The sequence below is a fragment of the Marmota marmota genome, unplaced genomic scaffold, assembly GCF_001458135.2.
Source record: "Marmota marmota marmota unplaced genomic scaffold, marMar, whole genome shotgun sequence".
Taxonomy (NCBI): Eukaryota; Metazoa; Chordata; class Mammalia; order Rodentia; family Sciuridae; genus Marmota; species Marmota marmota.
Window position 1 is genome coordinate 5,839,862 of NW_026000223.1, and position 72,089 is coordinate 5,911,950.

General features: G+C 35.8%; 1 long non-coding RNA gene across 2 annotated transcripts; it reads right to left on the reverse strand.

The window, feature by feature from the left end:
• Positions 1–15,484: 15,484 nt before the first annotated feature.
• Positions 15,485–43,039, reverse strand: LOC125613207. 2 transcript variants are annotated; one of them, XR_007343706.1, is made up of 2 exons: positions 43,001–43,039; positions 15,485–19,147 (listed from the first exon to the last, which is right to left on the reverse strand). It is a non-coding gene; the product is annotated as an uncharacterized LOC125613207 (long non-coding RNA). The 2 variants fall into 2 exon arrangements; XR_007343707.1 differs by lacking the exon at positions 43,001–43,039 and adding an exon at positions 19,178–19,216.
• Between the last annotated feature and the right edge of the window lie 29,050 nt (positions 43,040–72,089).

Sequence of the window (72,089 nt, forward strand, 5' to 3'; positions counted from 1 at the left end):
GCCCAGCCAGACTGTGGCAATGGATAAATAAACTGTGGTATATATACACAATGGAATACTACTCATCATTAAAAGAGAATAAAATTATGGTGTTTACAGGTAAATGGATGGAGTTGGAGAATATCAAGCTAAGTGAAGTAAGCCAACCCCCCAAAACCAAAGGCTGAATGTTCCCTCTGATAAGTGGATGCTGATACATAATGGAGAGAGAGGGCATGGGAAGAATGGAGGAACTTTGGGTTGGGAAAAGGGGAGGGGGCATAGGGGTAGGTAAGATGGTGCGATGGACATTGTTACCCTAGGTACATGTGTGATTGCATAAATGGTGCAACTCTGCATTGTATACAACTAGAGAAATGAAAAGTTTACTCCATTTTTGTACAATGAAGTGAAATGCATTCTGCTTTCATGTATAAATAATTAGGAAAAAAATTTAAGTGAAAAAGTAATATACCAGCTTATAGGTAATAGTTGAAACTATGACTTAAGAAGATGTTTCTTTACTGAAAAAAATGTCTTACTGAACAATTCAGTTCATGGAACCACAATGGTGAACTGAACAAAGAACAAGACACAGTTTAGCAGAAGCATTAAGTTTGGTTTAGAAGTATGTGCAGTTTAATGTGGGTCAAAAAGCTAATGCCACCATGCTACAAAGTTTATATATATATAGTGCTAGAATTTAGGAGATTGACTACTTTGCACCAAGAGAAGGCTGTGCACCACACTTTATGTGGGATACAGACTGGGGAATTTAGTGAAGAGTGACTGTAAGGGTGGAAGAAATCCAAACTATATCTAATGAGGAATGATCAGTTTAACAGAGATATTTAGCCTGCAAAAAGTGAACATGGCAATGGCCTTCATATTGTTCCTTTCGGTACAGCTGTGTGGATGATAACTATTATCAATGGGAGGGAAAGTATACCAAGGAATTCCACAATAAGACTATTGTTGCCTCACACATAGCTTAAGATACTAGCCTCAGATTCAGTAATTAATTAGGATTCTCTGGAGAAATGGAACCAACAGGATCTATATCTATAAAGAATAAGATGTATTACAAGGAATTGGCTTACATGATTCTGGAGACTCTCAAGTCCCAAGATCTGCAGGGAAAATCAGCAAACTCAAAACTCTTTGGTGTTATTCCAGTCCAAAGGTCAGTAGGCTGAAGAAAATGGAAAATTCTAATATTTCCATTCAATTGCAAAGGCAGGAAAAAAGCCAATATCCTAGATTGAAAGCCATCAGGCAGGAAGAATTCTTTATCACTCAGGTAAGGGTCAATTTTTTTGTCCTGCTCAGGCCTTCAACTGATTAGACTAGGTACACCTGTGTTAGGAAGGGCAACCTGCTTTACTAGATATAAGCACAGTCAGGTTGACACATAAAATTAACCACAACAACTAACAACTGTTTCTATCCAGGGATTGGTTGATCTTAATCTAGGAGTAAACAGGATTTTTAGTCTAACTAAAAAAGAATCATATCTGGGTGGTTATTCAAAAACTTAGTTCACACAAGTTCTAGATTCCTGAAAATAATGTCTTACTATGCTAAAAAATCTTTCTTTTCAGAGTATGAAGGCCATGTAACCATGCCATAATTGGTCAAGATTAGAAATGGTGCACTGCATTTCACAATCATTTTCTAAACCACTTCCCAAACCAAGAGAATCAGCAAAAAAGCAAACTCTTACCAGTTCAAATCTTATTTGCCTTTTCTGTCTTTCCTACGTTTTCTTCTTATGCACCAGTCTCAGCAAACAGAAGAAAATAAAGTGTGAGCATTTAAAATGTATTTTTAATTAGAGGACTTTCATCTGATCCAAGGCACTGTAAAACTCCAAGCTCTGACAGTGCCCTAGTTCCCATTTAATCTTCATATCTCCATTTCTCGTCAGCTGTGCATGCAGATGCTGAAATCTTGTTTGTTTATCATGGGGCCAAGAAGATTTATGGTTGGGTGCATGTTCGGCTGCCTTCCCTGCTCTCTTGGCACAGCTCCTGAGCTGCACAGCACGGGGGACACTTAAACATGCTTAATGGTGAAGTCAGTCCCACATGTTCCCTGTAGTTCTCATCTGGTTATTTTTCAGCTTCTGCTTTGGTTGAAGTTAAGGTAATTACAAAGTTATTATTTGTCATTTCCATTATCATTGGGGTCAGAAAGACATCTGTTGAAAGTTAGCATCATCTGTCATTTATGCCAGCTTGTGATCAACACCTGAGTGGACTTAAAAAATGAGAAAAAGGGCTGGGGTCCAGGCAGGTCATTGCTCTGTGTGTGTGTGTGTGTGTGTGTGTGTGTGTGTGTTTGAGTGTGTATGCATATGCATATGAAAGAAATCAACCCTGTAGCGAAGAAGTCTGTCTTCTTGAAACACCAGTAATGATGAGCTGTAAAGAAACAGGGAAGGCTGTCGTCCACAATAATGTCAGACTTTTTGAGTCACTCGTGGTGAAAAGTAATGGAGTCAGATGAACTATTCTGAGTTTCCTTCCTGCTGGGCTATTTATTTTCTTCCATAACATGCTGTACATAGTTCTCTTTTCAGAGTGAAAATGAGAAAATGGTCTGGAGTTTGAAATGCTATTTTATCCTATGAAGAAATATAAGTGATATGTATGATCCATATTGGATTTTTGAGTCAGCAACACTTCAGTATTTCCAAAACCTAAGTTACTGGTTGATCCTTCAGTTCAGGTAAACAACAAATTTTTTTTTTCTGTAAATGGTCAGACAGGAAATAATTTAGGCTTTGTGGGGCCATGTGATCTCTGTTGTAATGACTAAACTCTTTCTACCATTCTGGCCTCGAAGTATCCATTAGCAACATGTAAATAAATTTGTGTGATTGTGTCCCAATAAAGCTTTATTTGCAAAGACAGGAAGTGGGCCAGATTTGGCTAACAGGCCAACCTGTTGGCCAACTGCTGTCTTCATTGACATTCATTAAAGCTTGACCCTGAACCAGGCAAGGAGGTGCATACCTATAATACCAGCAGCTCAGGCAAAGCCAACTTTAGCAGCATAGCAAGGTCCTAAATAAATTAGCAAGACCCTGTCTCAAAATTTAAAAATTTAGATAAAATATAGGCTGGAGATGTGGCTCTGTGGTTAAGTATCCTGAGTTCAATCCCTGGTACAAAAAAATAAAATAAAAAATTATAAACTAAACCCAGAAGAAAAAGGCCATGAAATAGAAGCTTGAGATGGAGTTGTCAAACCAGAAAAGAGCAGAGTCCTGTGTCGAAACATATGGCTTCCTAAGCATTTGACTTGTTGCTATGCCCTGAATTCTCTTTGAACAACACATTTACCCAACATCCTTTTCTAAAGCTTATATCTACTGATGCAGACCAATTTTCCTTTAGGATTTTGTTCTATAAATCCAATTTTGTTTTATATGCTCTGAGGAGATAAAATTTTGGTACTTATCTTTCTCTTAGCACCATGAAAATATAGGTGGTGTTCAAAATTCTCCTGAGCTGAACATTCAATTTTTTAGAACATGGCTCCTGTCTGACCATTAACCATGCATTGTTATGGTTTTCAAATTATATAATTTGCCAAAAGGAAATCAAGCAACCATGGGTCTGTTAATAGACTACTCTGTAATTAAATGAGAAGAATTTCACCTAATCCTTAAGGAGGGAAATAAAATCTTTAAAAATCAGTGATGTAAGTCCAAATGTCAGTTCAGAGAATGAGAATATGCCAAACCAAAGACCAGAGCTTAGCCTATAGTGTGTTGAGCATTCACCAGGATTTAGAATGTAGTAGGCTGACTTTTAGTTCAGTTTCACAAATACCTTTACCTTTTCTCATAGGTTCATTTCAAGTCTGGGGGATCTTATTCTGTTCTTTTGGATATGTTCTTAAATTGAATAGGAAACAACAACTCACTTAAACTTCATAAAGAAATTGAACTAAAATCAAGGAAGTTTATTTGAACTTCAAAAATAATAAAGTAAGAATAAAGAAAAGTGTTGAAATTTGCTAAAATCAAAAATAAAGTTAAGGATGGTCCATTTTTAGTATGTGTATCTTTATTTTCTATTGAGAAATTATTTCTGAGAAACTTTTTTTTCCTCTGAGATCATAAATTGGCAAACTTAAGAGACCTATAGTAAGATGAAGATGTATTCTTTAAATAAATACCACTAACCAGCATCAGCTAGAAAAGTTCCTTTAATTTCCTGATAAACATCTGCTACTTTTCAAACTCCACCACTTATTAGGAAGGTTGTGGACAGACTGAAAGAGTTATAAAAGCAAGAATGATCCTTGCCCATTTGAGATTAGGAATATAATGCTTTTGAAAAGACAGAAATGTGTTCAAAGTATATGAGGGAGGGGAAAAAAGAAATGTGTGTATTTGGGGACTAAAAAATCCCTTAACAAGCTCCTTTAAAGCATTGCCTTTAACATCAATTAACTTCATTTAGTACAAACCAATAAAAAATGACCCATTATTAAAAAGTCTCAGCTATAACTCTGACTATAATCCTTCAGATAGTGTTCCAATAAATTGCATATATAGATGGATATTGATGAGCCATTGTAAATGTGAGTAGAAATGTGATGATTTTATGCTAAGAGATTTGCTTGTGTTAGACATCTGGTGCTAGATGGTAGTTGATTGATTGCTACAAGACTAGTAATTGCTATAAATGTTCTATTAATTGAAACTATGTAAAATTATTGATTTAAAATAAAATTTAAAAATAAGAAAGAAGTGAAAAAAACTGACAGTTTGAAGTTTGAACAATTTACATAAATTTCAATGTTATATCCAATTCTCTCTTTCTTAAACTAAAATTGGAATAATTGACAAATTGCTCTAAAGAATATGTGTTTAAAATGTAATCCCCATTTTAGGGAATAAAAATGAGTGAGTGGTTTCATTTGTCTTCAGTACTGGGAATCAGGATTACCAACTGGTACAAACATTCAATATAATTGTATTTCAGAGATATCTCACTATTTCTTCAGTAGTGAAATAAGTTAGACCCATGAACAGCCATTGACTTAGTTTTTAGTTTGCATGGTTTATTATCAAAAGTGCAAAAATACTGACAAACATGCTGAAATAATTACTCTTAGATTTCTAACACAGAACTTGCATCATTGATCAATTACAATCTAAATGCTGTAATTTAAACAATTACCAGTGGATAGAACAAAAACCCAATATTGTATGGATTGACTATTAATCTGTTAAATAATGATTATTTGCTTAATGCCTATTGTGTATGTTACTTTGTTCTACAATCTCTGGAGGTCTACAATAAAATATATTTTAGGACACTGTTATATCAACAAGTACTGGGACTTACTCATCTTGGTATTATCCATAATGGCTGTAACAGTCTTACTAATAACTAACAAGACTAATAATAATAAGCATTACTCACTAATATGCATCAACTACATGGAATCTACTAAGAACATGTCTTGTATAGATAAAATATAAATGAACTTCAGGCACTAATACTATAATAAGCTACTTATTTGTAAAATATAAAATCAGGCTATATAATATGTATCATAAGGTAGCAGGTGTACTATACTTGACCTCTGACACCAAAGAATTTTCAGTTTTTTATGTTCTATAATCTAACTTATCAATAAATCATTCACTTCTCAAAGACCCTGCTACATGTCTCCCCCCCAAGGAAAAACATACATTACTCTTTTTTATTTTACAATGTTTTTCACAATTTCCAACTTTAAGAGTCATTTTTCACCTTTATAGATGTGCATTCAGGTGTCCAGGCTGGGGTCTATGTGGCTTTAGAGATATACATCTAAAAGGGATGTGATAAACTGATAAAGACCTTGGAAGTGATAAGCCCTGCACAGAAACAAGTTACACAGCAGACTTTCTGAGCATAAAAGGACACAACTGGTATTTTTTGTATAACCCAAACCTTGTCCTGCTGGAGGAAATGGCCTTCATAGTTTTCCTTTTCATTATTAAGATAAGTCTATTCCTCTTACTTTCATCTTTTTCATGGTAAGGCTTCAAAGTCCTGCATTAATATAAATGCTGAAACTGCATGAAACTCCAAATATCTAGACTCTAGGAACAAAGGGCATGGGCACGTTTTCTCATTTATGTGCTCATAAAAGCTGTATGTCCTGGAATGTGACAGGAAAGGCAGAGTGGTATAATGAAAAGATTAAAAACCCAGTTATCAAGATTCTCATATTCCAGGTTAGCTTTGCTACTAGACACCTTTGGACATTCAACAGTCCCCTCACTTGCTTGAGCTTCATTTGTTTAATCTATAAAATGACATAGTTGCCAGCACTCAGGTCTTGGTTTCTAATAACATTCTCCAAGAAAAGGAACCAGGTCTAGTCAGAAAAATGACTAATTCAAGGACTAAACAGGAAAAATACCAGATGAGCCTGAAACATCTTTTCGTGCCTGAATGTAGGAAAGAGCTTACAAAGGAATATTATAGGATACAGGAACTAACTGAAAGAGCTTCTGATGTCTAAAGCTACAACTATTTAGCAAGATATAGACATATCTCTAGACATAGAAAGCTACACACACACACACACACACACACACACACACACTGTAGTATTGGATTATAACCCAAAGCATAAAATATTCACCCATGAATTTATACTGACATAAATGAATGAATGAATGAATAAACAGCAGACACATCTTCCATATTGGAGAATTCCAAATGTATATATAGATTGTCCCTTCTTAAGGAAGTGGAACACCACTACTCACTCCTTAAAAGTGGACTCTATTTTGTGACTGGCTCCCCGTAAATACAGTATGAAGTGTGGAACAAAGAAGTAATTGTATAGTAGACAAATCTGGCAAAGAGTGGAGTAGGTAAGAACAAGGCTATAATCATCAGTGATAAGTCATGCTGATAGCAGATATTTTTATAGCAGATACTATTTTTTTGATACTAGGAATTGAACCCAGTGGTACTTTGTCACTGAGCTATTTTATTTTTTATTTTGAGACAGGTCTTGCTAAATTGCTGAGGGCATCACTAAGTTGCTGAGGCTGACCTTGAATTTGTAATCCTCCTGACTCAGCCTCCTAAATTGCTGGAATTACAGGTGTGCACCACTAGGCCTGGTGGCAAATACCTTCCATTGGATATAATGAGAAAGACATTTTACCTTTGTAGGCATAGGGGAAAGAAACTAATTTTCTCCTACACCCTTCATAAATTGTTAGTTGGGATTTCCTGTAACAAAAGAGAGATTAACAAGAGAAAACACAAGCAGATGCTTCAAAACTTGTAAATTTCATTGTATACATGGGTGATTCTAAGAGAATGAGTAATCTCTACTGTAGATGTTGAAGAGTTGTTTTAGGCTTAGGTTTAAATGCCATTATTCTCTGAAATAAACAAACAAACAAAAGAAAGGTTGTGGAAAAAGTCCAGTTAACCTTATTAGGTTTGTTATGCAAATTTCAGCCACTGCCCTCCCCAGTGATGAGAATTTCTAGGGATTTATTTCTCCTTTTCTTCCAGGTGCAGAGTGGCAGACATCTTTATAAATGGAGTTTTCTTTAATAGGGATAAATTTCTTCTACAAAGGCATGGCTTCTCAGAGCTTCATTAATCCTTATGCCCAAAAAGCATATTCCACTTCTCTACAATCATATTTTAGGGTGGTATATTCTGAGCCCCATCATCAGTCTTTCTCCCCAAAACCCATTATCCCAAACTGCTCTGAGAAAAAAAAAAAAGTAGGACACTAATTGAGAGACATACTAAGGATTCTGATAAGCAAATCTGAGAAACTGTCATAGCCAAGAGGAGTCTAAGAAGATGATATAACAACTAAATGGAATTTGGTATATTGGGTGGGATCCTGGAACAGAGAAAAGAGAACAGTAATGAACTCTAAATAAAGAATGAAGTTCAGTGAATGCATCAGTATCAGCTCATTATTTGTACTATGGATCACAAAATGTGCTGCCTCAAAATATGTTCCTTTGACCTATTTCAAGATGACTAATCTGAAAAACTGACGGATTAAAAAAAAATTGTATCTATGAATGAAGTAGAAATTCCAGCAGATCAAAAGGATTTTTTATTATTTTCCTTTCTTTATTGGAAATATCTTCTCACTGAAAGAAGAAATTGGAGGTCTGACACCTGGCCCAAAGGAGGTAACCATGGGCAACTGTTATCTGGGGGACTTTATCTAGGTTATAATACAACCTTTATTCTACCCTGAAGACCTCCTTTCACCCCTCCCATATCTTGTCCTTTCCACCCTCAAGGAGACTCCAGGCTCCTGTCCATCCAAGCCTTCCATCCTTTCTGAGGTCAGAAATCCTCATCCGTCTAATACTTGAGGGAGATTCATACTTTTTGTTTGACCCCATGCTGATTTTTTCCTGTGCATGTTAATAAATTTGTACATGTTTTTCTTGCATAAAACTGCCTATTGTCAATTCACTTCAATGAACCTTCACAGGGTGAAGGGAAGCCATTCCTCTAGTTCCTGGAGGACCATATTTGTGGAAGATGTTAATCATAGAGGAAATTAGATATGAGGTATATGGGAAAAAATCTCTGTACTATCATAGCATTGTTTCTGTAAATTTCAAAGTATTCTAAAATAAAAAGTTCATATAAATGTAAAAAAGTGACATGGTTAGATTAGATTCTAAAAATGATCTTTTTATTGTTCTGTGACATTAATATCAGGGTGTTCAAATAGTGCTTGTTTGTGAATTTGGGTCAGAAGATATCTGATTGATATAGTGTTGTGCATTATGAAGGATATTGAACAATGTTATGCCCCCTACTGTCTCCATGAATTTTCGTAACACCAAGCACTAAATTTTCAATATATTTTGATTGTGTGAAAAAAAAATGATCATGATTTTCTTGTCCCCATTAAATAAGAAAAAATATAACATGGACTTAGAGGTTGCTTTTGCTAAAAATACTGACTCTTCACTTGGATCTGTCCCCTTTATTGCTTTAAAACCTTGTGTCAGATGCTTGCTCAGCTCTGCACATAGGCAAGTTAATCATTTAAGATGTGTTCATCGAAAGCTGGTAATCCTCCCCCTTCAAGGCTGAAGACTTCAAAGTAAGAGTAACTGTAGTATTTTCAAGGTTTGTGGGGATAGCACACATTGTCAACCAGGCTTGACAATGTCTTGTTCTCCAACCATCAAAGAAGTGCCTAGAAGTCTCCTGTCATAGCCCTAAACCATCCAGAAGCATCAGGTCTTTCAGGCCCATCTCCCCTGATGAGACTAAGAGGGAGCAATTACCTAGGTGGGAACAGAAACTGCCCTCCTAAGCAGAAGAAATCATGTTATGGGAACCAAGTTGCCCCCTCAAATAGCAAGACTTCTCCAGAGTCACCTTGCAGAACCAGAACTGAGATATGATAAACTAGATCCCCATTGGACCGAAACTGTTTATTCTGCATACTTCTCACCCCTGCCTGAATTCTTCCTCTTTTTAAACCTGAAGCTCATTTTAGCACCATGAAGACAGGGCACTTGATCCCTCCTTGTCTTGCCTATAAAGCTATACTGAAAAAATTTCTTTCGGTCTTTCACCACTCTTTTTTTTGTTTCATCTTTGGGGTAAGTGGCTGGACCTGATTTATTAAGAGTCCTCAGAATTGGGCCTCTGCTCTAGGATTCTGGTAATAGAAACATATTCTCATTTAGGAATAAATTGAGTTTATGGTTTTTTGTTTATTTGTTTGCTTGTTTTTAAAAAATACACTCTTTTAATTCTTAAGAGCTCCCAAATATATAAGTTCAACATTTTTGAATGATAAGTGCATAACACCCATGCTATAAATCTATTGAAATTTTTGCATTGTAATATTTTCTCATCCTACTCTCTACATTATTAGTGTAACTAATTTTCAGTTCAAAAGGTAAGAAAAGCAGAGCATGATGGTATGTGCATGTAGTTCCAGCTATCCAGGAAGCTTAGGCAGAAGGACCACTTGAGCCAAGAGTTCAAGAACACCTTGGGAAATGTAGTGATGCCCATCTCACAAAAACAAATGAAAAAAGTAAACACATGCATTAATATTTTTGATTTACTTTGGGACTTGAGTAGATCAGCCTAGAAAGTCCTGGTGTAAGGGTTCCTTTAAGGGTTAGACTGGGTAAGAGGTTCCTTGAAGAGTTACTGTGGTAGTAGAAATGAACCTGCCTGATTCCCTTAGAGGCAGAAATCCAAGAAAGGAAAAGGACTTTTAAACAGATTTCTCAGACACTGTTATAGTTTACATATGAAAAGTCCCTCAAAAGCTCATGTGTGAGACTATGCAAGAAAGTTTACAGTAAAACAATTGAGTTATGAAAGCCTTAGCCTAATCAGTGCATTAATTCACTTGAATAGATTAACTGGATGGTGACTCTAGGCAGGTAGGGTGTGATTGGAGGAAATAGGTCACTGGGGTGTGCCTCTGGTGTTTATATTTTGTCCCTGGTGAGTGGAGCTTTCTCTACTTCCTTGTTGTCATTTCCTGAACTACTTTTGTCACCCATGATGTTCTGCCTTACCTGGGCCCAGAGCCTTGGAGTTGGCCTTCTCTGGGCTGAGATCTCTGACACTGGGAGCCCCCAATAAACTGTATTGCTTTTGTCAGGTATTTTTGTCACAGCAATGAAAAAACTGACTAAAACAGACACCTTTGAGCCAAAGAATGTGACTATCCCTTTCCATTCCTACATGAGAACAAATAGAAAAAAGTCTCAACCTTGAAAACAGTTCTTATATCTTATGGTGGCTTTGCTCTATAACATTCAATTGTGCTGTCATTTTGTTTTTTCTCATCTCAATATCCCTATGGATGACTAATATCTAAGTTCTCTAATCCAGGACATGATTAACTAAACCCTGCCCCCTCACCCCAGAAGTGCTGCAAGAATGAGTAAGTGAGGGTATGTTGGGGGCCTTGTGAGATATTATCCATTTAAATGTGAGGATATTATGGAAATTGTCACCAAATGGTTGGCAAAAGGCAGGATGTCAGAACTACAGCTGTATTTGCCAGTCATTTCAGAGAGATTGAAATACATTGTCCAGTGAAGCAGGGCACTTGCTTTAACTAAGAGAAAAGAGCCAAACAAAGAGAGCCTGAAAAAGGCATACTTTTCCCAACAGATTTTGAAAGAAATATATGATAGAAAGATTAAATAAAAATTTAAGACACATATTCATTTGTTTGTTTATTCTTACCTTTGTGAGATTTCCTGATATCAAATTTTTGTTTGCTTGTAGTTAATACTTCTGTATGGTAAATTTGTTAAATCATACTATACTGACTCAGAATTGGTGACAAATGAAATAAGACTAGCTGTAATTTACCTTTCTATTATCTCTCTGTTTTCATTTGCTTTCAGAAAAGATCTATATATCTTCATTAAATGGTACCAAATGGTCCAAATTATTCAAAAAGGTAAATTTTTGTAAGAAGTCTAAAAAGAACTTGAAACTCCTATTACTAATCTTAATTTTAGTTTGTTGTTTTAAATTTTTAAACTTCATCATAATTTCACTGCCAATGTGTTGTCCCTGTAATTAAAATTATTCTAAATAATAAAGCATAAGATTTTATCAATTTGATGATACTTGAAAGTTAGTCCTTTTAATAATTCAAATTCATCTTGTCCCAAAGTATTTTTATTTCTGTGTGCATGTATGCATGCTGTGTGTGTGTGTGTGTGTGTGTGCGTGTGTGTGTGTGTTTTGAATGGTAGGATACAGTACTCCTATGGTCATGTTTTTGCCCCTTTTGAATTTCTAGACGTTTATGCTATAATATTTTAAGTGGTAGAGTAGCCAAAATATTTTGCTTTGACAGAGACTGTTTTCACAGAAAGAATTCTCACCTGCTTTCCTGCCTGAGAGCACATTCTGCAAGATGTCAGCCCTGACCCTTCATTGGAATTGTTTTGGTCAAAGAAATAAAAAGTTAAGGCAAGAATTTGTTATTGGCTTGGAATAACAGAGGTCGGATGGAGTGTCTTCATTTTATTGCTGATATAATTGAGGCACAAAAATAACAAATGACTTGTCCAAGTCTACCAAAACTATCATATGCATCTGACCCAGGTTTCTTCAAAGCAGGCCTTGTGTGCACTGGTGCTTTTGATGAATTCTGCTGGAGCCATCCCCATGCTCTTTCTTATATTCAGGCCCATTGCATGTTTCCATATTTAAAGGCTCTTATAAAAAGTAAGTTTCTCTTAAAGAATAATATGTTTCTCTGGAGTCTTTTAATAGAATTTAAAAAGTCTGTTTAATACTAGGAAACTCAAGTTCACTAAACTTTAGGTATATCCACTCCCCAGCCTCAAAACATGCAAAAGCCATCCTATTATTTCTGTCTCTGGATGAATCTATGGATTCATCTTAGGGTTGCTCTATCCTTTGGTAAAATTTTCATCCTCAAGGGGGTAGCAGAAACTGGAGAAAAGTCTTTGAATTAGGTGCATGTCATACCCTTGCTTTTACTAGAGCTCTATCCTCATTTTGCTCATTTCCTTCTACATCTTTGTTGTTATCTGAAAACCCTCTCTTTACCACACTTTAAAAATGAACTTTAAGGCTGGGGATGTAAGCTCAGTGGTAGAGAACTTGCCTATCATGCATAAGGCTCCCGGTTAACTCCCTAGCAGTACGGAAAGATGAACTTTTAATCTATGGTGTTAGATTATAAGAAATATTGGTACCTTGAGAAGCATATTCTTTTTAAAGGATATCATCAAATTGTCCTGATTTAGACTATACTGATATAATTAAATTTGATTTTAAAAGGAAAGAATCTATGGATCCAGGGGTATTCTATTATGGCTTTAATTCCAAAATTTATACTGCACAATTCACCCAGACAGCCACCATTCTATTGATTCTCCATGTGTTTCCTGCTCAAAGCTAAGAACGTGGGTCAAAGACAATGACCTTGTCTTTATGGATGAGAACTATCTGTAGTTAGGAATATAATGGAGTTTCACTTTTCTTCTACAGCTTCCACATCAATAGCTAAATGCCATTTATTGAACTTAATAGGAAACACATTAAAAATGAGAACTTTTGAGGTATCTGTTAATATACTTAACTTTCTTTTGTATGTTGTAAATTTATAAACTTTGAGAAACAATGAAAAGAGTTCCATTAGAAACATACGTTTTCTATTTTTGTAGTATTATGATTTAAATTGCCTAAAGACTTTTTCTTTCCCATAGACAGTATTGCATAATGTTACTGCAGTATAGCCAAGTAAATTCTATACAACATTATGGAAGTTATAACCAGGCAATCATCCACCTTCCTAATTGATTAGCAGTACAGTGTTTTACCATGGCTCTGGCACTATACCCTGCGGTCCTATGCTTGTATTGAGTTGGGCATCTTTTACCATTTAAGTAAAACAGAGATTAGCAAACATTGATTTGCATAGCAGGGTGGCACCTAAACAAAGAAGCCACAAAATACAACATTGTATGAAAATTGAGCTTATCAACAGCCTTGGAAAAGACTAATAGAGCACAAACGTTTGCCACAGGCTCCAACTTGGTGAAAGCAGTCATTGAAATGGATGCACAGGAGTAAAAAAAATTAATTAAGTCTGGAACATCATTATGTTGATAAATATATGCCCAAATACTTATTTCTATAGTGAGAATATTGTTTTGGAAATATTTTACTGGTTAGCAATTCATATTTTCTTTCTTCTGTGGTATTTCCACCATTAAAGCTAGGCAATGAGGATGACGAACCCAGAGAAAGAAAGAACAATATTTTTTAAAAGGTAAATAACAAAAATAAAAATATGATAGAACTAGAGACCTGGTTGCATAGGAAAGGGAAGAAAAGAGCTTCCCCTGGTAAGAAGGGAAAATAAGGAAAGAGGTAAAGGAGCAAGAAGGCAAATGTGATTAAATTCCTTTTGGCATGAAGGGGGAGAAAAAAATCTAGATTGTTCTGAGGAAGTCTGAGTGTTCTACGGGTATATGGCGTGGAGAAGAGTATTATTAACATCATAATTACATTTGTGTTAAGTATATTGATTGTAACCTTCTTGCACTCCTACAAGGGATATAATATAGAAAAAAATGTAGCGAAAAGTTGTATGCTAACAGCTTATTTAGATATTGGCAATCATTTCTTTTTTTTTTTACATACAAAATCAAATATAAAAGTATATATGTGATTATCTAAGTATTATATATATAAGTAAGTATTATATATCATATATATACTTTTATATTTGATTTTTATGTATATACGCATACATATATTTTTTCCAAAAAGTATATATACAAACAAATGAGATATGACATAAAATAACACAACTGAAAATTTTCACTTAATAATATGATCATTGGGTTTTTATTCTTTGTTATCTAAGTACTTACGAAATACTTGTCATTTTTCAAAGCTGCACCATGAATTTAAAGATATATAAAATTAATATTTTATTAATTTAAAAATATACTTTTTAAATTAATACACTTATTGTGGTTCTCAGCCAAAGAAGAGTGTACAAGAAATTCTCTTTATAGCCTGAGGTTCTGCCAAAAGGGAAGTATGACATTTGCTTATGCTTTGACATTGGTTCATCCAAGAGCTAGTAGCTTGCTACCACCATGCACTGGGGAAGGGATAGCCAGGGTGTGAGGGAGCCTCACTGGGAAAGGGAGCAAGAGATGGGATCTGTGATGGGTAGAAAAAATTGGGGTGACAAACCTGATGGAAACCCTTGCAACTCTGGCTAAAGAGGACAATCAAAGAAATGATGTGTGGCACTACTTTCTGGGGATCAGTTGGAAATGTGACTGAGGGTTAGAAAAAATACCAACATACATGAGACCTTCTTGAAATTGAGATTTTCCTCAGTAGGATCTATTGAAGTATCAATAATGTATTTATCAATACCTTGGAATTGTTACCATGATCAACCAAATGGATTATTTATACAACACAAACACAGCAGTGTTTTTTTCTAGCCATTTTTCTGTCTGAATATTGAGGTAGAGGTAAACTAAAGGAAGATGCACACGTGTGTATATGTGTACATAGTGCACACATGTGCAAGAGAGGTAAGAGTATATTGTGTATATCTGTAGGAAAGCATTGGAACATACTCATAGTAGAGGGATGAGAAGGAGGACACATCTGAATTTGTTATGATGATAATGATTTTTTAAACAAATAGAACTGTTTTAATAACAAACATAATTGAAGATTATGAAATCATATTTGATTTGCATTAAGAAAACATATTCTTCAAGAAATGAGGGCCAGAGCTCAGATGAGCAGAACTGGTAGCATATTGTGGAAAAACAAAACATTTTGATGTTCTAACCCCAATAAGCTCAACTCCTTTATATTTGAAAGCCAATTGTTTTCATTGACAGGGTTAAAGCATTATACATGTTTCTTTGTTCATAGTGTTAATTTACTAAGAAAAACATTCTTTCATGGTAGTATCAATTATGCTTCAGTCCAATCCACACTTAAAATTTTTGTTTCCTACTAGTGGGATCTGAAATCATGATTTATTATGAAGCAATGTCAAATAAAAACTCAAACTAAAGTGTTTTATTATTAAATTCTAGGTGTTTGTTTTAACTGGGGTTTTGTCCACATAACCATGTAACAGCATAAACCCATATTCATTCTTAATGCAGTGAACATTTTTAAAAACTCTATAATTTAATTTTCTTCTGCCTCTTACCCTTTTCTTCACTCAGTGAATAGGTGAATTAAGTACTACATCCTCCTCACAATTTCCTCCCCTTCCAATGAACACAGGTTTGCCTATGCTCTGAAATAATTGCCTTCCTTCTTTTTACATGCATCAGTAAACTGAGCGACTGTGAATTGACATTGGTTAGAGAGGAGGTAAACTTCAGGTTCAGAAGTGTAAAAAAAAAAACAAATAAATGCAGCTGATTATGTAAGCTTTAAAAAGACATTCTTGGTGATATTGTTTTAGCAAGAATTGCTTTCCCAACCAAATCTATTATGAAGCAACATAACTTTCCAGACCAGGGAACATCCTCACTTACTGATCAAGGTCTGAACAACTTTGCTCCTAAAATCTGCAGCCTATGAATGGCCCTTTAGGTGCAGAAAGAAAAGTATCATTGGTATATATGAGTGTTGATCACCCAGGGCTTTTCTCTGTTTCAATGCGGATACTGTGGATGCATTCAATTGATTCTAGAGAAAATTCAGCTGCAGATCTAAATGTTTTCACTCTGAAAAAGTGAAGAAAGAAGAAATAACTAAAGACTGGCTTGTGCCCATTGTATTTTTACTAAAACCAAATGAAAGATATTTTTTAAAATCCTTCATTCATTTACTCTCTTTGACATTCATTTACTCTCTTTGAGTTTAACCCAGAGTAATAAATGTTAGAAGGAGACATGTTAGATGTTGAGGGGAATAAAACAAGAAGTCAGACCCATTCAGATCCAAGGCAGACCCATTCAGATCCAAGAATGACTAGACAGAAAATATGGACATCTGTAGATAAATTCTAGAAAAGACCTCAAGTTAAATGTGAAAAGGACTTATTTGGAAAGCTGCCAGAATTGAATCCTGGAACAGAAAAAAAGACAGATATTAATGGAAAAACTGAAAATTCTAGTAATGTGGCATTTGGTTAATGTATCAGTGTTAGTTCCTAAGTTCTGACAAATGTACCACAGCAGTGTAAGTAGGGAAAACAAACTGGGTGAACAGTATGCAGGAACTTTCTATAATCTCTTTGCAAGTTTTCTTCATATCCAAAATTATTACAAGTAAAATATATCTTCTAAATTATTCCAAATAAAGACTCCACTTAAAAAAATGCTCCAGGAGAAGGCTATGTGATCTCTTTTTGTGTTGATGCTCCAGAGCATCCTGTTTTGCAAAACTGATGCTGAGAGATCTATTAGATCCTTCAGTAAGTGATCTGGGAATCATCCAGGCCTTTCCATTTTGTTTGAAAATAAAATGCACAACCAGTCTTGTATGATGTGCATCATAAGACTGACAGTTGCAATGGGGCTGGTGAGAATTTGGGGTGTTTGTAAGTGCAGGCTTATTTCTTAGGAACTGGATACTGATGCCATCATCTTCCAGACATGCAGGAATGGTGGCTCTATGGAAACCCACCTGCTTGATTCCCAGCAGCAAGGTCATCTTTATGTCCTGCTTGAATTAAAATGAACTTGGAAAAGCTGCTGAGATTCCGAAGATACACTACCCTATACCGTGTATAAATTTCCCCACCACTAAAGAGAGAAGTGCTTTTTTTTGTACAAAGATATTTTCAAAGTGAGACTACTTAAGCAAACTGTCAAATATTGCTCTTCTTGTGGTAAAGAAACCTCCTCAATGTTATCTGTTTGTCATCCATATGTGAGAACTCCAGCCTCCAGACAAATCCTGTGCCATGTAGATGTTGGTAGATGATTACTGGCATGGGGTGATCTGAGGGAAGGGAAAGGCCAGCTTGTCCAGAAATACCATCCTGCTAAAGCTGAAAAGGCTTGCAGTTCCCATTACTCACTCCTTTTGGTTAGGATGGGTACTAGAAAGCATCTTTTAAAATGTTGCTTCAGTGGAGCAATGTGACAGCAAACAAACCATCAATGTCCCATCAATTCAGCAGAATTAAGAAGGACAAAGAACCTGAAATCATTTTTGATATGTGGGAGCTAGGAAAAGTAGAGACTGAAACTTAAGCTATTTCTGGCTGATTTGAGTCACCTTTCCATGGTTATTCCATCACTCCCTCATAGCTTTCTTTATATATTCCCACTAATCGTCCTCTGGGGATTTGGGATTTATAATAGAAATAGTTCTAGGTAAGAACTATCCTAGCAGCAAAATCCTGAAGGAAAAAAAAAAGTTTGAAGGTACAAAATTTGTAACTAGTAAAAGAAAGTTGTGTTGCCAAATGGAACTTCATGGATTGACCCAGGGTCTTGTATTTCTCTATCTTAGTCTGCTCAGGTTTTTATAACAAAGTATCATGATATAAAATGGGTGACCTAAAAACAACAGAAATTTATTTCTCACAGTTCTGTAAGCTGGAAACCCAAGGTCAAGTCATCAGCCAAATTGGAAACCAATGAGGATTTTCTGTCTGGTTCATAGACCGTAACTTCTTGCTTTACCTTTCCCACATGGTGAAAGGAGCAGATAAGCTCCCACAGGCTTCTTATACATGGCAATAATCCCATTCACAGGGGCTCCACCCTTGTGAAATAATCATTTCTCAAAGGCCTCACCTCCTAGCACCAGGAGATTGGTGGTTAGTATTTTGTGTGGAAGCGAGTATAACATCTAAACCTTGGCACCCTTTTGCTGATAAAGGATACCACATTTACTCAGAAGGGATTTTTCTCTCTGGCTGAGACAATGGACAGTATACAAGGAAAACTGAAGTTTTAGTGTGAACCAAGGGGGATGTAGTTATTTTTCCTTGAGCAATCCTCATCCTCTGTCAGGAACTGCAGAACTTCAGCTACAAGAGAGATCTAAAAACTGGTTAATTACAATACTTATATGCCTAATTATAATTGAAGATGGCTCCTAATTATAAATTTCATTAGCATGAATTATTATTTCAAGTAGATAATGATCAACTATTGCTATAGAATAAGGTGCCTTTAAAGGTCAATTCACAAAAGTATTTTTTTCTTAAACAAAAGTGCCATAGAGACTATTATGCACTCATACTATTTAGGGTTCAACATGTTCCCATTGAAAACTATCACTTTCCCCCTGCAGTGAAACGACTTTAAAATTCCAATAACTTTCCCAAGGGCAGAATATTGATATTTACCTCTCTCAGAAAGACATGCCTCACCATGGGAGTGCTTACAAATGTTACCTAAATTAGCTATCTTCCTAATGAAGCTGACAGAGACAAAATTGATCATCCTGAACTGTTCCTATAAGTAGCAATGACAATTTTGATCTTGCCATAGTGTTTTTACACAGACTGACAGCCCTGCCTTCTAGAAATTCTAAAACACCAATAAATATTCAACCAGCAATCAAGGATCTTAAAAAAGGAGTAAGAATGAGTTTTAAATCTTGATAGGTATGGTAGTTATAAGGAAATATGTCCCCCCACCTCTCTCCCTCTCTCTCTCTCTCTCTCTCCACACACACACACACACACACACACACACACACACACACATATATATATATATATATATATATATATATATATATACACATTTATATATGGTCATGATGTGGTAGAATTAAGATTTTTGTGGCTCATTATTGTATCTATTATACTTCACAAAATGAAGCTAAAAAGAATATGAGTACAAGTGATACATAGAAAAAATAGAGTATTCCCCTAATAATTTGAATTTCAATATATCTATCTTATTTACAACATTTAAAAACTTCTGACATACATATTTCTTTAACTTCATATTATATAGATCAGTAAAAGGTGTGGCTGTAATAAGTTGATGATATAGAGATATGTGCTTTGCCATTCTGAGTTCCTCATTTATTAATTTTGCCTAAGTCTCTAAGATCCTATCTCTTTAGAACTCATGCATACATCTATTATATGTCTATTAGATTTTGAAATGTGTTGTCTGTCTTTCCAATTTACAATGACTAAATTTGTTGTCTGTCTTTCTTCTGTATTGACTATAAAAGAAAGAACTGTGGCCCATTTATTATTATATCTAGCACAAAGCCTGGGACATAGGAGATGCAGAATACTCTTTTAAAAATTGATTTTATAAGGGTATAAATTTATAGTGTAAAGTTCACCCATCTTTGGGGTACTGTATCAAGAATTTGACCACTGTTCCAGACATGTAACCACCATAAAGGAATTGGGCATTTTCATCACTCCAAAAAGTCCCCAAGTATCCTCGACAGTCAAACTCTTCCCTCAATGCATGACACTCATGACACTAGCAATCACTAATGTGCTTTCTGTCACTAGATTTTAACTTTTCTAGCATTTTATAAGTGGAATTCTAAATTATATTCTTTCCCTTAGACCAATGCATTTGAGATTTGTACTGAGTAACATTCTACTGCATGGATACACCAGTTAGTTCATCTATCTGTTCAATAGCTGGCAAACATTTGGAATGATTTTTTAAGCTACTATGAGTACACAGTCTATGTGGAATATGCATTAATTTTTCTGTCTTAATTTCCTAGGAGTATGGTAACTGGGTTGAATGATGTGCGTATACTTACAGTTATAAGAAACTGGCAACTGTTTTCTAAATTGTCTCTTATCTATTTGCATCCTTACTGATAAAGTGTGAGAATTCACATTGTCATTCAACAGTTTGAGGTGACACCTAGTTTTGATTTTACTTCTATTACTTCACATTTGGGATCAACTTTCTTTTCTCTAAGAAAGGGTAATGATGAACATTTTTCCCCTTCCTTGTTGATATGTCTTTATTGTTAAGAATCTGTCCAAATCCTCCTTGGCTCATTTTAAAAACTGGGCTATTGATTATCTTATTCAGTTGTAAATGTTCTTCATCTTGATAAAAGTCCTCACACAGATAAATGTTTTATGGATACTTTTATCTAGTTAGTTATTTGCAGTTTGGATTTTTAACTGTATATTTTAAAATTATTTTTAATTTTTTGAAATCTAATTTGCAAAAAGTTTTATGGTTCACACCTTTTCATAGCTACCATAGTGCTGCTTGTTTTCTATTTGCCTACATGTTCTTTTTTTTTTCAGATTTTACTCTTGTCCTGCCTTCTATTGGAATAGCAGAGTATCAGGTGTGATTTCACTTTGTTTTCACTCTTGACTTTATTAGCTACACCACGTGTATTTATTTGTAAGTTTTTGCTTCATAATTTGAAATTTATGTTTTACAAATACATTTTATAATGTATAGATAGAGTAGATGCAGAAGAGGATTTTCAGAGCTTTCTTCCTCTGACCACAGGCAGAACCTTTTAAGAGTGAAGCTGCCATAAACCTTCATAAAAGTTCATAAAACTTCACAGGTAGGAAGAAGATCAACCACTAGCACTGGGATGAGAAACTGCATAGACAGACATCACAAACTATCATTCCTTCCATTAATCTTTCCTACAGCCCACCTGTTTTCTCATGGAAGCCCTTTTCTCCCCTCTTCTATTTAGCTGGTATCTAAACCAGCTTCAGCTCTGCAGTGAGATGGCCTCTGAATGATCCTGCTCACACAAATACACAAACCTCATCCTTTCTCATTTTACCTATTGTCAGTTAACTGACATGCCCTTGACAACTGGACTTGAGCCGGAAGGGAGACACTTTCCTCCCAACTCTCTTAGTGATGAGACAATGAAGGTCAGGACTTCCCTACTCCTCCAGAGACATCCCCAGAGACCAGAGATCTCTGATACAGCTAGCAAAGATGAACTTTTTCTCCTGTACACTCCCAAATCTCTCTGCCTGGGGTTCAATTGAGCAAAGGGTAGTAAGAATCTCTCCTTATCTTTTCTAAAAGGGACTTCCAAATTTAGATCTATAGTAGCTTTTAGGCTATAACCAGTTGTTTGGGTATTGTGACTTCTATATTGCCACTCTGCTCTGTCACTGACTCTGGTGTTTCTGTTTTATGTTGTAATGTCTGAGAGTTGTTTTTCATAAGAAGAATTTATTGTAGCACAAAGATACAGACACTGTCAGTTTGTTATTTGGGCCAGACTTGCAGACCAGTGAGTTTGTTGTTCTCGCTATATCTGTTTAAAAATGATTTTCAAAATATTTTTGTAACTTTAAATTAGAGTTGTACAGGACAGGCATATGCTTGGACAAAGATTGCTGGTTTTTTATTGAGAGTGAGGGTGTTCTTTTTATGGTTTTCTGTCTGCCAGAGAGTAAAACTTGTTGGTTCTATATCTGGAGGTGACCAATCTTAGGTTAGGGGCTGCATACATTAGACATACAGACAGCACTTCCAATCAACCATCACCAGCTGACAGGGAATTTGTCTGTTATGAATAAGGCTCTCAGCCAATAAAGACTCATTCTTTCCCCACTGCCTCTGTAGTACTGACAATTCTCATTTCAGTGTCTCTTACTCAGTAGCCTGGATTAATGTGTCCACAATCAGCAGCATCTCACTTTTGTGGGAAACAATAGGAAAATACCCATGTGTCTTTCTTACTGCCTGTGGTGATCAGGGACCTTGCTGTGCTTTCTCCTCAGCAATCTTTGGATGTGGGGACTGTGTCTTCTGTGCCTTGTTTGGGGTTGTATTCTTGCACTCAAGGATAAGCTCATTGGTTTGAGTGACATTTAGAATGAATTATACTCTTAGAAACTAGGTTAGGGTTCTAGGATTCTTCTTTTGAAAGGTACCTCTTGAGCTGGAATTTCTATCTATCTATCTGTCTGTCTATATCTATCTATCTATCTATCTATCTATCTATCTATCTATCTATCTATCTCTCTTCTCTGTTCTATTGATTCTTATGGGAATTTCTCAGTTGCTTGGAACCTGACCTTCACAAACCCTACTGACTATTTGCTCTACCACTATAGGGATCTGCCCTCTTCCTTCACTGCTGACTTCAGGCCTTCTGCCTCCTATCAGAGGCTCTCAGGGGATTTGGGGCACTCAAAAGCAAAAACCTGATGTTGAAAAGGAAAAAAAGACTATCTGGAAACAGCCTGGATATATCATCAATGCCAATGGGCTTTGGGAACACCCCCATAGCAAGTAGATATGTCTTCAGTCCTTGGCTAAAAATTAGTTTACAGCCTCCATAAAATTCTAGCCAGGACCAAAGAAACTCTTAAAATTCTCCTCCATGGCACTGGAACTTTGCTCTCATATTGAACAGATACCAACTTGTCCTATATACCCAAATAATTTGGATAAAAATATAAATTTGGGAAAAGATGAAAGTGAACTATTACATATTTTGTATTACTTAATTTTTCTGAATCATGACTAAAATTTTAGAAAGAGAGCTTCAAGATTTCACTTTGCTTCTGTCTATATTTATGTATATGTGATGTTTTCCTATCTCTGGATGGTATTGCCAGATTAACTTATGAACTCCTTGAAGGAGCTCTATTCTAATTGGTACGGAGGAAAATGAGTTCTTATATAAAATAAATATTCCTAAAGCTCTCAGTAGTATGGAAACTAATCTGAAAGCTTTTAAGTTTCATGTGACTTGAGTTAATCCAAAGACTTAGACCAGTTAAATTAGACCAGTTTAATATTATTAGTTTAATAAAAACCACTGTGCCTCTTGTGTTATCAACAGTAAGTGTAATTTTTAAATTATTTTATTCTGTTTGTTAGTCAAATAAGCTAATTTTATATCACTATATGTTTAAGATTATAAAACTTATAAATTTAACTCTACTATAATTTAGTTATCTTAACAAATTGTTCTTAATAATTATTGTATTTTATGTCTGTCTAAAAATAATTTTCAAAATGTTTTTTGTAACTTGAAACTAGTTGTGCTAAATTAAATGAAGTAATAGCTTTTCAATAAATATTTAGATCATTTCTAATTAAGAGACTACAGAAACATTCATTATTGCTCACAAGTTTATTTACTTCTGACTTCTTTTTAAAATAATAATAATAATAATAATAATAATAATAATTATTATTATTATTATTTTATGTTTTAGAACTAGGGATTGAACTCAGGCTTTGAGCATGCTAGGTAAGCCCTCTACCACTGAGCTATATCTCCAGTCTTCTTATGTTCATATAATATAGAGAAGCTAAGGATATCTGAATCTATTAATAAACATACTCATTTTATCTTATTAAAAAGTTATACTATAAAGAAGAATATATCTCTAAATTTGTGAAAGGGTATAGTAATGAAACTTCTTGTCCAGCTGTAAGATGCTGGTATATGGCAGATAATTTGAATTATTTTATAGTTTTCTCTATAAAAGAACAGGTAGTAGAGGATACACACAAATGCACACCCATACAGACACACACATGTGTATATAAAACCAATATATGTAAATGAAACTACTAGAAATAATAAAAGGGAAAGGACTTGCCATGAAAAATATGAAAGGAATATATGAGGCATTTTTGGTAAGGAAAAGCAAGAGTAATTTTGCTCTAAAATAAAGTGGTTATTAACCAGAAAGAGGACAATTGTGTATAAAAACCTGAATGGATGTAGAATATTATACATGGAAAAGGAATTTTATATTTCTTCATTAAAATCACTTAATTTTTTTAAAAAAATGAAATTTCACATTAATAATACCTGAATATGAACCTAGATTTAGGGTAAATCTCTAGTAAAATGATGACTTTTTCTTCATGTATTGATCTGCTTTTAGTACAAGATATTCACCACTTGCATAATCAACCTCACTTTTGAAAGACATAATATGTTTTCTCTTTTGCAATCATGTTACCTCATAGAGTTATTTAAAAATCTTTCTTTGTTACTTTGATTGACTAAATCAATTATTGTTTCACAAGCACCTGTGATCAAATTTTCAAACCTTTTGACAGTTTGGACAACTTTTGATATTTTGCCTTCTCAAAGTTAAATCTTAAATAAACCCTCAAACTCACATTGAGTTTGGGATTTCCCAGAAGATCTGGGAAAAATCTCAAAATGTTTGTTCATTCACCTCGTAAAAAGATATTTTAAATTATTTGGATTATGTTGAATATAGTTAATAAAGACATATTGGTATTGATATGAAATATTTTAAGTAATAACTGGAATACTGTGACTAACAATATTATACCAAGATATATTTTGTATTTTTTTCTACAGTGAACTCCCATGAGATCTTCAACCATGCCATTTTAATACTTTTGTCATTCACACGTAGTAGTTGTTTTATTCAGATGCTTTCCTCAAAATTATTTCAAATCAGCTTCTCACCAGAGTGCTTTTCTTCAAAATAAAGAGGATCCATGAAAAAGAATCATGTAGGTACTCTGGGATCCAGGCTTCTGAGGGCATTGCTTAATAATTTTGCATTCACATCACTGAATTGATTCAGAATATTTAAAACTAAATAATATTTAAAACTAAAGCAGAGGGGTTCATTAATCTGTTAACTCAAGATGAAGCAGAACAGAAATTAATATCTTGATCTGTTTTGTGTTGCTATGACAGAATACTACAGACTGGGTAATTTAGAAAGAACAATTTTTTTTTTCTTTCCACAATTCTTGAGGCTGGGAAGTCCAAGATTAAGGGATCATCATTTGCCTTGGTGAGGGCCTTCTGTCTCTGTCCTCACATCCCTGTATGGCAGAAGATGAAGTGTAAGCTCTTTTATAAGGGCCTTTATCACATTAGTAAGGGAGAGGCCTCGTGGCCTAATCACTACTTAAGGCCCCACCTCTTTCTACTACCATGTTGGAAATATTTGAATTTTGGACGAGACCCATTCAAACAATAGCTGTTACATAAGACTAAGTAAACTGATGAAGGATGGTTCTCCTTTATAACTCTTGTTTGAAATATTGCTGATTCTATAATGTTCTATTTTCTGGATATAAGGAACTCCTTTCTGTCTTTTCTTAAGCTATCTTTAATTTGTAACATTTTAGTAGATTGTACTTTTGTAAACAGAAATGGCTATCTTTTCAAATAATATTCCTTTGGTTGTCTTTGATGATTATGGAAATAAATTATGTTTCAATGGAAAATTATTGCACACATTTATGGGTTATCAGATTCTAGGTATTTTTCATCTCTTTGTAAATTATATCCTGTCATTTTGAACATTCTATCAGTAATTAATGTTTCCAACTTTTCTCCCACCTTCCTGACTTGGTATCACAGAGAAATCAAACCTCACTACCCAGATCCTTAATGGAACTCTAGATTTTTTTCCTGCCTTTTCTACCCTAGGATTTAAAGACATTCTATGAGCTAAAGGTGGATGACTTGATTTAAGCTTCAAAGGATTAAGCCGCACAACCAACCATGTACAGCCAAGTTTTATACTTGAATCTTTGTTGAGCAGGCCACTAAGCAAGTTCATCAGAACATCTGAATCTTCCATGATTATTTCCTAGAAAATAATTGTGACTGTGACACAGATGTCTTTGCCATTGCCAAAGACATTCAAAGTACAAACTAAAAAATCTATCATTGGATTGCTGCTTTACCTTCAGGTGGTAGAGAAACATTTCAAACCTAGCATGTAAAACTCTTGCCTTCTGGACTCAGAAGGTTGGTATATAGTCTATTTCAACCATTAATCTTCCTTGTCTTCCTTTTAGTTTCCATAACAACATTAAAGCTGGGATGTGTCTTAGGGGTGGAACATTTGGGGAGCATGTGCCAAGACTTGGGTATAATTCCCAGCACCTACCCTCTCCCACTTAAAAAAAAAAAAAGTCCTGATTCTCTCATCATCCAACAAGTATTCTCTACTACCAACTTAGTTCTGAACCGTTGATATATTAATGAACAAAATGTGGTCACACCAAAAGATATGAACTTCAGTCTTACAAGTAAAAAAGATCTTTCCAGTGAAAGTGGCGATGGGGGCACCAAAAGAGACTCCTTCCTTGATAAAATTCCAGTCTATGTTCTTTAATCCCTCATTTCTATAAGTCCTCAACTTTAACCTATAAAATGACAAACACTAGCATAATTTCTTACATCTCAAACTTACTCCCCTGAGATGATCCCAGCTCTTCCTGAGAGAGTGCCACAGTCTGGCTGGGCACAATTAAGGAGCCACTTGTCAAAAGAAACGAACTTTATTTTTAGAACCACACACACCAAACAAAACAGCTCCTCAGGAAAAACCCTCAGAGCCCAACTGCCACCACCGGCTTCCCACAAGCCTCTCCACCTCCCCCCACTCCTCCTGCTCTTGAGGCCGATTGGCTGGGTCGTGTGGGCAGAGCCAAAAAAAGTCCCCCAATGAGCAGCTCCGTAGTCTGGAAAGGCGGGGAAACAGCCCAATGAGCATCACCGCAGAGGAGCCAATCAGCTAGAAGTTGCTGGGGCGGCTGTGAGCCAATCATGAGCTGGCAGTCTGAAAGTTTGCTGGGGCCCCTTCGGCTGTGGCTCTCAACAAGAGAGCTCAAGGCTGCCTGCAAAATTGACTGTTGGACCCAGCCAAAACCTGGTGACAGGAAGTTAGGCCTCTGAACTTCCTCTTAAAGAGCTTACTTTAGAAGGCTGACAATTATAAACCCTGTCTCTCACCTCCCATTTGAGGCTTAAATTTTCAATCACCCAGAATTTCTTTTTTGTGGACTTGTGTGTAAACAGTCTCTCAAATATAAAAACTGAGGAAATAGTTCACAGCTCTTTCTCCTAACTCCTGTGGGAAGTTAAAGAGCTACTGATGTTAGTTTTTTTTATAATTGCAGTTTTAAAATTTTTCTTTTAGCTATAGATAGACACAATACCTTTATTTTAGTGATTTTTATGTGGTACTGAGAATAGAACCCAGTGCCTCACACATGCTAGGCAATTGCTCTGCTACAGAGCTACAACCATAGGCCCCTGTTCTGATTTGAATGCCTTATCCAAAACTCATGTTGAAATTTAACTGTCATAGTAACAGAATTAAGTGCATTCCTTATAAAACAGTGAGTCTGATCCCATTTCTCTTTGTCTCTGTCTTTTGTCCTCTTTTGACCTTTCACTTACTGCCATAGGATGGATGACACAGCAAGAAGGGCCTCACCAGAGACTGAGCTCTCAATCTTGGACTTGTCAGACTCTAGAATTATAATCCAAATCGTTTCTATTCATTATAAATTACTTTGTCTTTGTTTAGAATAGCAGTAAAAACACCTCTAGCTTCAGAAGGTGGTCTTCTCTCACCTGCACTTCTATCTCTGGGAATGAAGCACAGCTATTTAACGGACTTGTTCTGAGGGCTGGGATATTAGTTCAATGGAATGTCGAGCATTGCATTTTCTGATTATTCACCTTTATTCTAATTAATATTCTTTCCTTTTGCAGAACTCCTACCTTGCAACTTATAACCTGAATCTTCTCTCCACAGCATTCAACCCTCAACCTAGCTCTTTGTGAAACTTCTACGGAAGTTTCAAATGGGAAAAATGAAAGGGCAATGTTTGAGATTCAGAGGATGCAAAAGGAAGACTTTTTGGAGGTTCTTTTACTTGATTAAAGGCACAGACTTCCAAGAATGACATTGCCATAAATTCCCTTTCCGAGGGAGTTTCACAGCCAAGGAGATCAACCACTAGTGCTGGGATGAGAAATTGCACAGAGAAACACTATCACAAACTATCATACCTTCCATTTGTCTTTCCTAAAAGTTTACTATTTTACCATGGAAGCTCTTTCCCATCCTTCTCTTTCTTCTATGAGTTGCTTTATAAACCCAATCTCAAGTGGTTCAGTGAGCCTCTTCATCCAAATGCTCCTGAATGCATGTGTAAATAAACTTTGTCTTTTCTCCTGTTAATATATTGTGATTTAATTTATAGGTCACTGATCACAAAACTAATGGAGATGATAGAGGGAAAGTTTTTTCTAAGTATAGTCTAATATTAAATAGTATTATTGTACTTCACAAGTATTATAAGAACTTTCAAACATTTTATTATTTTTCTTTCCTCTACTTTCTGCTATTATCATGCAATCTTCTCCTATGTGTCCCAAACCCTCTATAGTTTTTATTATGTTTGCTTAAACAGTCAATTAGTTTTAAAGATTTTTAAAGTGAGAAAGATATATTTTATATTTCTCAATTTGTTGTGAGCATTTTCCCTTTCTTTGAGTATACATTTTCATGAAAACTTCCTTTAAACTTTTATGCAAGACAAATCTGCTGGAAATGGACTTCCTCTGATTTTATTTTTCTAAAAGTGTTTATTTTACTTTTGTTTTTGAAGATATTTTCATTGAGTATAGAATTCTGGGGGGCAATTTTACCTTATTTTTTTATTTTTATTTTTTTTTGCATCATGCAGAAGTTGTTTATGTGCCTAGCAGCTATTTCTTTTGATTCTTTGGGATATTTAGTCACAAATTAGAACCACCATTTTATACAGTCCCTTTGATTTTAGAATTCCAAAAAACAAGAAAAAATGTTTTTCAAAAGCTAAATTAAACACTTTAAGAAACACATATATTAAATGTTTTAAAATTCATTTTTTTAAGTTTCTAGAAATATTCCATTACATGATAACACATGGCTTTGCTCTGGAGCTTGCAACATGCTTTGTTGGGTTAATTACCACATGGAAGAAGATTAATTTTTAATATTGGTGCTTTTAGCATGTTTTATTATTAAATTATTTATTTATTTTAATTTGTTATATATTACGGCAAAATGCAATTCATTTCATATTACACATATAGAGCACAATTTTTTAAGTCACTGGTTGTTACACAAAGTATTTTCACACCATTCGTGTCTTTATACATGTACGTAGGGTAATGATGCCTAACTCATTCCACTGCCTTTTCTACCCCATCCTCCTTCCTTTCCCCTCCCTCCCCTTTGTCCTATCTAAATTTCCCCCATTCCTCCCATGCTCCCCCTTCATCCCCATTATGAATTATCATCCTCATATCAAAGAAAACAGTTGGCCTTTGGTTTTTTGGGATTGGCTTACTTCATTTAGAATTTTATTCTCCAACTCCATCCATTTACCTGCAAATGTCATGACTTTATTCTCCTTTAATACTGAGTAATATTCCATCGTGTATATATACCGAAGTTTCCCTATTCATTTATCTATTGAAGGGCATCTGGGTTGGTTCCACAATTTAGCTATTGTGAATTGTGCTACTATAAACATTGATGTGGCTGTGTCCCTGTAGTTTGCTGTTTTTAAGCCCTTTGGGTATAAACTAGGGAGTAGGATAGCTGGGTCAAATGGTGGTTCCATTCCAAGTTTTCCAAGGAATCTCCATACTGCTTTCCAGATTGGCTGCACCAACTTGCAGTCCCACCAGCAGTGTATGAGTGTGCCTTTTTTTTTTTAACCTTAAAAATTTTAAGTATATTTTTCCATCATCTCTAGCTTTCATAGTTTCTTATAAGCAGTGTGCCATAATTCTTACCTTTTTAACTTTGTAGATAATGTCTTTTACCTTTGACTGATTTTAGTATTTATGTCTTTATTACAGGTTTTTGACAATTTATTAAGATGTGCTCTGAAGTGCTTTCTTTATGTTTATTCATAGTGTCTGTAGCATGTGTTGGCTATATGAGTTTGTTCATTTTTTTGTTTAATCTTCATTAAACATATCAAACATGTAATCTGCTATTATCTAACCCAGTATATTTTTTTGCTCAAATATTCTACTTATAATTTATAGAAATTTAATTTGTATATTTTTGCATCATTTATTTCTATTTTAATCATATTCATGTATTTCATTCTTCAGCATATTGAACATATTTATGATAGCTATTTTTATATCTGTTCATACTAAATGTATATATCTGTCAGAATTTATTATTTCTGAGTCAATTTATATTAATTGATTTTTCTGCTTGTTGGAACATTGGTAATTTTCTATAAGATTCCAAATATTGTGAATTGTGTGTTCTTGAGTACTGAGTTTTGTTTATTACTTTAAAATATGCTGTACTTTTTTCCTGGCATTCTGTTAAAGTATTGATGTCACTTTCATCATTTCAAGTTCTGTTTTTAAGGTGAGTTACAGTGAGGCTAGTGAGTCTTTGAATCTTAGGGTAATTTAACTCTATTCATAAAGTGATGTCATCTCAGGACCCTGCCTAAAGCCCTTGGTATTAAGGAGTCATTCTATTCTGTCTGGTGAGATTGCAAAAGATTCCCAGTCCATGAGAGTTTAAGACTTGTCTTACTGCTTTCCATGATTATTTCTGTTTTCTTACAGTGTTATTTTTTATGTCAAATGTTGAGGGGGAGCTGCCACCTCTACAGATCTCTGGAGATTTCTTTGTATATTATTCCCTCTGTAGTAATCTAATTCACAAATTCTAGGTGACTCCGATCTTCACAACTCTGACCTCATGCCACTAGGTATCTCCTTCTGTGCTGGCTCCTAAAACCTTAGTCTAGACAATAAGCTGAGGTGATGATCTTTGAGCTTAAAATATTTGTTTTCCTTTTTTTTTTTTTCAGGAGCCACAGTCTAGAACTGCCCATTGCAGTTGATCTGAAAACTATTGTATCCTATTCCCTCCCAAAACTAATTTACTAGTTATGTAAAGTGGGAAGGAAAATCTGGCCCCTATTATTCTGTCATGTCCCAAATCATTATTATTTGTGATATCTTAAATAAAGACTTTTTAAAATTATGGTATGTAATATGCAAATTATGTAAATTTAAAGGAAATGCTAAGATTTTCAACTCTATGAACAGGATTCAAGTATAATCTATCACAGAAAAAAATGGGAAGTTGAAATTATAATGGTTAATATAAATTATAATATTTTAGGCTCAACACAAATGTATGTAGAAGTGAGGTGGAGAGCTGTAATTCAATAGCAGTTTATGTAAAAATACCTCAGGAGTTTTAGTAATTCTACAAAAATTCAATGCATGGTGGCTTTATAAAAAAAATATATTCTAAAATATAGTCTTCCACAAAACTGTATTCATTGAAAAACGTGTCCAGATCAAAGGAGTTATGATTTTTCACCGTGCAATTTTTGTACTGTTTTGTTTAGAATTCACTTTTAAAAATAAACTCTATCACTTTAAAGTGAGGCATTAATAGGGACAAAACAGCCAAGGTTGCTACCTGTACATTAGAAGTAATACTCCACACCCAATTGACCAAGCCAGTAGCAGAAATGAGAACATAGAAACATTGTTCCCACCTAACAAATTGGGCTCTCCATGTTCCCACCACCTCTTTTAAATGAACCAGACATTTGCCTATGAATTTGAAGTGACCTACACTCTATTTATTCCCTTGTATATATACTGGTAGCTGCTACTGTCTTTCTTCCTGCCTGACATGACCTGCAGGTGGAAGACTGCCTCCCAATTCATGGTACCCTCTTGTCTCAGAAATTGGAAGTAAATATCTTTGACCTTATTTCCTGTTGTGGTGGTGTATTGAATTTGTACCTCCCATCTGAAAAACCAGGGACTATCCCAGGTCAAGTTTTCCTCAGGGCACCAAGGGGGATATAGAAGCTGGATGTCAGTGCCAGATGAATGATGGTCAGGCAAGGGCCACAAAAGCATCGGCCAGTAGAAACTAGTGCTTTTGTGAGGGACTCTGTTCAGAGGTCAGACAGCGATGCATCATATCATTCTCATGGTAAAAGAAATATCCTGTGAAAGGCACACTGGGACCCACCACACCAGTCCCACTCATTTCCCATTAAGGCCCTGTTTAGCTGTTGTGGTACTGGACTCCCAGTGTAACAGGAGACTCTCAAGACAGGTGTTGACAAATTCAGTGTTCCTAGAAGAAGAAAACCATAAGAGACTAATGTAGACTTTTTCCAGTCACTATATAGTGGTGCTGAAAGCATAGTTTTGTCACCATCTGTGTGGTCCATGTTCCATCTCTCCTCTGCAATACTAGGGTGTTCTTTTATTTTTCCCCATTCTGGTTTATTCACATTAGGGTTGTTAGAAAATTCTGATAATCCATTTGACCATAAAATGATATTGTTTGGAAATTACTGGTCAGAAGAAGGTGAGGAGACTAAGTAAGACAATGGTATAAATTGGATTTTATTTTTACTTTTAGTTTATAAAAACCCACCTCAAGCAAACATAGTAAAAATGGGAAGTGAAATCATGTATTGGATCCCTCAATTCTCTTAAGATGGTAATTCTCCCTAGATTATCTATAGCTTCAATTTAATCTCTATCAAAATCTCATCCAACTTTTTATTTCCAAAGTGCTGGGGATTGAAATAGGACCTTGGTCATGTGTAAGCAAAAGCTCTACCACTAAGCTATATTATCAGCCCACAGTTTTTTTTTTTTTTTTGGTAGATGTTGTACACGTGTGTGTGTGTGTGTGTGTGTGTGTTTATATATACATGCAAAATAAATGAATTTAAATTAATACATACCATAATAAAAATCAATTTAAGTGAATGATAGACCTAAATGTAAAAACTGGCATATTAGATTTTTAGAAGGAAACAAAAGAGAAAATTAAATCTTAGTAATCTTAGAATTATGAAAAGTAGCCCATTAAGTCTGAAGTTTTAATTCTTTGAACATAATAAATATTCAAGTATTTCAAATTATATATATTTATTGTTTAAGTATTTGTAGTTGCTCCACATGTGGGATGATGGAACAAAATGAGTTAAAAATAAACTTACTATACAACTCAAAAATTCTATTCCAAGTCCTCCCAAGAGAAATAAGATAAAAATACACAAAGATTTGTATATATTGTGGCATTATTCATAATACCCCCAAGTTGGGAACAATCAAAATGTTCATTACCTAGTGAAAGGATAAATAAATATACTATATTTATACAATTCTGTATGTAATTATGTAGCATATTCATATAATTGTATAAGATAAAAGCTGTAGTATATTCAGCAATTAAAAGGAACAAACTATTAATTTATGCATCAACATGAATGAATCTCAGAAACAGTATGCTAGGTGAAAAAACAAGACTCAAAGACCAGTATTGTATGAATATATATACTGGAGACAGGAATGGGAATTGACTGTCAACCAGTAGAAGCAATGATGGAAACAATTTAAATTGGTTTGTGTTGATGTTTCATAACTGTTATTGTTTGGATTCTTGACATCTCCCCTAAAATTTACATGTCAGGTAATGCAGGAATTGTTAGAGTTGAAATGAGAGCTGTAACCTCATCAATCAGTGGATTAACCCATTTGATGGATTAACACTTTGAATGTACAACTGGGTGGTGGGGAGGTGAGGTGTGGCTGGAAAAGGTAGGTTACTGGGGGCATGGCCATGGCCCCTCCCTCTCCTCTCTGCTGCCAAAAGCTGAGCACCTTTTCTCTGCAGTGCCTTCTGGCATACATTCTGCTTCACCTTGGGCGCAGAGCAGTGCAAGTCAACTTACCAAGGACTGAAATGCTGAAACTGTGATCCTGAAATGAGCGTTTCCTTCTCAAAGTTGTCAACTAACACAATGACCCTACTGACTTACTAAAAAGTCATTGAATTAACCTTACACGAACAGGTACAGTATGTATATTTTATGATATATAACTTGTGCCTCAGTAAATCTCTTGAAAGAAAGAATGAAAGGAAGGAGTCATCAAACCAAATGCAAGTGGAACATGGGTGTGGCTAGTTCTCTGAAACCACTGTAACCCCTAACTGCTTGCCATCATGAATCAATCTCTGCCTCTCAACTACACCTGTGTGTGTACACACACGTGTGCACCTATATCACTTTCTCTTCATGCCAGGAAACATGGACATGGCTTACATTTAATAACATCCTTACTGGAGAGGGCCGAAACTAATTCTTTTTTGCAGTTAAAGATTATCCAGGGAAGAACACTAATTTGTTTGGTTGAATCCCAATTCTCCTCTGCATCAATCAATAATCAATAGTAAGTAGAGTGGTCGTGACCCTCTATTTATGGCAACTTTTATCTTAAAAAGGTGCTGAAAATTATTTTAAGCAGGTGATATATTGACTTTGATGCTATTGCAAAATAGTAAATAGAGGGTCACGACCTCTCTACTATACTGTGTGTGTGTGTATGTGTGTGTGTGTGAGAGAGAGAGAGAGAGAGACAGCAGAGAGGCAGAGATACATAATTGTAAAATTTTCCTCTATGTATTTTATCTATTTAGTCTTGATCCTTAGGATATTTCTGAGGTGGATACCAATATTTCTATTTGATAAGTAGGAAGATCAACTTTTAGTTGCTAAAATATATCCTGAAGGTCGTATGATTGAAGTGTTCATGCCACAATTTGAACTTGATCTGTCAGGCTGCACAGCCTTTTGTTCTTTCCCTAAAACATAATTCTTCTTTTGTTATTTCCCTCTCCTAAGTGTTTTATTACACCACTCCTATTTCAGAGTGTCGGATTGCCTCTAATTTTTCTGTTTTCTAAATAAAACATTTTCTAAGCCCATCCTAAACATACAGTTGTCTCCCTCTCAGATCTCGGGCTGTCATTTTCCTAGTTCACGTTGGCTCCTTTCTGCTGCACGCCACCAGTTCTCTGCTTTTCTTCAGGCGCCCTAATGTCTAATTTTCAACAGTTTCCCTCCAAATGAAAATCACTATTGGTATGGTAAGCATTTGGAGTTTTATTATTGATTTATGCCTTGGGTGAAGAGGTTAATTAAATGTGAATTTTAAGCCGACAACATGATTAGGAGAGTGAAGCAACTGGAATTCATGAATACTTCCAAAGCCATTAAAACTATTTAAAATGAACAATGACTGAAGGTGGGAAAATGGAGGTGGGGGTGGGCAGAGAGACCAGCCCTCTCTTATTTGTTACTGGATTAATGAAATTCTGAAGAATAACAGAATCTTTCCAAGGCATTCAAGTCCAGCTGGGTTTTTTATTTTGCATTTGTATTGACATTAGCATGGAATATAATACATTCTTAATAAACCACTCTTCCATACTCTCTTTGTTTCTTCTATTTCAAATCACATCTCAGCACCCTGAGCTTACCCACACCAACTGATCAAATTAGAAGATTAGGGGGTGGATTCGTGGGTTACCAACACTTAAAGAGTCCTTGGGATGACTTTCTAAAACTTGAGATGTTGGCATAGACTGGACACTTTCATTCCTCCTATTTTTCAGGAAAACTTTCTGAAGGTCATATCTGAAACATCCAAATTTATGGCAACTTTTATCTTAAAAAGGTACTGAAAATGATTTTAAGCAGGTGATGTATTGACTTTGATGCTATTGCAAAACTATATCTTAAAGACTATAATATTTATTGCATTTTAATTTGTAATGGGCATAGCAGTGTTCACTATGCAGTGAGATGAATAGGTCAGCAACTATAATGCATGATGCAGCATGCTAACTGGGGTAGTAGCCCTTCAGAATCAATCTTAGAACACTAAAGAATGCTATTGCCATTGTGATTCTGTCCACACAAATATCTATTGTGCAGAGATAACAGAAAATACAGGGACATGTATACTGAGCCAGAACCGAAGACTCAGCAAAATGGAAGTTAAAAATCAGTTTACAATCAGATATTTCAGATTAAAAGGATTAAAAACCGTGACAAAATGTTAAACTGATGCCTAGATAAGCCTGAGGAAGGAAAGACTGTTAGAGATTGTGAAACTGTACATTAAAATGCAGGGAAGAGTTCCCTCACTTCGCACATACAGAACTATCACACGACCCTTGGCTCTGGACAGCGTGGCACAAATTTGTGCCTTCAAAGCTCTGGTGATCAAGGCCTAAGGCAGTAACTTCTGGGCCAAGGCTGCCTACTTTTGAGGAGGATAGGATTCATGGAATCTGGGAATTGTTCTACTGTCTGGAGAGGCTGGCTAATGGAACCTAGTGTTTCTCAGGATAACCAGAATGATAGCAAGACTTTAACTCCCCTGTATGATTCCCTCTCCACTCCAGTGGACTCTGCTGTACCCTCAGTAAGTCTCACATGTGCTTATATTACAGTTCTGGTCACTGCCTCAGTCATTCACTCTATTTGGCTCCAGATAGCCAGTCTGGCCTTTACACATGAACCTCAGTGTGCTCCTTCTGCAGGTCTGAGGTAGCATATATTATCTTAGAGAAGGATCTCAGCCTCAGCACTAATGACATTTTGGGGCAGACATTTCTTTTGTTTGACGATGCTGCTCTGCATATTACAGAATGTTTGACATCATCCCTTGCCTTTACTCCCTAGATCCCTGAATCCCAAATTATATTAATTTAAAAAATTGTCTTCACATTTCATCCAGGGAAAGATTATCCCTGGATGAGAACCATTACTTTAGAGGTTGCTACCTTAATGTGCTAGCCTTGGAGACAAAATTCAGCTTAGCTCAACCTAGATTGTATACTTATCAAGATAGTAAGGAACATTTGAAGATTTAAGATGCTAATGCAGAAAACACAGTCACCACTAGAAGTGGCTGTTTTCAGGATACATCAGCGTGTCACAGGAGGCAGAGTCCTGATGTGGCTGCAGAGTAACTTCCCTGCTTTGCTATGGAGCTTTTTACCACCCAGAACTATGCTCAAGCTTCTCTGTATTTCTAGCAAACCAGGCACATCCCAAAGCATCCTGCCCTTCACAAGTTTGAACATGGATACATTCTATCCACTCTCTCCTCACCAGTAGCAGAATCTCTCTTGGGTGTACTTTCCCTAGTTGCCCCTCACTGACTTAAAAAGTGAAAGTTACAGTAAGAACTTTGAATTCTTGCTTTCTGGACCGTAAATTAAGGAGCTGCTACCAAATTTGGTGAAGGAATGGCCATAGAAGAATCCCCAAGACGGGGTGAATTGACTTGACAGAATCAGGATTTGTGAGGAAGAGACTTGGATGGAATTGTGAGTTAGGGTTGGGGTGCACAGAGACTACCATCTATGGAGGAATTAACCTATGCCCCTAAAAGGAATAGTGCAGGAGCTCTGGATGGAGCCACAGGAGGCAGATTTCACCTTGATGAAAGAAAGGGGGAGTCTAGTGTTGAAAGCTACTCAAGATGCAAGGAATGGCAGTAGGCTTCAAAAGCCTTTGGATAGTTAACCAGAAGCCATAAAATATGGCAAAGGAAAAATCCTGTGTGGCACTGGTGGTTGGTGAAGATGGATCTTTAACTGTGATTTTGCGGACACCAGAAGGTAGTAAGAGCGTCTTAAATTCAAGCAGAAGAACTTGCTCCCAGGGAAATGACCCCTACACTCTTTGGCTCACTTGGATAGCAAATACTACTTTAAAAACATTCAGACCCATTAATGAAAGTCAGGAGAGCAATTCCTTTGCCTGATTGTGGTGCATGTGTGTGCTTGTGTATTTGCACACATATGAATTCATTCATAAGGAACAACTAACCATTTTGGAATCACCATTACTTTTAAAATTTTTTATTAAAATAAGTATAGTATGAGTGTAAAACTAATAAAATTGCTAAAATCCACGGTTATGTACAAATTTGGATGTGTCTCTCATTGTCTCTATAGTCCAAGGACAGCCTTCCTTCGAAATAAGATCAGTGGCAGCTTCTGCCTCCGGCTGCCTGCAGAGCAGAGGTCAGGGCCCAGGCAGCATGCTTGGTGTCCACATCAAGCACGTGTGATTTCTAAGTCCATAGAAGGCTGTGAAGATGAAGGATTTAGGTAGAGAAGAAAGAGGGATGAAGGAGGGATGACTGTAAGAGGTAAAGGAAAACACAGCAGGAACTGAATTCATACTTGCTTTGATTCTTGTCTACGTTAATGTACAGAGAGGTGGAAGCATTTTTTACATTCTTTTTTCAATTGTTCTTCTAGGCCCACCACTGGCTACTTTCTCCTCATCTCTAGGCCCAAAGATGAACTTGGCCATCTTGAAAAATCTTTACAACAATGCACAGTGGAAATCAGCAATAAAATGTCACTCTTTCTCCTTGCCCTAAGCATAGTATGTGTGGGTGGTTCAACAGCAGAGTGACCTGGACCTGGGCCATTTCTGTCCTTAATTGTTTTCTGGTGAGGAGTGGGGAAAAACAAGTTTTTGGTTTTGTTGATTTTCCAGCCTCTAGAATATTTATTAAAAGGTTAGATTTAGAAAGAGCAAGTCTCCCAGAATACCAGCCTCTAAAATAACTGGAGACAAGAGCAGATAGAAACTTCCCATGACAGATTAAAACTTCCCATTCCAGAAATTTTGGAACATTGAGAGGGAAAACTCAGAGGCAAAATTGCTTTTTGTGTTCTTCTTTTTATCTACACTACATCTAGGAACTCTTTATATTTTCCCACTGAATTTACAGCACTAAATAAAATCTTGTGTATATACATAACTGAGGTAGTTAGCCCAGTTGAAAAACTCAGGACAGGCTAAAGTATCCACTTCATTGCCTGAGTTATTGAATTATTTGTAAGATTTATGTATCAATCAGAAAGTCAGATAATTACTAAATATCCATATTTTCTTGGTCTATAAACATCAATACATTGGTTGAACTGCATTAAGTTGTACATTTTTTCCAATAATGTCACTGTTATGATTTGAATATGAGGTGCCCTCCCCTTTAAGTTCCTTTGTTAATGCAAAAATGATTAGATTATGAGAGCTATAACCTAATCAGTCCATCCCATCCTAATTTGAATGGACTGACTGGTAACTATAGGCAAGTGGGACATGGTTAGAGGAGGTAGGTCACTAGGGAGCTTCCCAGAAGGGTCCATTTTCCCTGAGGCCGCTCCCTATTTCAGCCATGAATGGAGAAGTGCTCCTCCACCACATCCTCCTCTAATTCTTGGAATTACTTTTAATGACAGTACATGTCTTCCATGAAAAAAATATTCATGACATATTCTAAAGTACCTTCTAAGCATTTGAGCACCTCCTAAGTTACAGTCACTATGGTGGGGAGGCGGGAAATGAAAACAAATAAATGAGGGATGCAATTAAATCTAGTTTAGAGAATGGGGTGTCTGTACATCTGTCTCAACCAGAGATAGTACAGTTATATACATGCCCTTGGATGGGCAGTTTTCAACATATCATGTGTGAAAGAATCAATGATTAATTTGAAATTAAATTGGGCCTACTGGATAATTTTGGCTTTATTTTAAATATTTTCCTTGAAAACTTATTTCAATATAACTTTTAAAATTTACTTGTGTAAAACCTTAATACACATTATTGTACACATAAAATGAACTCTACCATTTTACTTGCTGCTAAGCCAGTCTTAATTTTTGGTTATAACTAAGTCTTATGATGTATTTTAATATTAGAAATAAATACATGTGTTCTTGGGGCACATTTCATCTACACTATGGGGCCCAAGCAGCTTAAACAGCATTAAATTAAAAAATGGATTCTATCATTTACTAGTTGTATAAACTTGGACATTTTACTTACCCTCCCAACCCTCAATCTTCGTCATCTGTAAAAATGAGATATTAAGTAACTTTTAGAGTTTAAATTAAACTAAAGGAGATAAATTATGCAAATTACTTAACACAGGTTGAAGCATTAATACCCCAATGAATGTTTGCACATTTCCCTACTTAAGATCAAAAAGCATTTCTAAAAATGTGCCAGTGTATTTCTATAAAAATTGAAGGTTGTTGGAAGAAGTTCATCTTATCCATTCATTACAGCAGAACCAGTTGTCCCTCTAGCTGAAATCACAGTATTTTAAAGTTAGTGTATGCAGCTGAAAGTAATAAAACTGTATTTGCTTTAAAACACAATTTGGGCTTACATTTTTCACACATTTTATTTTTGCCTCTACAAATCCAGTATTTTCTGTGTAATTTCAAATAGTTTGTAGCTATTATATTTTACTATATGCTTTCTCTATTACTGATATTCCAAATTGAGGAGAATTTCCCAAAATTAGAATGGAAACTCTATGAGGTCTTCTGTTTGTTTGGACAGTATCATATTCATGAGTCTCTACATGAATCAAGGCAGTATGACAATTCTGGCAGTGGCTGTCAGTGCAGAAATAAAAGGCTGAACTGAGCTCTCTGGTTTAAAATGTATATCCGAGTTGTCTGGGTTGTTAGATTTAATTTGTTTGACTTTGAAATGGAGTTGGACAGAATTTGATAGACAACTACTAACCCAAGCCTGGAACTCAATTCACCTCTGAAATGAGAAAGGTCCCATCTCCTTTCTTTTCCCACCCTTACCCCTTCTTCCTCAACCTTATTTCTCCACGTGGTCTAAGGACCAATCACCCAGTAGACAGATCATGCATTGAGAATGTGTACAGGGTGAGTTGACTCAGGAGAAATGGCCCCCCTCTCCATTGGAGGGGCAGCTTCCGTTCCATTTCAAGCTGGACTTGAAATCAATATATCATTATAAACACATATGGTGCAGGCAGAGACAGGAAGTGGATACATACCCAGGATAAAGTACTTTGGAAACATTAGTTACTTTGAAATGTGCTGTATGCTGAGGAGGCATGAGCATTTCACAGTGGATTTTTTTTCTTTCTTTTTTTTTCTTTTTGCCTCAATCAATGTCCTTTCTTTTACTCTCTTGAAGCAGTTTTATAGACAAGCCTGGTCACATGCTTGGGAAAATTTCGAATTTCAGTAATATTTTCTTACTGCTTGTCTAGCTCCCAGCCTTTAATTGCCACTTTTAACTGCAACCCATGTCACTTGCCTGGGGGAGAAAGATTCCTGGTAAATTAAAACAAAAAGAAAATGAAAAAGAAAATAAATATGTGCTTTATTGCCTCCTACAAGTAATGGGTTTTTTTTTGTTTTTCAGTTTTTATGATAATAAAATTCCTATTATTTTCTCAAAAATTGCAATGTTAGACACTTCTCAGAGGAGGACATACAGTCAATCAACAAGTACATGAAAAAATGCTCAACATCTCTAGCTGTCCGAGAAATGCAAATCAAAACCACTCTAAGATACCATCTCACTCCAGTAAGATTGGCAGCCATTAGGAAGTCAAACAACAACAAGTGCTGGCGAGNTTTCTTGAATATCCTCTATTAGAAGATTATGTAAATGAAAGAGCATGCAAACTAGTTTAAGTGTGTGGATGGCACTAGGCCAAAGAGTACCTTTACTGCAATGTGTGAAATGTAGCAGGGAAATGAGATGTGCAAAGAGTTAAACACAAGGTAGAATACCAATGTCTCACCAGAAAGGAATAGAATACTGTGAGCATTCATATATAAACAAAAGAAAATCAAGTTAGGGAAGATTATGAATTGCTCCATAAAATGAAGATAAAGAGAATCTGGATATACCCAAAAGGGAGAAAATAATGTAAATAAGTCAGAGAGAAAAGGCCCTGGCAGGAAGGGGAATGATTGGTTTGTTTAGGGAAGGAATATAAACAGAAGTAACTGAAGGTAAAATTAAAAATGAATATCAGATTAACACATGTTGAAATCAGGTTAAAATTTTACATGGTAATAAAGAACAATTTTAAAGTTTTTTTTTCTTTTGTTTCATTTTTAGCACAAAAATAACCTATGTGAGGATAAAAAAGAAAATTGAAGACAATGTTAGCCTCAAAAAGACTATTAAATCAATCCAGGTGAAAAGTAAAGAGGTTTTGAATAAGGTACCACGGGAGAAACAAAAAGGAAAGAACAAATAAGACATGTTATAATTAAAACTGTAGAGGCAGCACAGACCAGCTTTTAGAGAGATGAAGGTCAAAAGTGAAAGGAGCTCTACGCTATAAGACAGAGTAGCACAAAGGGAAAAGAGAGGAGAATGCAAAGGAAAACTAGTTTAAATGCTCATTCATTTACACAATCCTCCAATAGAGGTTACACAGTCTCTTCTTGGATCATTCAAGTATATTAACATGCTTTCAAGCAAAAGGGCATCGACTGTGATGTCTGATTGCCTCAGTATGAAAACTGACCATATGTTGGAACAAAGGATGAGCATGGTCCCCACAGCAAGCTTTGATAAAGGTCAAAGGCTCTCCTGTGTTTTCATGTTCATGGCAATAATCAGGTCTTAGCTTTTAGGCTTTAAAAGAACTGGATGTTTTATAAACCATATTTAAAAGCTGGATATTTTATAAATCATATTCACTCAAGGACTGTGCACAAGTTCTGTATTGAATGCTAGGCTCTGCCTCCAAGAATCTCTTTGACCCTTGGGATAGGAGACCATCTTTCTCTCATTCTTTCTCACTCCCTGCTCAGTCCATAATCCTTTTGAAACTTGATTTCTACCTTAAACACTCAGCTGAAACACCAGTCACAGGTAAGTCAATATAGCCACCACATTGAATTATTTCTATTTGGTTCTCATTTATTTTGCTACATTCTCGGATATTTGAATGACAGATTCTTGGTTTCAGATCTACTTCTTCTCTTAGTCACTACCTCTCTCCAATCACTTTCAGTGCAAGCAGAGAGACAGACAGACAGACACACACACACACACACACACACACACACACACACACTTTTTTTTTTTGCGGGGGATACTCTTTCACTGGCTCTGCAACACATTAGTAGCTTTTCTGATAACTCCTTTAGTTTCCAAATTCCTCTCTCCCTTGTCCTTTCTTTATAATCTTTTTAGTACAGGTATTTGCTAAGGCATTTTCCAGGGCCTTTTTAAAAAATTAATTAATTAATTTTTTACATTTGAATCAGATGGGATATAATTTCTCATGTTTCTGAGTGTACAGATTGCAGAATTACATTGGTCATGCAGTCACATGTATACCCACAGCAATAATAATGTCTATTTTATTCTGCTGGGGATGTGGCTCAGTGGTAGAGTGCTTACTTAGCATGAGCCAGGGCCTTTTGTCTCCTGTTAAAATGCCTAATTTTTTTTTTTTTTTTTGGTGGACCTCATCTATCCTTATCTATGCAACAATTAAGCATGTATGGAAACAAAAGAGCCCAGGGATGCTTTGGTGATAGTGACTAGACTGTGAAAGCCACAATTTTACTAGGAGCAATTGAGCATGCCCAAAGGGAAGATAGATTACATAAGCAAAACCAAGTACTTCTGTGTCAGTATAAACTCATAGACTGTATCTTGTAGGCAAAGGAGAACAATTAATACATTTTCAACATTGGTAATAATCACCTTTTTGGGTTGTTTACAATGGATCACCTACTAGCAAATGGAGAATATTCAAAGCAAGAATGACAGTCTATTTATTTATTTATTTATTTATTTTCATTGCTTTTGTTTTTTAAATACATGACAGTGGAATGCATCACAATTCTTATTATACATATAGAACACAATTTTTCATATCTGTTTGTATATAAAGTATGTTCACACCAATTCATGTCTTCATACATGTACTATGAAAGAATGACAGATAATTTAGATAAGTGATCAGCTCCCATTAATTGACACTGTGTTGAGATGGCATCTCAAGTTACATCCACATTAACGTGGACAAAGGCCATAATTGTGCAGCCAGGTATGGTTGTGTTAAACAAAAAAAAATTAAAAATCAATTGTTTTGGACTAAGCTCCTTCATTATGCCCCCAACAGAACAGACTAAAAAATTAAAATGGGGAAGATGAGAGTCACTCAAGCTAAAGTTGCTCGTTATCAAAATGAAACTAAACTATTGATCTGACTACCCAAGAAATTAAGATAACAGAATCAAACAGCCAAATTTCCCCAAATGGCCAGCTCTAGTTGGTATGATAATGGTCTTCCCTTTGCAACAATTCTTATACAGAAGAAGCAATCTGAATTAAGTCAGCCTAAACAATCAGTCATTCTGTCTCCCTGTCCCCACCTTAGAAAGAAAAGTAACTTTTGAAGTTACGAATTCATTTTTTGTTGTTGCTTTTGCTTTGTTCATTCAGCCTTCTTCTGGCTGTGAAATCCACCTCTTCTGTTCAGCTCTTTGGAACCATTATTCTATTATATGAAATGCAGAGTTGCCCAATTCTAGAATTGAAAATAAAGCCAATTAGGATCTTTAAACTAAACTATTGTAATTTTGTCTTTTGACAGCTGTTATCTCAGGGACAACTTCCAAAAGACCTGTCTACTGTCACTGCATCACTTCTAAAAAAATACTCTTGGCTTCAACCTGCAATATCTAGGAAACACGAGATGCATTGAAGATTTAATGGAAATAGGAGTCAAGGGGAGATTCAGCTTCCAAGAGAAATAAGATTTTTCTTCATTGTCAAAATAACTGGCTGTCAGGTAATATGCCATATATTTGCCATCAAAGGTCTAGCAAGTAGAGAACAATGGAAAGAGCAGTTAGGAGGCTTTTGCTGGAATGCAAAATAGATATGATGAAGTTCCAAATTAAGTTCATGTCAATGGTGCTGGAGAGAAGAGGATGGATTGGGGTGAGATTAAAGATGCAGTTGAAATCTTTGACAGAACCATGGGATGATGATAATTTAATTGGCAGGTTGAGGAAGAGCTCATGTAGAAAACTGGGAATGAAGGGCTTAGAGATATAATAAAAACTCAGAATGTGGCATCACAACAGGCCAGCTCCAATTCAGGAAGTATGAAAAACGTTGCAGAGAGGTGAAGCATGAGATGACTGAAAGATGTCCATTGAATTTAGCTGGTGGGATAATTGACCCTGGCAAGAACAATTTCAGTGTACTAGTGGGAAGAGAGGCCAAGTTAAATATCTTTATTTCTTCACCTTCCATTCACCCCTTTCAAGAGCTAAGCTATAAAAACAAGGCAAGTGAGGCTACGGTAAGTTTCAGGTCATGTCTCCTTTTTTTATTTTTTTTTTTTGTTTTGTTTGTGATGGGAAATATTTGAGCATGTTTATAGATAAAGGAGGGACCTGTTTGGGAGGCAGAACATAGAACAGGAGAGAGGTCCCTGAGCTGTTGGGGGAAGTAGGAAAATAAGACTGAGAACAAAAAGAAGAAAACAGGAAAGCGTATGCAGATGCATATCAATGTGTAGGTGTGGGGGAGAAAGCTGAGGGAATTCAAATATCATAGGCTCATTTTCTAGACTCATATCCTGAGGGGTGGAAGAAAGAATGTCAGAACATTGGCAATTGTACTCAGTGTTATGGTAAGTTAGAGGGAGGTAGCTAGCAATAAAGAAGAGATTATGTGAGCAGCTCTGAAGACTTACCTGTGCTTTTCAAATGGAATTGGTAGTTTTTATCATTGGTAGTTCTTTTATTGTGATAAACCCTGTACGTGTTGGTTTGTAACCATGCTAGAGATGCCTGTTTTACCTGATTCTGGGGTTTGGAGCCCTTGGGAGAGTGGGTGGAAATATACCATACCCAGGATATGGAATGAGGCTGATTATTTCTCAGTGAATCTTCAATGATTATTCTTGTACCTTTATGCTCTTGTTATCCAATTATCATCAGATCTTTCCAAAGCCTAGTTATGGCTTTACATAACACCAGAGCTGTATAACCAGCTTGGATCTTTTACCACAGGCCTGGAAGCTGTTTTCTTTAGATGCCTCTAGACTAAAAGCTGCAATCTTTGAGTTGATCCTGTCCTCATTGACCACACACATCTTTCCTCTGCAAAAATCCATGAGTCTCTTCCTCATCCGATTAATGCCAGTGAGCAACTCCAGGCGAGGACAGAAAGCCAATAGGCCATTTCCAGTAACTGACTCAGCATGCTCTATTCTGGATGTGACGAATTGGGCTGTGGACTCTGAGCTACTGAACCACAACTATGGTTTACAAATACTAAACAATAGGGTAGCACCAATGAATGTAAATTTTGTGTTGACAGCCTTGGGAGGTACACACCATGTAATCTATAATTATTGATTACTCTTATGGATTGTGGTTGGTTGATTCCTTATGGTACAGGTCCCAATGGGTTGGTATTTGAATCATGCACTGCCCACACACCTACATCTGTGTTTGTATAATGTGTGCATATGTGTGTATATGTCTAAAAACACACAACAAAAAACTCAGCTTTTAAAAAAATTGTTAGCTTATGTTTAAGAAGTATTCTTAGAGATAAAGGGGGGCAGATTTAGGCTGTCAACCTCAGTGGACCACTGCTATTGGTTGCTCTGAATAAGTCTGTTGCTTTAGATACTGGTTTGGTTTGCTGACAGATTGACTCACTAAAGAACCACATTCCCTAATCCACAATTGTGCAGTCCCAAAAGCTCTGAAAAACAATAATTGTCTTGTAAAAGTGTGGGAACATTCATTTATTGGCAAAATTGGACTTCAGTTGAAGTGAGATTATCTGTGGTTTTAATGTTCCCACTTAGAACAACTTCCTTTAGAAATATTAATATTTTGTGGTTATAGAATACTGTCTATGTGGTTACAGATTGCTCCACACCCTACTCAGGGAGTTGCATAATGGTATATTAACTATAGAACATCTAAGTTCTGAAAAACTCTGAGGGGGAAACACCTCCATCTCTGAGGATTTCGCATAAAGAACTGGAAACCTGTACTTATACCTCTCCAGTTAAAATGTGACTGTTGTTAGCCTGAACATTGAAAGACCCTGTGGTGATCTTTTAACCTTTAATTTTTGTGATCCAGAGGTTCCCAAATTTTACTCTACATTGGACTCACTGGAGGATCTTAAAAATTCCTGAAGTTGGCTCCTACCCCTAGACATTCTGATTTCATGAAAATGGGGTGTCAGCACATTGGGATTAAAATTTCAGGTGGTCCTAATGAACAGTGAAGTCTAGAGACTACTGTTTTAACCCATCATAGAGTTATTTCTGGGGACATGACCTCAGTGGAGTTGAGCCTGGGCACCTGAGGAATACTGAATGCATCTTGAATTAGAGATACTGCCCTTGGTTTAAAGCACCTCAGGATGTTTTTTTTTTCATCTTATTGTTTTGTTTTGTTTTCTTTTGCTCTGTTTTGTTCTTTGCATGGGGCTTTTTTTACAACTAGAGTCACAACATCACCATTTTCTATCACTCCAGCACAAAGACCTTAAATTTTCCACCCTAATTATACACTTGATTCTTGGCTAATTTGGGGGAAGTAGTACAACAGCTAGATTTAGCTACTTAGTCTCCAAAATAATATCTCAACAACCAAATAATATTTGATTAAATAACAGCTGACTTTTCCCCTCCAAATTAAATGACTGTTGTGAAAATATCTGCTTTAAAAAAAAAGTTCCCCCACTATTGTACTAGTTATTTATAAACTAAGGGTATTGCTTGGTAGTACGTTCTCAGCCAAACTGCATCAATATTAGTTATGAGCACTTGTTAAAAAAAAAAAAGAGAGAGAGAGAGAGAGAGAAAATTTTAAAAATAAAAAGAAAGCTTGGAGGTTAGTTTGATTTCTGATTGGTTTCTGATTCTCTTATTTATTTGCCTGGACAAAGATAATAATTTCAGTGTTCATATCCTTCCCAGGTACTGGTACTTGAAGTCAACTTTCTGAAAATATAGGGGAGGTTTCTTAAATTAAGTGTGTAGAACATTCTGGATTTCAAAAATGAAAGGAACTGCTTTTTCAGGGTTAAAAGTGGGAATGCAAAAGCACACAGATTCTTACATTGCAACAAAATTGAGAAAAATTTAAATGTTTTTCAACTGATGCAGAAGGAAAATTCTCCTTGTTGATGATTGAGTTATAATGTAGCAAATTCACTTCAGTTTATGGAAAGTGTTTTTTATTGTTAAAGGAGGCAAATGGATTAGTGATAAGCTTTGTCAGCAGGGAGCCTGCGGCAGTCATTTCCCCAAGGGAGGAATGACTAAAAAGTATACATTTAGTATTTGTCATTACTTAAAAGAAAATGACTTGAATTCACCACTATGTGGCTAGTTCTGTTACCTACAGCTTCAAAAGCAACATTTGTTTTCATAAGCAGATGCTGTTTTTCTCAGCATTTTGCATTGCTACCCATCCGAACAGCAATTAAGGCACAGCCAGTTTCAGAATAAAATATCTTGAGAAGCACACCTTTATTAAGTCAGCCAGCACAATGCAAGAGTCTGTTTTTATTTTTCTTTCTTTCTTTTTTTTTAAAAAAAAAAAACAACCTGGTTTGCTCACTTAGAAACTAGAATCCTGACTATAGTTGTCGGATGGAGGTGACCAAAAAGAGAGAAAAATTAATAATAATTGGGGAGAATTTTTTACTTGAATTATCATAATAAGCATACTGGGATTACCTGAGAATGCCTAGGCTTATACTATGGGTGAACTCTTAAGTTAACTATAAAGTAAACTAAAGAGTAAATATGTATTTACAACTGCAAATGTGTGTGGTTCCAGAGTCAGTATCAACTCTTTGCTCCCTAGGGAGTTGTTAAACTCCCATCAGACTATGAGAGTCAGGGAGAGTAGGAGAGAGAGAGAGAGAGAAATGGCAGATCTGATCTGAGCTGTTTAGATCCACTTTTCTTTAATGATCCTGGTTCTGGTTTCTCTCCTAATCCTTCTCTGCCCTAAACTTGCATCTCTTGGAATAATTTGGACTAATTATTTCCCTATATTGAGGCTTGTGGACAATTTGCAGAGAATTCTGTCACTGTGTCACTGTCTGCAGTTGGTCATAGTCCATGCTTCATCAACATTTTCTACACCTACAACCACAATTTCTCATAGCTATTACTAGATACCTGCAATGCTCAAAGTTGAAGTTTGCCTTTTCTCTATGTCCCCAGTCTACTGTCTTCGGAACTTCTTTCTACTTAAATTAAGTGTGCAGAACATGCTGGATTTCAAAAATGAAAGGAACTGCTTTTTTAGGGTTAAAAGTGGGAATGCAAAAGCACAGAGATTCTTATATTGCAACAAAATTGAGAAAAATTTAGGCTGCTATTCTCAGGGCTTGGCCATCACTCATCCTTCCCCAACCTATTCTCAGGTATACTGTAATGACATGAGAACCCTTGCCTTTGTTATTGGCAGAGGTAGTGCAATGGGAGACTTCCAGTCTCTATGGATTCTTTTTAAGTCAACCTCCCCTATGGTCCAGAGTAACACTATCACACTTTTAAGTCTAATACTACCACCCCCTATGCTTCCTACCACACAACAAACAAATGGAACTGAGCAATAAACAATTCTGCATTTGTGATTTATGATTTCAGTCATTTCACTCTGACATCTGAGTGAGAAAAAAGTATGGACAATAGATTTAGAGGTTAGAAACTCTTATTATCCAAATATGAATCTGCAGCCCTTGTTTATTTTAATCTCCTAAAATTCATTCACTAGCATTCGTTCTGTTACTTATAGAAAACATGGATGAGGTTGCATTTTGAACCAGGAACCCTGTCAGTTAAGATGATCAAAATGATCTCCCTCAGTAGCCTCACTAAGGGTCCACACTCTATTTTGGTGGAAGCTCCATTTCCAGCCTTCATCCTTGGAAAATGTTATAGTCAACAGTATTCATCATTTGGCTCTGGTGCAGCATCCTGAAACCCCAAATGCCTAATAATCAAAATTCCTAAAGATCAAATTCCTATATTCTGGGAATTTGACACTTACCAACATTTCATCAATATAGTTACTACTTTTAAAACCACTATTTTTTTTTAACAGGAAAGAGATATGATCAGGGAAGCAATTTGGCAATACTTGTTTTCTTGAAAGCAAACAAAGAAAAAACCAGCAAAGAAAATCTGAGAAACATTGCATAAATTGCCAAAGCACCATTCCATGCTTGGGCAGAACTTAATAGTTATTGAATTAAAGTGGGCTGACTTGAAATCTGAATAGAATTGTGTGTGCTATGAGGTACTTCTGCCTAGTAAGCAGAGGTAGCAAACATATGTTTTTGAATATGCTGATGTTTTCACTCACACTCCCTTTAACACTTAAACCTCTCTGCTCATACCACATGGTTTTTAGACCAGATTTACAAATAGTATCATTATTGCTCATACAAACCAATATTTCATTCCATATCTTATAAAAGTAAAAGATGTGGATGGGAGGATAGGAGTATATGCCAGATAGATCATGGCAGTAGGACTAAAAAACAGTAAACAAAAATTAAAATGCCAGTATCCAGGCTTTTATTGTAAGCTTAGAATTATGCACCAGGCCTACTTTAGAGCTGAGAGAAGTACAGTGAGTAAAACTGAACTTCATCATAGTGTCTATGGGTTCTAATTGTACACAACTTATCAATACTGCTGTCATATCTTAAAACATACAACTCAAAAGGCAACATAAAGTTGACATTTTAAGTTATTGTTCTACCTTGAGTTTGTGTGTCTTGTTTTTTTGTTTGCTTTTGCTTAGCATAAACGATCATGCTAACTAACGCATTTTCATGGGATTTGATGGCTAACTGGGGTTAGTTGAGGGTGTTAGAGGAACTAGTGACTATCGCTATGACATACTGTATGCCACAATCATGAAGCCATAAATATTATCAGCTGAAATTGGCAAATATCTGTCTATGCTTGAAAGTATAAGTTTTATAAGAAGCCAGGATTCAATACATAACCAGTCAGTTACTGAAAACAGCTACCACAGTGTTAGTGAAGTCATTATACCTAATTTATCAGTCCTCACTAAGAAAGCCATGTAGCCTTCAATCAGTGTTGCCTTTTCTGCCTCCCCTCCTTCAACCCACACTCAACCCAACCACAAGTCGAGTCCAGGTTCTTAACAAAATTTGAATTACTCCTATCAACCAACCCAGAACCACTGATTCTCTGCTCCTTTTCTATCTATTTTAGTTTTTAAGGGCTTTGTAACCAAGTGCCATGAACTTGGGGATATAAACGTAGAGATCTATTGTCTCAGAGTTTTGGAAACAAGAAGTCTGAGTTACAGGTGTGGCTGGGAGGGAGGATCTGTTTCATGTGTCTCCCCAGCTTCTGATAGTTGCTGGCATCTCTGGCATCCTTGGCTTGTAAATGCATCACCTTAACCTCTGTATAATGCATTCTGCCTATGTACATATTTCAATGTCCAGATGTCTCATTTCTTTAACAGACACTTTGTATTAAGACTCACTCTGAAGAGTCATTTTTAACTTGATTGCCTCTGTAAAAACTCTTTTTCTAAATAAGGTCTTGGGACTGCCAGACTTGTGACTGATAAACATGTCCTTTGGGGGACACAATTCAATCCATAACACTGTGCATGCCTGCTCTGCCCCCCTCCTCATTCTGATCTACCTGATTATGTCACAGGTAGCATATTGATGTGTGAGATCCTTAGATTCCATGGATTTCTATGGGAATGGATACTAGTGAATGGGTAGCAAACAATGCTTTATCATTCTTTCTTATTGGGCAAAGTCATCCCTAAAATGTAGTGCCCAGGGCAAAGCAGTTCTCGATCTCATTTGTGGATCATGTTTTTATACATGTGAGTATGCACATTTTCCCTGCACACATACAGGCATGCATATGCATGCACATACATATACACACATATCTAATGGGTCTGTGTTAAAATAAATATCTAGAGGAAACCCTAAAAAATAATAAAAATAGTAATCTAGTCTACATGATACAGAGTCTTCTAGCCAGAAGGGACTAGTTATAACACATGTTCTTCAAAAACCTATGTTGGCTTATTTCATTCCATATCTTATAAAAGTAATAAGCTGGCAGATTCACCTCCCTCCTCTTCTCTCTCTACACAGTTCTAATGACCTGGCCCTGGGAGAATCTTGGGAAACCCATCAATATATTGAACCCACAAAGTAGCTGTTAGTGGTTATTACAACCCTTCTCTAAGATAATGATTTGGGGCAATGCTCATATATGTCTACAACAATTCTGAGTGCAGCAATTATATGGGAAGAAAAAGCAGGGCAAGTACTATTTTATTATTTTTTCATTTGTTTTCTGGAAAATGCATAAGTTCCAATAAAAGAATATCTAAGAATACCATAGTCCCCCTTTTTCCTCAGGGAAGATGTTCCAAGAACCTGAGTGGATGCTCAAAACCTCAGATAGTATTGAACACTATGTATTTTTTTCTATATATACAGAGCTATAATAAAGTTTATTTTATAAACTAGGCACAATAAAAGGTTAACAATAATATACCATAGTTCTTCGAAACCTCCACCTTAAGTGGAGAACTTGTACCTTATCATTTAAAGGAAGCACTCTTTGGCATATATGAATTTCCAAGACTGCTACTCTTGCACTTCATGGCTATCATTAAGTGCAATAAGGATGACTTCAACAGAAACATGACTATACTGAAACAGTCAATTTGATAATCAAAGTTCATAGTAAGGGACTACAGAGCAGGAGCATATGCTCATGGATATGCTGTACAAAAAGAGATGACTCACACCCTGAGCAAAATTTCATCACACTACTCAGAAGAAAGCACAATTAAACTTATGAATTGTTTATTTCTGAAATTTTCCATTTAATATTTTTGAACTTAAGTTAACCATGGACAATTGAAATTGCAGAAATAAAAACCATAGATAAGTGGGGGCTGCTCTATATAGCAAAGGTAATGGATGTATAATACAAATGGAAATTAGGTTTTTCCCTGAGGTAGAACTTAAATTTTTAAAGAAAAACAGGTAATCTTTGATAAGTAATGATCCATGAGCTATGTTTTCAAAAGATATGTTCTTTAGAACAATTGTGCTCACATTGCATGTGTGAAAAATAAATTTTGAAGCTGTATCTTCATCTGCCCTGCTCTGGCATATAACAAGCCCAGCAGTCTTGGAGGGGCTAGGGACATGCTCTGTATGTGCTGACTTGTTAGACCTAGCTACATCTCCAGATTTTATAGAGGCTGAAAATGACTGAACCTGAGGAGACACCTGGTGGAGAATGGAAGCATTCTTCTCTCTGGTTCATGTATGCTTCTTTCTTCTTTTCCACTAATCTGTTGTAGAGCAAGATCATGTCACAGATTCTTTGTATTTGCTTCTTTAGCAGCCTGGAGATGGGAAGAAATTATACAAAAGTAAAAGAGATGTAGTGTTAATTTAGCCTTCTTGTATGACTCATACTCTATGAGTTTAATTATTTCCTGCATTTATTTGTTGATTCATTCACCTGTATGTTGATGGGTATACCAGTGAAGGAGAGGTCTTGATTTTTGTATGTGGCTGTCATAATGAGCTATGGAGGCAGGGCATAGAATCATTAAGGGCAGGGATAAAGATGTAATTGTGTGGGATTAGGTTCACACAGAATGCTAAGGGCAGATAAGCAAAGAATTTGTCAGTAGGGGGTCATAAATAGAGTCATAAGTGGATGGATTAAAAGTGGAGTGTTAAATAAATAGAAGATTTAATTGAGAGGGAAACGTGAGCCACCAGGATGGAGCATATGGAGAAAAGAGGACAATAAGTGTAATCAGCCTCCAGGAATAATGAGAGGTAACCTGGACTTGGTTAGGCACCATTTACTAGAAGAAAGTTTCTTCTAAATGAAGACACCCATAGCCTAAAAACGGTCTAACAGCAGATATGCTCAATTTAGGCAATCTTGCATCTTAGAATGTCAATGATTTTGGAGTCAAAAGGGAAGACCACATCTCTCCATCTCTTCCTAATTATATATATATATATAAAATATGTGTGTGTGTGTGTGTGTGTGTGTTGGGCAATATGCCAACCAGTTAGTACTGCAAAACTTAGCCATGGCTTAAATTCTGTGGCTTAAAATACCAACCATTTCCTATTCTTCACAGGCCAGGTCAGATCATCTAGGTTGGGCTCTGTGGAGAACAGGAGTTACGCCATGGTTTATTGAATAGCAATTCTCAGACTGTGCCTAAACCTGAGTTACTCCATTTGTAAAGCAGTAGTTTGGCGAAAGGCCCTCCATTTTGAGTAAAGTACTGAGGTATAATGACTTTATATCTTATTTGTAAAAGTAAACAAAACCCATCTGCCTGGCACAACCATAAGGCACAAACTGATAAATAAATTAATCATGCTAATAACAATGGCCACCTGTGGACTTATTAAATTAATCAGAAACACATGGATGCATGGGCATATCAAACTCATATTAGAAAAAGCAGGCCCATGATCAAATAAACCAGGTCACCAAACAAAAGAACCCCCTCACTCGAGGCCCATAAAAGGAGAAGCACTCTAAGACTGGACATGGAGGGGGGTGCATCTTGACCTCATCACCTGATTCTCATCATGATCCTTGCCCAGGAAAATCACCACAGAGACAAACTTCTGAATCTCGGTCCTTGGGTTTCAGCAGAGTGTGGTTTCTCCTGCCTGTGATGACCCTGCACAGCAGACACCCTGAAACTGCCAGTACATTGGACCTTTCCCTAGGATGAGTACCTGAGCTTTGACAGCTCTGTACCTGAACAAGTTCTTTGGCTGGTTCATATATCTGAATACCTATAATGACTCTTTGCATTGGTATCTACCTTTGCTCTGAATTCAGCCTGCTGAACCCCTATGGCTGCCTTTAACCCTTTCTTAGCCTATCTGTAATACATTTACATAATTTTATGAAATGTGATGTATGACTTGATATTTAAAATTAAGATTAGAATAAAATAATTTGCATTTTCCTGGCTTATGACTGCCAGGTGACTCACAAGTATTCAGTGAACTGCCACTGCTGAAAGTGATGTAGCCTGTGAATTTGTTCTTATTCAATAAATTTTTACATCATAGAGAGACACAAGCATGTTTGGTCTAGGCCAACAGCATGGCTACTGGTGACATGCTCAGCCAGGGTGGCTCTGCTCCGCATGCCTCTCATCTTTCTCCTGGATCCACAGGTGAGTCTGGGCACATGGTGGTACTGGTGGAGGCTCAATAGTGTCGGTGTAAATGTATGAGGCCTTTTGAGACTGAAACTCAGAATTAGAACAACCTGGCTTCTTTCTTGCTCTGTTGACTAAGGCAAGTGTTGAGGCCAAAGTCAGAGTCAAGGGATGGGGTAATATTTTTCATTCCTTTTTTAAGAGAAACTGAAAGTCACAGGGCAAAAAAGGATGGATACAAGGAGTGGTGATAAATTTAGCCAATGATGCAATCTACCACAGTCATGTCTCTGACGGTCTCAGTTATATTTTTTTCATCTAAAATAGGGTCATAATATCTGTCCCTTTATCTATAAAGCATTATGAAAGTAGATATAATAAAACAATGATTATGAGGGCAAATTTAATACTGCATGTGTAAGTTTTTACTCAGCAGTAGAATATACTGCAAAGTAAGGGATAAGTTTTTTTTTTCTCCTGCTAATATTCTCTACCCTTAGCAAAACTATAAAATCCTTTCAACAGTTACCTTCCCCTAAAGTTTCCAATCTAATACCTATCTGCCAACATAAGACTCTTCATATAATGCATTTCTAGTAATGTTTCCTAAAAAATGTCAGAGGAAAAATTTTAAAATGACATTGGATGTTTCCAGAAGAACAATTTGGAAAAAAATCAAAACAAAACAAAACTCTTCCATGTTGCTGATTCTTTCCTCTTAAGTGTGAAATCAGTGCAGGAGATATACTATCAATCAGAAAGTCCCCATGAGCCTGTCTTTCCCTGGAGTCTTGGTGTTTCTGAATTTCTCCTTCCACAGACTTTTCCTTTTTCTCAAAGCGTCAACAGCTAAGACAGTTGGGTTCCCAGAGTAGACAAATAGAAAGATGCTAAGACTGTCTAAGAGTCTTTATCTCTTTGGCCCCATGCTTTAATCAGAAGTGAGTTAAACTATTCAGAGTTGGTAACATATGTGCTCAGAGTTACAAATTAATTAAAAAAACTGTTCATTCCCTAAAGTTAAAAATACAGAACTCAGCATTATTTAGGATATAAGATAATATGTTTCACTTTCAGGCATGGAAGACACTTTTAGAAAGGAAATTTAGATTTCCATTGGTTTTTGTCTTCTGGATTAATTTAAAAGAAGAGAGTGAGATTTCCTGGCTTTCTGTACCCGCGAATAAGTTCATAAGTGACTCTATTTAATCAGAGTGGGCTTTACAAGAAAGCTGGACTTTTCCAGATAAGAATCCCAAATTCCATTGGGGACAGTGGTGAGGGAAACAGTTTTCCATATCTGTGCTGTTATGAATTCCAGTTCTGAACTTCACAACTTCACAGTTATTTACTTAGATTGTTTATTGGCAAATATTTAAGTCAGGGGAGTTGTGGATATTAATATAATCAAAAATTTAAAGACGAAAGATGTGATCAAGCTGATTGAGAACTGAAGTCTATTCAAAGCCCAGGCCATGTGGAGAAGAACCATGCACTGAGAGTAAAAGAGGAAACACTTAGAAAAAGGACACACTTTGCCATTTTCCATGATGCTCCTGCACTCTCAGTAGCTTACTCTAGAGACAGATCACCTTAAATTAGGCTTCAAAATGATGTGTTTCTGTTGTAAAATAGAAGCTAATTCCTTTAATGATAGAGACACTATTCAGCTTGCTCAAATGTTTTGATTGTATTAAAAGAAAGACTTTGGAAACAGATCTATTTACAAAGTCCATACAATTCTTCAGATGTGTATGGTTTACCTTTCTCTCCACTTCTTCTTTATTTTTTCTTTGAAAGGCAATGCCTTGTAGCTTCTTTTTGGAGATAGAAAAAAAGAAAAATCAATGATCAACAACAGTCCAGCACTCAGGAACAACATAGAAATAACCCATCCGTGTGACAGGAGAGTGTTTATAGTAAGAAAAGCAGCCACCATTTCAGAACTTCCACAGGGCAATTATGAGAAACAGCATAGAAAACATGATTAGAAAAAGGCAAGGGAAAATACCAATTCCACTAGAGTTATGAAGACCCTGACATTTGTATTTAGCCGAGTTGCTTCTGCCTTCTCTGCCACCTGCCCTGCCATCCTCCTCCCCTGAGCTGATTTATCTATCCTTTCACTCTGGCACAGGACACAAGCAGCCAGGTAGGACACATTCATAGTTGGCTACATATGTCTTTGAGTGTAAGTTGCTATAAGTTATGATTTTGTAGCAAAAAGCAAAACAAATCAAGCTTCTTATAGATAATGGAAGAAGCCTAGACTTGCAGGTCAAATAGCCATGACTTATAATCCAGATCACTAGCATGGCCTTAGTCAAGTGCCTGAAGTCTTCAACATCTGTTTTTTTTTTTTTTTTAAATCTGGAGAAGTAGAGAAATTAGTGCATAGAATAAACATATTCTTGTCAGAAGTACATCAAATAATATATATATAATCTTTTATATAGTGTGTGTCACTATACACATATATGTCACTATACTATATATAGCTATATGTCATGTGTCACTACTATATATATGTGTATGTATATATATCACCTATTAAAGTGACTTGACCATAGTAGGTACTTACTATACAAGATCCAGGTATAGCATTAGGAAAACAGGAGGCAATCTTTGATATATTAATTATTCATTGGGGATTTAGAGCTTGTTAATGGCAAATGACACAAGGATTTGTGTGCCATCTCTGAATGATTGACAGCATCTGCCTGGAGAATTGGGATGAGAAGGGTTTTAAGAAAGAGCTCAGTAAGAAATACTGTGGTGATGGATTATTGCTGTCTGCTGTGAGAAAAGAGGGACGGGGTAAATGTGCTATGCATTTACTATTTCTGACTGAAGATCAATACGTAAATTAAAATAAATAAAAATAACACACATGTCTGATCTTTGGAGATTGCACGGCCTAGTGGAAGACAAATACCAATAGACTAAGTATTACAAAAGCTACTGCACTCTTTACTACCTAAATAATCTAAGCAGGTGTCACTTAGCCAACTTATTCCACAAGAAGATGTCACTGAAAGCTTCCCAAAGGGACAATTCTTAAGCTTTGACAAATGGTCAGCCACAGGAAGGGTGGAGGGAAAGAAAATGACATTCCTACAAGGGAGAACATATCAACAAAGGCAGAGTCATGAGAAACCACAGCATGAAGGTCAATGGCATAAGAGCTTGTAAATTTGGAAAACGATATTTGTTTGGGGATTTGAGATCCGTGAGGCAGGCAGGCTCTGCTTACCACATTGAGTTCTGTTAAGGAACTTTATTTACTTATGTGAATGGCGGGAAGCAACCCAATTTATATGCCCCCCCCAAAAAATTTCCATTCACATGCACTAAAATAATTTCTTTGATAAGTCAAAGTTTGAAAATTGATGAGATGTCCTTAGTTCTTACATAGAGCGTCCTCTTTCTACCATGATCTGTGCCGCCTCCACAGTGGAGTAGAACCTAAAGAAGGAATAAAATTGTGTTTATTTAGAGTTTATTTTTGTGTCGTGTCATCATTAGTAGAGGCAAAAACAATAGTGGACAGCATGGATTTCTAGTAGACAGCTTTCATCATTTGATTCCCTGTCCTCCTCTGTCCTTTCTTCTTTACTAATTATTTGCTAGTGTCCCTGGGAAGCTAGTACTAATTTCCCCTGAAGGGGTTAACCACCCCTTCTTCTGTTACCCAAATGCACTGCTTGTATCTTTGTCATGGTCTTTATCCTATTCAGCCAGAATCTTGTTAGGTTTTTTCATTTGTACACTGTTGGAAGATGTCAGCTCTATTCTGTAAACTCCTGGAAGACAAGAAGCAGGGCTTATTTATCATTGTACCTTTCACAGTTCTCAGCCTTGTGCCTTGCACACATCAGATGCTCAGCAAATGTGTGCCTGAGTGAATTGAATGATGACTATTATTTGATGCTTAAATTTTAATCATTGTTATAATGAAATTGGTCATCTATTAAATTTTCTCTATACTTATTTTAAAGCTGTTTCTAAAATACTAGCCATATTATCAAATTATTTGTATCCTAAAAATAGATGAAAAGACAAGCTACAGTGAGCTTAAATTATATTTGTTTGATTTATAAATATAAAATATGAAACTATTATGAGTATGATTCTGGTGACCATTACAGCATATTAAACCAAACTAGTTTCCAATAGATACATGGAGATTGTTAGTTTTCAGGGTAAATTCTCCTAGTATTATAACAATAATTGTATTTTGAATGGCAATCAAGAATTAAGTTTCCTATTTTAACCACATAGTGACAAATGGCTAAACATAGGTTTGTGTTCTATGTTTAGCTCTCTCAAGGAGAACTTCAGGAAGAGTAAACCATGATACCTACAGGCAGAAGAAAGGAGAGGTACCATTGCAAAAAGAAACCCTGTGTCTTTAAGAAAGAGCAACCAGGAAAACTACAATATAAAGATGACTCAGAGAGCAGACAATAGTGGCATAGATGGCCATCACCTGTGCTCCTGGGAAGGGTTGCAGAAACTGGCTTTCACTCAGATCATGCAGGGATGCTAACCCCAGAACAGATAAGAGACCTCAATTCATGTGGAGGAAGTACCATCCACAGATTTGATTTCAAACAACAGCATATTTTGTCATACAAAATGCATTGTGGTCTCTTTGTGCTACCAATTTACATTGAGGTAACAATACAATTGGATTATTTGGTCTGTAGTTTAGTTATTTACAAGAATAATGCAGGATAGAATGGTTAAGGAAAGGAGATAAAGAAGCAATTGAAATATCTCTGAACATAATTCTCATGCAACTGATGTTAATGCATTGATAGGAATGCTGGCCATTTTCTAAGGTCCCATGGATAACAGAAGAACTGTATCAGTTTTGAAGAAGACTGACTTTTTTTTGACGCTCTGTGATTTCCCAATGTGCTCTAACTCTCCTCTCAGGGATTGATCTGTTTTATATCTCGGTTGTATAGTCCCAGTGAATGTTGTACCCACACCTTAGATCATCCTTGATTCCACATCACTGTGGTCATATTTTCCATTAGTTATCATAGTATTTCTTAAGCAGAAAAGACGCACATCAAATTCACAATTTCAATGGCTTCTTTAAAGCCAGGGACATTTATCTTGGACACCTTTGTTCCATTTTATTCTCCCTTGGCTTTCAGGTATTGATTCTTTTTTTTCCACCAAATTTTACCCTCAAGGCAGTCTAGAATTAGTTAACTAAACTTTGATATGAGTTTGATAGCGTATTAATGGGTATTTTTGACTTCTAGATATTGGAATAATTGTAACTATGTCCCAATCTAATCTTCACATTTTACATGTAAGGCAATCATGTCCCACAGGGAAGCCTGAAATTCCAAAGCAAGTTAAAGAAGACCAAGGACCCTAGAGCTCAGGTTATAGAGAACAGTTATTTCACCATTAAGATGTCTTTGATTGTAAACAATGGAAATTCAAATCTAAACTGGTTTAAGAAAAAGAAAAGAAGTGTGGGGGAGAGGATAGGAAATCTGCTGACTCACATAACTCCCGGCCATTCCAGGAGATGATTTTCTTCCTTTCAGTTGCCAAGTTTTCGCCTCTGGGTCTTTCACTTGGGTCTTCTTGTACAGCCAAGATGTCTGCCAGCAGCCCCAGGGATACACACATTTCTTCTACTCAGGAGGAAAAAAGAGCCTCTTCATCTCCAAATTCTTGGCAAAATCCCAAGGTTCATATTTACCAGATTGGCTTAGATCTTATGCCCACACCCGAAACAATCACTATACTACAAACAAGTGGGTTGTCTTTCACATAAGATTTCTGCCTTTCTCTTAAGCTTCAGTTCTCCAGAACAGAGCATCAAAAACAAAGGAATGAACCAAGGCCTCTTATTACCAGTGCTTCTAGAAACTCTGGTCTTCCTATGAGGTCACCTGTTATAGAGAGAGGCTAAGCAGGTGGCAGGTGTTCACTGCAAACAGATAGGATGGGCAGAAATTGAGGCCCCAACAAACTTTTTGCTTTACCCTGTCACCCACTCTACTGTAACTGTGACTTGACACCTGTGTGCGTCTTCGAACTGCATGGTGCACTCAGTTTTCCATTTGCCCACCACCCTGTCTCTATAATGTTCTGTGTGCTATGAGTCACAGAACTGATTTCCATATTTTATGTTGATCAGGTCAGGTTTCTGTGGTGGTATTCCATTCCTCTTCCAAATCCTCCTCCCTAGCCTATAGGCAAAGGCCAGATAATAACATCAAAAACAGCAAATTCTTTGCTGTTTGTATCACTCTTATTTCCTGGCTTTTCTTGAACTTTTCCAAACCTCCTTTGGGACGTTACTTCTTTGAGGCACAAGTCTCCTGCATTATTGTCATGGTCGCCTATCACACAAATGAAGGCTGGGGAAGATAAGTGACTTTTCTAAGGTCACACAGGCAATATGTGATGAAGTTTGATTAAATCTCTTAATGCTGATTGTTCATTTTTTAAAAAAAGAACACATTAAATTACTAAAGTCACTTAAAATTTAGAATATACTTAAGGCTTTGGTTTAAGCAATAGTTAAAATGACTTCCAAATTCACAATTTGGATGAAAGGAAGTAGACATTTATTCACAATAAGACAAAATGAGATCTGATGGTTTATTACTCTAAACATTCACCTTTCTAGAAAACTGTCAGGGAGTTAGAAAATAATAGAAATATTATAAAGGCACAACTCAAAGTATTTTTCCTTAAATTCAATAATGAAAACAATCGGTTATGCATCTCTTGATTGTCATTTGTTTTCTTGCTTCACAGACAAAGTGAATACTATATTTGGGGAAGTGTTCTCTATTGGGACCGACTGACAAAATTTTCCTGGTGAATTAGTGGATCCAGAAGTGAACATGTTCCTACATAAGGGAATGAATATAAATGAGAAAATCACTATCATGACCTGAGAACCTTATTGCCTGACAGTTTCAATCAGGTGACAATTTTGTTAAATGTACTTTCTGATGATAAATTCAGTGTTCGGGAGTTCACACTCTCCTATATTTGATTCCAAGAAAGATAGTCTCATGTACACATGGTAAACATCTTTTTGGAGAGATCAGAAAATGACCTTCTTCAAACTGAATTAGTTTTATTCTAATTCAATACTGGATAAAAAGGTTTAGATGAAGAAATTGCTCTGCTCACTTATGGTATTCCATTCTATTCCAATTCCATCCAATTTTTCAGATGGACTGATCTTTGGGAGCTTATCAGAGATGCTTCGATTTCTCCCCCTTCACTTAGGCTTTGAATCTTTCTTGGTGAGTTGCACAATGCTGTTGATTAACTGATATTTACTGATTCTTAAAGTTTTGACTTGAATGATGGTAATTGCCAGCATAATACTGCCATGAATTTAACAGAAGAAAAATAAAGTCAAAACACTTTGGCTTTTTCTAGAATACTATTTTTTCTTCTCTGGCAAAGCTTTTCAAATCCTTTGCTTCAAGCTGATCTCGGTAATTAAAAGAATGGTTTTAAAAATGCTCCAAAAGGATTTTGCATATTAAAATTCATTAAAATGCAGTGTTCACAGCACAGGATATTTTATCGTAACTATCTATGAAAAGCAAAATGGGAAGAAAATTAGGTGCTTCCTTCAGATCCATTGCCCATGTGTGTTGATTACAATTTAGTTGTATAACTGAGAACTTGACACATTAACAAGTTGTTATATAGCTATTAACTCAATTTCTCTTCAGAGATTTGAAAAAAGAAGGAAGAATGAAATTAGAAAATGAGAAAAACCCCACTTTCTTACAATATACTGTGTGTGTGTTGCTGGGGATTGAACCTAGGATCTCACATGTGCTAGGCCAGTGTTCTAACACTTATATACCCACCAACCCCAAACCCACTAATCAAGCTATTAGAACTGCAACAATTTCATTCTTATGAAAAATGATATGCCATAGCTAATGCTGCTACATTGCTGGTGAATAAAGCTAGTCTGTTGGTAGGATATGGTAAAAGTCCATCTACCTCAGAAATAAGAATATCTACTTCAAAGGAGCCCAGGATAACCAAACAGTTGGAGGAATCATTCACAAAAGTCATTGGGCATTATGGAATTCTAGCCATTAGACAATTGATGGAATTTCCCCCAGAATATAGTGTTATCTTGGAGATACAACCAAAGTGGTCCCTGCAATACAAACTTAGCAGGAAGCATCCCTCAACTAAGCAAGGCTGAATGAGCACCTGTGCCACTTGCTTGTGGTCAGCCCTGGGGAATGTGTAGACAGGTAGATTCTCACTGTAATGGATTTAGAAAAACTCTGGATAAAAGTGATTGAAGAGGAAGAAGTATCAGAATTATTACAGCATTACTACAAACATTGAAAGCTATCTGATTTTAAATACTACAGAATGCATGGTGAATTATCTAGCAACATAAAAAAAATCATTATTATAATCAATTTATCATTTCTTCTAGTGAATATTAGTAATAATTTAACAAGCAAGTTAAGGGTTCAGTCTAAAAATTCTGTTTTGGTTCAAAACCAAACCTTTTAATCCTGTCTTTGCTTGAAACATCTTTTAGAACTTTGTTTTGATAAATGAGACTGTTGTGTTATTATTTAATGTTATTTGTTATTTATGGTTTGCCTTTCCAAATTGACTAATATCATCAAAAGAATAAAAAATTCCATATGATCCTTCTTCCACCATTATTCTTTCTATTACTCTTTCTCTGAAGGCTCAGTAAATGTTTACTGATTTCATTTTGTTTAACTATATGGAGTATTTTGGGTCCATGTGTTTAATAGGGTTTCGTTTCCATGACTCACAAACTCAGATTTTCCTTTTGCCTTAGTTGCTGTGTTAGTATATTTTTTGTCATGGTGACTAAATGCTGAGGGGTGGGCTGAGGTACAGCAGAATATCATGGTGGAAAGGTGTGGAAGAGAGAATCTGATCAGCTCTGGGGAAGAGAGAGAGAGAGAGAGAGAGAGAGAGAGAGAGAGAGAGAGAGCACGTGCGCAGATATGCATCCCCAGGGGCATAACCCTGGTGACCTGCTTAATTATGCTTGCCTCTCAGTAGTCCATTAATCTATCAATGAATTTAGGTTACAGCCCTCATGATTTAATACTTCCTTAAAAGTCCCACCTCTGGACATTGCTGCACTGGAGACCTGCCTCTACCTGTGCAGCACCAACAAAGAGTCTCCAGTAGGGGTGATGGGAGATTAAGAAAAACAGAAACAAAGAAAAGCACAGAGACTGTATATGCGTAATAAGAATTGTAATGCATTCCACTGTCATATATAAATTTGAAAAAAATTAATTTAAATAAATTAATTTTAAAATAATTTTAAATAAATAAATAAATGGAAAGAAAGGTTATGGAGAGAGAGAGAGAGAGAGAGAGAGAGAGAGAGAAGCACAGAGAAATTTTTAAGCAAAGCTGAGGCCAGGTGGGACACTGCCCTCTGATGGAGGAACAGTGACCCAGAACTAGCTCTGCAAGTTTATTATATAGGGTCTGATAATCAGGAAGTTTAACTGTACAAACAGTGTAAATTGTTCAAGTTTGTTAGTTACGAAAAGGTTTCTTTGTGCACTAAAAAGTTACAGAGCTAGAAACATTTTTGTAATATCCTGCTGTTAACACTGTTAGGAACATCCTGTGACTATCTGCTGTACCCAGAAAACCCATTGTACTGGAATGTGTGATAACTATAGCATCAGAGTCTACTATCAAGGCTGTTCACACCCTCACCTTTGGCAAGGAATGTTTCCCAGGCTTGGCTTTTGCCTCCACTGCAGGATCAGCCAATAACCAGGGCTCATCCACTCTCCACAGGGACCACTACTCCATGATCTTTTGGGAAACATTCCAGATCTAAACTGTAATAATTGCCATCAGACTGTGGACCTGCTCTTTTTCTCAACCCATCACTCCTTTATTACTAAAACTTGGGCCATACCCCAAGGTAGTGACTGAAGTTCATGCTGCCTGTTCACAAAATTTTTGACAATGTGCTTCTCACTTTAAGAGCCACTTTGTCCCTGTATGTGTGTATATGTACGTATATACATACATGAGATATATATATTGAATATTTGTGTCCATCATCCATTTTAAAAGACATTCTTCCCTTTGGACCAGACAGCTGGACTTGAGTTCAATGCATGCAATACAAGTCAGGCTTCTCTGCTTGGAGCATGTAATTGTTTTGTCTCTTGTTCTGTGCCATGCTCCAGTTCAGGACTCAGCCCCACCTTTTCATTCCTCAACCTTCTGAGAGTCATGAGTCTTTGCTTAATGAAACCCATGCATAAAACATAAATGACTTATCCAATGGCTTGTGAAAAAGTGATAGGATGTAATCCTTTACAAATAGATGCCATAATGGAGTGCTTACACTGTGAACATCCACTGCTGCCCTGTTTAAGTGAGGATTCAGCAGGAGTTTAGTAGCTATGGCCAGTTGGACTTATGTGCAGGTGATGGGGTAGGCCTGGGATTGAATCTACCTATTCACAAACCCTTTTTTTTGCAGCAGCCCAGATGTTCTCAGTCTGCATGAAATGCTGTTCTTAACAATGGAGTGATATTTAAGAGCAGATTTTAAAATGTTCCATTTCTTTTTAATTATTAACTACTTGCCTCAAGGCATGTGACAAAAATTCATCCTGTAAAAAAGTCATTGGTAAAAATTTTCATATAAAATTTTTCCTCATTAGAAGGTGTGTGTGTGTGTGTGTGTGTGTGTGTGTGTGTATGTGTGGTGAGTTTGTAAAAACATAAAACTGTCTGGTAAAGGCATCAAATTAAAAACAATAAGAAACAGTCACTTTATTTGCTTTTTATTTATTTATTTATAGTTTTATTTTTAGTTGTCAATGGACCTTTATTTATTTATATGTGGTGCTGAGAATCGAACCCAGTGCCTCAAACATGCTAGGCAAGTGCCCTACCCCAGCCCTTGCTTTTTATTTTTAATAAATATTTATAGGTCTTACTTGAAATGTACCAAGGAACGAGATCCTGGGACATACACACATTGGCAGGGCTGAGAAGATAAGGAAAGGTCTAAACCAGTTAGCACTGTGGTAATATTACCTCCAGCAGAGTGTGGGAGGGTTGTGAGACATTGGGAGAGGCACATTAAAATTGAAGGGAGGTGCTCAAAGGATGACCTGGGTAAACATCACAATTTAAATTAGAGTCTTTCATGGTTAGTGAGTTATATCTTCATTGTTGCCTATTTCACTAATTAGATCTCAAAATGATTCTCCTTCCTTTGAACCTTGATAAACTCTTTCAGAATGGTTACTGAGGTTGATTTTAGCCACTGAAGTAAATTTCAAAGCTGATAAGAACAGGAAGAAGTTTAGAAAATGAAAATTATGTTTCCCTTTGATTCTACATAGTCTGAGCACTTAATTTTGATAAGTATTCACCAAATAGTAACTATGAAATTTGGAAACACAGAAGTGAAAGCAAGTATCTACTATATTTTTGGAAAACTTGAATGAAAATATAAATGAAGAAATATTTAGAAGTAACTTATTTTCCCTGTGTGATTTTCTGTGACACGTACTTGTTACTCTGAACATACTTGTTACAATTTATATTTTGATATTTTATGTTTTTGAAATATACTTTCCCTATCAGAATGAAAGTTTTATTAACCTTTAGTTATTTCTATTGTGTTTATTATAGTGTCCACAGTGCAAAGGGTAGGATCTAACATATGTTTGGTAAATATTTTTTATTCAATTAATTGATGAATAATGAATGAAGAAAGAGTAAATGAATAAAAAATACATAATGACTTTTTGTTTGCAGTTTCACATGTAAGAAGTTTGAAAGTTACCACTCTGTCTTAAGTAAAAAGCTAAGGAAATTGAAAAATCAACAACTCTTCTTAGCATTATAAGAGAAGTGAAATCATGGGGAGAACCTGTGTGCTTTACCTCCAGGACTTTGATCAGATTCTATGGTATACATAGGTGAAAATTCCCTTCTTGCTTTCAGCATGGGGAAGGCCAAAAAAAAGCCATTTTGAAATATGTTAGAGTATTGTTCTTATTAACAAGGCCTACCAAGGCTCATCCTCAGAAGAAACTAGTTAAACAGCGCTTCACCTCATGGCGGTTTCTCAGAGCTTAATTGATGTGAGAGTAGGGAAACATCTAACTCCAGCCTTCCATACATGAGAGGGGAAAATACTAAATTCCAGCCCATCTAGCATTCTATGTGAGAGATGGGAAATAATACCAGCTCAGTTTAGCCATCCTCACTGACCTAGAGTGGGAAAGAAAAAAACTCACATAAACATGTGAAATTCACAGTTCAGAAGCTTAGGTCACTAAAAGACCAAGACTTAGTCACAGGACTAGGGACGGCTTCTCTGTCACCCACACCTTACTACCACATTACTAAAGGGTATTTATACCAATATCCTTTATCCAATACATTATTGTCTAGATACCAAGAAGAAATTACAGTAAATGATAAAGGCAAAAAACAGTTTGAAGTGATAGAGTATATACTGAAACTATTTACATTAGAACCTCCCAGAAAGAAATCCTTAGGCATCAATCTAGCAAACTATGTACAATACATATGTGAGGAAAACTATAAAACTCTGATGAAAAAAAATCAAAGGAGAATAAATGAAGAGATAATTTGTGTTCACAGATAGGAAGACTCAATATTGTCAAGGTGGAAAATCTTCCCAACCTGATCTATAGATTCAATGCATTTATAATCATAATTGCAGCAAGTTATTTTGTGAATACTTAAAAATTAATTCTATATTTTATATGGAAAGGCAAAAGACACAAAATAACCCTAACAATCTCCAAAGACAAGAACACACTTGAAGGACTGATACTGTCTAACTTCTAGAAATATTATAAAACTGCAGTAATCAAGAGAGTGTTAATTGACAAAAGAATAGACAAACAATTAGTGGCACAGCATAGAATAAATATAGTCGAGTGATCTCTTACAAAGGAGAAATAAAATATGATGGAGAAAAGACTGACTTTTAAAACAAACAGTACTGGAACAACTGGTCATCCACATTCAAAACAATGAGTCTAAACACAGACCTTACAGACTTCACAAAAACTAGCTCTAACTTGATCAGATATAATGTAAAATTATTTCTATAAAATTCATAGAACATAATATAGGACACACTTTAAATGACCTTGGATTTTTATTGACATTTTAGATGCAACACCAAAGGCCTGATCCATGAAAGAATTCATTAGTTGCCCTTCTTTAAATTTTTTTTTAAAAATTCTGTTGTGTGAAAGACATTGTGGAGAAAATGAAAAGGCAAACCACAGACTCCAAGAAAACATTTGAAAATGATACATCTGATAAAGGGCAGTTACCCAAAATAGAAAAAGAATGCTTAAAACTGTACAATAGTTTTGTGGCAGTTTGGTGATTTCTTATAGCACTAAACATAGTTACCATGTGCCCCAGCATCCATTCCCTTCAATACTAAGATTTGAAAACATCTTCAGAAAAAACTCCAATACAAAAAGATTTGAAAACATCTTCAGAAAAACCTCCACATAAATGTTTATTGCTTATTTTTCTATAATTGTCAATATTTGGAAGTAACCAAGAGGCCCTTCCCTAGGGGAAGAAATAAATAAATCATGGCACATTCAGATAAGGGAATATTATCCCCATGCTAAGAATAAATAATCTATCAAACACTAGGGCAAAGGAACCTTAAGTAGATATTAGTCAGTAAAAGAAGTCACCCTGACATAACTATATACCATGTGATTCCAACTATACACCATTGTGAAGAAGGTCAAACTGTTCAGACAGTAAGATATCAGTAGTTTCTAGGGGTTAGGGAGAGACAGGGATGAATGATAGAGCACAGGGAATTTTAAAGATAATGAGTATACTATGTTTTTATGATAATTATTGATACATGTCATTTTATTTTTGTTTAAACTCATAAACTTGGTACAACACCAAGTGTGGACCCTAAGGTAAACTCTGACCCTTGGGTGACAATGATGGGCTAATGTAGACTTATCAGTTGTACCAAATGTTCTATTCTGGAGGGGAATGGTAATAGTAAGGGAAGCTGTTGTGTAGATGCAAAGGATATTTGTATAATTTCTGTGCTTTTCTCCCAATTTGGCTGTAAATCTAAAAGTGCTCAAAAAACATAGTCTTTAAAACTAAAAATAATAAAAACCCATAAAGAAGCCAAAAGCCAAATTTTAAAATAAAATTTACTAATATGAATGTGGCCTATAAAAATATTATATGATGGAGAGAACAAGTAAATGTTAAAGAGCTAGGATACTTTAAAAAATTAAAAATAGATAATTACCACTCATTTTTCTCATAACCTATGTCTAAACTTGAACTGACCTAGTTTTTTCACTTTAAATCTTATTTTGCTTTATATCTTCCCAGCTTCTAACATTATTATATTAGTTCCCTGCATATAATTTTCAAGTAACCCAGATCAATCTTATTATCCACCATCTGGAATTTTTCGCTGCCTTGGCATACGCGCCATATTGCAATCCCTAGGACCCACATTTGAATGAACCATATCCAAGTTTATTATGATCTTTGACACTGACTGTAAGGGCTGCTGAATTCACTGCCTTTGCTGACCAAGGCTCTGTTGAAATATCAAGTTTTCTAGCTGCATGCCAGGTTTTAGCACTTTTCTGCAAGTCCTGTGTTGGCTAGCCCTCACATAATTCAGCCCTGACCGTCTTCCATGGTGATGCTGGTGGTAAGCGGGTTCTCAGGGTTCTCAGATGAAATGTGTAGACTCTTTAGAGAAATGTGTCTCAGGACACAAATAATTGGATGTCATCAGCAAAAATGGTGAAGAAGAGAACTCCCAAACATCCATCCTTCCTGAAAAGCAACAAACAAAACTGCCAAAACTGTCAGAATAAATTTTTACAGAATCCTGAAAAGTATCCAAACATAGCCAAAAATATAGCCACAACCAGAAGATTGCTCAATCATGAAAAAAAACAGCTACATCTCAAGGAGACTGTTTTGTGGCATTTTAACTTAATTTGATCCCATTTTCTAGAATTCTATGTCTGATAAATCTATCTTTAAAAAATGATGTATACATAATAAAGTTTTATTCAGCCATAAAGGAGATCAAAATTATGTCATTTGTAGGAAAATGGATGGAACTTGAAAGCATTAAGTGAAATAAGCCAAACTCAGAAAGTCAAGGACTGTGTATTTTCTCTGATTTGGAAGCTAGAGAGGAAAAATGTGTGTGTTTGTGTGTGTGTGTGTGTGTGTGTGTGTGTGTGAGAGAGAGAGAGAGAGAGAGAGAGATCATGAAAATAGAAAGTAGACCACAGAATAGAGGAAGGAGACTAGGTAAGGAGGAGAGGAAGGAAAGGGGAGGTATTGCGGAACAAAATTAGTCAAATTATATTGTTATACTGTGTGCATACATTAATATATAACAATGAATCTCACTATTATATATAATTACAATGTACCAATAAAAATTTGCAAATAAAAAAATTAATAGTTGGGATATTCCCTATTAACAGAAAAGCATAAAAGAAATTCACAGATAAGTAAAAATTAAGAGTTTGTTGTTACTTGACCTACCCTGTAATAAAAACTAAACAGAATTCTTCAGGCTGAAATGAAAGAACACTAGGCAGTAACATTAATCCACACAAAAACATAAAGAGCAATAATAAAGTAACAATATAGGTAAACATAAGAGTCAGTATTAACTTATGTTTGGTCTATAATTCTTTTGTTCTTATATTATTTAAAGCAAATGCATATTATAACTAGGCTGCATAATATATAAATGGCTGCATAATATATAAATATATAATTTATGATAATAGCAAGACAAATGGGAGGGAAATACATAAGAAAAATTTTTGTTTAAGAATAAATTGACATTATATGCATTAGATTTTAGTAATTAATATGTAATATGTAATCATTAGGACAACTACTAATAATAAAATTTAAAAATATTTAATAAAAGGAAAAAGAGAACTGATATGATTAACTAGAAAATATGTACTCAACACAAACAGGGAAGGTGATGGAGAAATTTCAGAGCTAATTGTTATGACCTTAAAAACAACAGAAAAATGGCAGAAGCACTTATCAGTAATTACATTAAATACAAATGGAATTAACTCTGCAACTAAAAAGCAGAGATTGACAAGTTGTTGAAAAAATATTATACAACTATATGCTGCCTTTAAGAGACTCACTACAGATATAATGATACACATAGTTTGAATGAGAAAGGATAGTAAAAGATATTTCAGGCAACTAGTAACCAAAAGATAGAGTAACTATATTACCATCAAATAAAATATACTTTAAAACAGATGTCATTATAAGAGACAAGAATATTATACTGTAATAAAAGGGGCACTCAACCAAGATGATATGATAATTATTAACACATGTGCACCTAATAGGAAACACATAATTGAATACTAATAGAAATGAAGGGAGAAATAAGAGTTCAATAATAAAAGGTAGAGCTTTTATATTTTGGTTTCAATATTGAAAACAACATCTAGGTTTTAAGGTCAACAAGCAAATGGAATATCTATAAAGCAGCTAGATCTAACAGACATATAAACATCATTACCCTCAACAACAAATTAACCATTCTTCTCAAGTGCAAATGGAGGATTTCCCAGGATTGACCATATATTGGGCCACTAAAAAATAAATCTCAATAAATTTGAAAAGACTGTAATAACATGAAATGTTATTTCTCTGATCCCAATAGAATGAAATTAGAAATCAGAAGCAGAAGAAAATCTGTAAAATTC